At 39.3% G+C, this 72,089-nt stretch overlaps 1 protein-coding gene across 3 annotated transcripts; it reads right to left on the bottom strand.

Annotated features, from left to right (window-relative positions):
* Positions 1-41,677: 41,677 nt before the first annotated feature.
* Positions 41,678-61,089, bottom strand: Sell (selectin L). Of its 3 annotated transcripts, XM_005398184.2 has the most exons (10): positions 60,920-61,089; positions 60,036-60,117; positions 56,965-57,351; positions 55,920-56,027; positions 53,541-53,726; positions 52,195-52,380; positions 50,577-50,705; positions 46,301-46,319; positions 43,092-43,135; positions 41,678-42,100 (listed from the first exon to the last, which is right to left on the bottom strand). In XM_005398184.2, the coding sequence occupies exons 1-10, from the start codon at positions 60,920-60,922 to the stop codon at positions 41,946-41,948; spliced, it is 1,299 nt and encodes a 432-aa protein (XP_005398241.1). In that variant the 5' UTR covers positions 60,923-61,089; the 3' UTR covers positions 41,678-41,945. The 3 variants fall into 3 exon arrangements, with proteins under 3 accessions (XP_005398241.1, XP_005398242.1, XP_005398243.1); XM_005398185.2 differs by lacking the exon at positions 50,577-50,705; XM_005398186.2 differs by lacking the exon at positions 43,092-43,135 and having other exon boundaries at positions 41,991-42,100; positions 60,920-61,088.
* Between the last annotated feature and the right edge of the window lie 11,000 nt (positions 61,090-72,089).

The following is a 72,089-nucleotide window of genomic DNA, read 5'->3' as shown; positions in this document are numbered from 1 at the left end:
GATCAGTGTAGATAGCAAATTTAGAAATGCAGTATGATCCCAGCTACTGAGGAAACTGAGGCAGAAGGATCGTGAGTTCAAGACCAACACAGTGAGAACCCATCTCAAAAAGACAAAAGAAATACTTGCAAATTCCAACAGGCAATTCAACATAAAACTCCATGGCTATTGCTGTTCCTCCTTTTCTGAGCCTTTATCTGCCCGATCCAGCCCCAAACCACTTCAACTCATCCACTTCTCACAAAAAAGGAAAAATGAACTTACCATCTCCTCTGTACTCTGCTGGCTTTCTGCCTTCTCCCCAGCCCAGACTTCTTTCTTATAGTCTCGCTGCTCCCGTCGGTGTCAGGCTGCTTACAAAAACTACTTCCTATTTGCTTTCCAGAAATTCACTGCCTTTCCCAGCCTTTCCCATTAAGCTACAGTGTTGATAATTTAGGGCCAGTGTTGGCAACTTCGAAAAGGCAGTTGCCAAGGATGCAGGGGTCATCCCTTTTCACGGAAGATGGTCTGGAGACAGGGACAAGTGTGAATCAACTCTGGACATCCCAGGCTGAGCCAAGCAGGGCGGGACCCAAACCCGCAGGGGTCAGGTTTCCTTTGATTAAGATAAGAGTCCCAATTTAAACTCACACATTGGGGAGACTTGCTTTGTGTTAATCAAAAAGTCCAAGCGTAAATTCCAGTCATTGTGAAATGGCAGTGAATGTTTATAATTCCATCAGACTTCTGAGGGAATAGAGCAAAAAATAGAAACAAAAAATAATTGGGTAAAAAAGGGGAAAATCCGCTCAAGGATTTTTGGCATTTCCAGAAGATGGTTGAACACAGTTTTGAAGTGACATGTAAAGGAGATACAGGCCTTTTGAAAGGAACTCTGGAAATTTTCAAGGGGAAAAAAAATGTAAAAATGGAATGGTTAGTATTTCTTCTCATGGAGTATGTGGGACTAAAAGACTGTTGTCACAATGATTAAGACCTGGGTTGTGGGGCTGGGGATTTAGCTCAGTGGCACAGCACCTGCCCAGCAAGCGCAAGGTCGTGAGTTTGATTCCCAGTACCCGCCCCCCAAAAAACCAAAAAAAACCTGGGTTGTTATTAAACCTGGCAACACCATGGGGTATACATTAAGTAATTACTTAAGCCCTCTTTACCTCTCACCTGTGAATCGAAATGATAATCAGAGCTCACCTCACAAGGAGACTGTAGTATTAAATGTGTTCATACATGGAGAGAGTTTAAAATAATATCAGGCATACAGGTAGCACTTGGTTATCACTATTACTTTTGTCAGACAGCGAAATGCAGTACCAAGTATAGTATCAAGTCCGAAAACCGTAACTCCAGTTTATCCTCTAGGATCTGGGTGCTATTCTTCCTTCATTCCATGATTGTGATAGATTGTAAATAGGCACTTCATGGATAGATTTTTTTCTTTTTGAGACAGAGTCTCACTGTGTAGCCCAGGCTGGCTTTCAATATGGCAGCAATCCTGCCTCAGCCTCTGGAATGCTGGGATTACAGCACCATCACATCCAGCATGGGTAGATTTTTAAATGGGATAAAATGGAAAGATCTGGAAGAAATTCTAAGGGTAAAGATTAATTTAGAAGCATGGAGCAGCATTTGAACTTTAGGTTTTGGCCCGCAGAAAAAGGGGTTAAGTACATAGTAGAAGTAGAAAGGGTGGTGCAGGAGGTGGTCATGAGTAATGGATGTGGAGAAATAAGGGGAGCTGGAAAAGGGGAAGGGATGGGCAGTCTGTGAAGCAGCATGATGTGAGGTTCAGCGTCCAGAGCCGAAAGCCAGACTGCCTGGCTCCACCACCCCTCAACTCTTGAGTTGTCAAATTACTAATCATTCTGTGACTCAGTTTCCTTTGTTGCATGAGTACCTAGGGATGATAATCACCAAACACATACAAGTGTGAGGACAATTAAACTTAAAGTGTTTGGAACAGTTCCTGCCACATTGTAATTGCAATATTAGCTAGTATTTTTTTTTTATTTAAACTTGCCTCCATTTCCTTCTGTTCTAATTTTTACACTGTAATCTCTGGTTGGGCATTGTCTTATTATTTTTTTAAATTCTCAGCTAAGGGGGCTGGGGATTTAGCTCAGCGGCAAAGCGCCTGCCTGGCAGGTGCAAGGTCGTGAGTTCGGTTCGTGGTACCGGAGAAAAACCAAAAAAAAAAAAAAAAAAAAAATTCTCAGCTAAGGAAATAGAAGGGTGCTAGGTAGAATGATAGATTCTTAACAATAATGTGCTTTTAAATTAAAAAATATTAAATTTTAGTGAACATGAAGAAAACAGAGAATGACTCCTAGAGAGCAGATGTCAGCAAGATGGCAGGGTACAAGACACTAGCCTTCAATGCCCCCTGCCACAGAAACACAAAAAGATAGTTATCCCCAAACCACAGTAGCTGCAGGAGCACTGGCAGGCATACTTTAAGATACTCAGCACCATAGTGGAGGCCAAAACAGAGGATATCTGCACAAAAAGGGTCATTAGTGAGATCAACATGTAAGAGATGCCTTAGCCAAGAACAAATATCAGTCACTGTGTCCTCCACCCAAAAGGCATAGAGTGGTTGAATGGATAAAAGAAAAGACCCAACTGTATGTTACCCATAAGGGATTTACTTCACCTTTAATGATGTATAAGACTCAAAGCGAAGGGCTGCAAAAAGACATTTCATGCAAATAGAAACAAAAGTAGACCAGAGGTAGTGGTAGTGATAGCACATAAAGTAGACTTTAAATCAAAAACCATAAGAAAAGAGAGAAAGATGATCATTTTACAGTAAAACCTTGGGTTGCAAGAAACTTGTTCTTGTGTTCCACAAGATGAACATTTCTAATAAATTTTAACTTGATAAATGAGCAGTGTCTAGCAATATGAGTAGTATGTGATACCAAATATCACATAATCACAACTGAGTCAGTGGTGTCTGTCTTCTGTCTCTGTCTCTGTCTCTCTCTCTCTCTCTTACAGGGATTGTGGGTGATCATTTCCCAACAGCAAGTAGTTATAGAGATCTCCTCTGCGGAGGAAGAAGAAAAATGCCAAGGAATCCCTCACTTCAAATGAGATTTGGCAGATGTGTAAAATGTGGGAAACAGTGCAAAGTTTTGTAGACACCTGAATAAGGCTGTAGCAGTGCTAGCAATGAATCTGCTTAACGATAGTGCAGTGTGCCATTTCTGCGAAATCCTCAAAAGTAGGCAAAAGCGAGTGTCAGTGGATAGCTTTCTTATTAAAGATGCATGAAAAGAAAAAGATTCCATTGAACCAACAGATAGTGATTCCATTAATGATAGTGAAAGTTGCCCCCCACACCACCCTCCTCTCTCTTGTCTCCCTCACACCAGCCACACTTTTTACAGGTAAGTGCAGGTTAACTTGTTTAGTTTTCTTCATCATTTTACATTGCAGTACAGGTATTCCTTGTTTAACAGACTACTTGTTTAACAACTGTTTGGACTTACTACTGAGGTGCACTATTTAAAGTTGCTACCACTGCTCAGGCTTATGACCTGAATTTGGACTTAGGAGGATAAAGGAATATGAATGGCAGCGTGATTTTCTGGCAGCTTTTTCTATAGTATGGTACTGTAATTTTTGCTGGTTATACTGTACAGTGTAGTACTATAGTTTTATGCTCTGCTATACATTACAGCACTGCATGCAAGAGTTATGCAAATAAAAGAAAAGTCATCCCATTGGAGTTTTATTTGACCATTTCTTTGTTCTGAGTATTGTAATATACATACTATATACAATTCCTCATTTAGAGACAAATTCATTCCATGACCTAGATGTGGGCATGTAACTTGGAAGTTAAATGAGGAATGTCTGTGTTGTGATCATTTTTATATGAATGTTTTTGGGTTATGAAATGAATCACCTGAGTTTCCATTATTTCTTATGGGGAAATTCACTTTGATATGCAAGTGCTGTAGATTACAAGCATGTTTCTGGAATGTATTATGGTCCATTTTATTGTATAATGATACAATATTGTATAATGATAAAATCATCATTTCATCTATGCCCCAACATCAGTACAATTAAATACATAAAGCAAATATTAATAGACCTGAAGGGAGAGACAAATTACAATTGTGTAATAGTTGAGGACTCTCAAGATGAAGGTAGTTATTATGTACAGTAGACCCCCAGATTCACAGGGGTTATATTTGTAGAGTACCCATGAGTTGCAAAAAACTGCGAATTTCAAACATGGTCAGAAAAATGCATATAAGTGTCCATTTTTACAGTTTAAACCCTAAACATGCTATGTTTCCTGGGTTATATAATTTAATTTAAAATATTGTATTAATAAAATCTTAGAAGATGCAGAGCATTTTGGTAATGTCTTAGGGGTCTGAGAACTTTCAGAAGAACAAAACTGAGACCACTCAAGATAGCTACACATGGTACAGCAACCTGTTATGATGCAGGGATGCTGATGCATGTGTTGAAGATGTCCTACAGGGCAGCAGCCAATCAGCAGCAAGAAGAACTGTATAGCACTCTCAGACTGGCTACTTACAAACCTCCACCAAAAAAGCAATTGCAGAAAATATTTGTGGTTTCCGTGAAATTGCAAGGGTTTCCACGAACAATTAAGTTAGATTCTAAGGAAAATCCATGAATGAACTCTGACCTGAGACTTTGCGGGGGTATACTGTATTGCAAATATACACCAAAAAGATAACAGTAGGGGACTCTGGTGCCTCCTTTTTAAAAATGGACAATTCACCCAGATAGAAAATGAAGTGCCCTCCCACCCTCCTCTCTGAATTGTATTTATCTGATTATGCCAGTGCATTCACATACACAAGGAATACCAATCCCCTTGTAGGCTCCTATAATATGCTAGCCTTGGGGATTCAATAAAGAGCAACTCCTCACGAAGCTAACAGTCTTCTTGGTGCAGGGGAAGAGGATCCAATATTAAATAAAAATTCCACAAATGCAGAAAGAAAAGGATGTGGTGCAGGGATTCATTATGATTGGAAATCACCCTAAAGGAGACTCCCCGAGACAGTGACTGGGGCTGAGGGCTGGGTGGAGAGATCATGCCAGGTCAGTGGAGGCTTGGAGAAGGCCAGCAGCTTAGAGTGGGACCCTTTGGCTGGAGTCAGGAAGAAGGCTGCAGAGGTGGAGAGAGCCTGGGCTTTGCCATGTTATATGTGTTTCACAGGCACCTTTTGCTGCCCATTAAATCAGAGGCAGCTGACCCCTCAGAAGATTCTTGCATAGCAGTCCTTCTACTCAGGGAAAACTCGGCAGTTTTCTACTTGCAAGGTTGTACAATGACAAGTTACAATTTTTTTAGAAGGATGAAGTGTTTTCTTCTTATTTTTAATGTGTCCATTAAAACAACAAAACTTTAAGAAGAACAAAGAAGGAAAAAAGTCACCTAGTACTCTCACCAGTGAAACTGGAATCACATTGTATGTTATTTTAAAATCTTATTTTTCAGTCTGTGATGTGCCATAAACATTTCTGATGTTTTAAAAATATATTTCTGCTGTACTTATAACAACAAATTCAAATATGTAGGTAGATGTAAGTATGGATATAGACAAGGCAATATAACTATATAGATATGTTTAGATATAACATAAGATGAGGACTGAAAGTAAAGTCAGCCTCCCTATGGCTTAAATGTCCCTATCAGCACTTCCCCAGAGCTCCTCTGGCCTATCTGCCTGAAATGTCTGTCCCTTCCCCAGTGTTTCTTCCTTCTTGTCATGGACAAAGTTGTCAGCTTTCCTCACATAGCTTTAGGAACATACCCTACATGAGCATCATGACCTTTTATATCTTCCTGTTGGACTTCTATTTAAATTGGTTTGTGGCATTGGCTTAAGCGTTTCTTTTCTCTATCTTTACCCTCCACTCTTTGGAAGGGAAGGAAAGGCAAGGAAATCAGTCAGCTTGGCTAAGGTCCCAAGCAATGTACATGAACTTTCACGAGATTCTCCATCATGTAGGCTTTAATAGAAATAGGATTATCAGGACACACTCTACACTTCCGTATTTACACCCATGTAGCCTCAATGAGGAATTAATTTATTCATCTTACACATTTTCATAAGCATCTGCTCCACATATAGTCTAAATTATGCTCTGGAGCACAAAGACAAGTAAGATATAAACCCTGTTCTGAAAGAGCTCACTGACCAGAGGAACCTAGTTGTGGTGGCACACGCTTGTAATTTCAGCACTCTGGGAGGCTGAGGTAGGAAGACTGCAGGTTGAAGCACAGCCTGGGTAACTTAAAGACCCTGTCTAAAAAAAAAGAAAAGAGGGCTGAGGATATAGCTCAGTGACACAGCACCTGCTCTGCAAGTGTGAGGTCCTAAGTTCGATTCCTAGGACCAAAAAAACAAAAAACAAAGAGAAAGAAATAGAAAAAGAAAAGACTGGAGATACAAGAATATAAATAGCATGATGGAGGTGACATAGCCTTGTGTGAGACCCATACAAAGATGTTTGTGGTCTTGGTGGCAGAGATGGAGTGGTGGTCGGAAGGGTGCTAGAGGAGATGACGGTGGCTGCAGGAAAGAAGTCAGAATTTTTGTGCAGCTCAATGGTTACACACACACACACACACACACACACACACACACAGAAAATGCTCTGAACTCAGTAGATGAATTAGGAAGAGGTTTTTTCATTAGCAATATATTCATTTTTCCAAAAGCTTATTTTGCCTGGGCTCTTCAAGTACCAAAAGTATTACCAACTTTAGCATACTTGAAGCTGTTAAATAAGTGACTGTTTATAAGTGATTTCATAGGTACTTTATTTAAAAGCTATTGAGGAAGTGAAGCAAAAATTGCTACATTTACATTATTGAGCAGTTATTCTTGGGCCAGAGCCTGAGCTAAGCATTTTAAAAGCTGTATTTCATTTAATCATTACAGTTTCATGAAGCAGATCCTATCTGTACTACTAGTTCATCTACTCAGAAATCACCTATAACCCTAGCACTCTGTGAGGCTGAGGCAGGAAGATGCAAAGTTTGAGCCCAGCCTAGGCAACTTAGGAAGACCTTGTCTTGAAAAAATTTATAAAGGACTGGAGGTATAGCTCAGTGTGAAGGCCCTGGGGTCAATCCTCAGTACAAGGTGTGTTTGTGAGTGTGGGGGAGGAATTATTACTATGTACATTTTATTAAGTAAAGGGAGACTAGAAGGTTAAATGTTTTGCCCAAGATGACATGGCTAGTAAATGGAAAAGATTATTCAAATTTGAGTGTACTTGAAATGATACATTAAATATACTACAATGCAGGGCTTTTCATTAAAGTCATTAAAGAGGGCTTTCTGAAAAGAGAAGATTTTATGACTCCTCTTTGCTGTCTGGAGGGTATTCTATGCTAGCTATCTCTGATAATTGAAGACAAATTAAGAGTAAAACTAAATTAAACTGCTTCCATGACAGAACTCCTAAATCACATCTCAAGGCAAGGTCTTCTGCTACCAAGTTACCGTGTGTTAAAATCACCATGAATACAAAGGAAATTTGAGTCAGTTGTGCCAGAGAATGTGTTCTTTTATCAGGCAAACATGAGAAATGCCCTGATCCAGAGGAAAAAAGGCAAGGTTGGATTGGAAGTAGAACAGGCTAGTATCTGAGTCTCCATCCAACCATCAAATGGAAAATTATTTGATTCAGGATTTCCTGAAACCTTCCTAGCTAACTTGCCCTGCCATTTCCCCCAAAGCAAGTGTAATAGATTAAAGAGACGATAATATTTGTGTAACATAATTTGTTTTCTTTTAGTTTGTGAAAGAGAATGTTACCTCTAGTGACAATTATTGCCAGCTCTCTGCAGTTATTTCTTTAGGAATACATCTCTGAGATTATAAATAGATTTTATATTTGTAGAAACATGCCTAATATTTTCTCACTGAAAACATTTTAACAACATTTCATAAAAAATTATCCAGTTAAGTTCATTTAGTGTAATGTACTGTAATTGAGGCTAAAAATGACCTTTCCTATCCTCTATATTTCTTTCCCCTACTGTCTTGTAGAGACAAAATAACAAAATACAAGAATCAAAATACTAATTCAGGGGGCTGGGGATTTAGCTCAGCGGCAAAAGCGCCTGCCTGGCAAGCGCAAGGTCGTGAGTTCGGTTCCCGGTACCGGAGAAAAAGCCAAAAAAAAAAAAAAAAATACTAATTCAGGAAAGTTTCCTCCAGTTAAACATTTTTTCAGGTGTATTTTATTTTATTTTATTGTGGTGGGGATTATGACAGTAGTGTCTTTTTTGTTGTAATTGTTATAGTTGTCATAAAAGTTTTTGGATATTATCCCCAAATCTCAAGCCAGAAAAGAAAAAGAAAATAAATAGGACCTCAAACAAAAACACTTTTACGCATCAAAGAGGATAATTTGCAAAATGAAAAGGTAGCCTATAAGTTGAGAGAAAACACTTGAAAACCATATCTCTGATAATGGATTAATATCCAAGATATATAAAAAACTCAAAAAATGGGCAAAAGATGTTGGTATAGTTTGGATTTTAAATGTCTCTCAAAGGTTCATGTGTTAAACTCTTGTTCCTTGGTCCCTGGCACTCTTGAGAGGAGATGGAACATTTAGGAGATGGGACTTGGTAGAAGAAAGTTAGGGGCTTGCCTTTTGGGGTACAGTGCAACCCTGGCCTTTCCTTTTCCTCTGTTTGCCTCATGGCTGCCATAAAATGAGAAGTTTCCTCCATCACACACTCCCGCCATGAGTTTCTGTCTTGCCACAGGCCCTAAAGCAATGGAGCCAACTAGCCATGAAGTGAGACCTCTGAAACCATGAGTCAAAGTAACCCTTTCCTCTGTATAAGTTGATTATCTCAGATATTTTGTCAAAATGACAGCTGGCTGACATAGATATGAATACACATTTCTCCAAAAAGGTCATTGAAAAGGCCAATAGGTATGCAAAAATGTGCCCTCACATCATTCATCATCAGGAAAATGCAAATCGATATTATTATGAAATACCTAACACTTGTTAGGATGGCTAGTCTCAAAGACAAGAGATAAAAAAGTTTTGACAGGATGTGAAAAAAAGAAAGCCCCTGTACAAAATCTTGTTGTTTGAAGATCAAGAAATTTATGCAACTAGATTTCCAAGACAATACCCATTAATATAACAGAAACACCAACAACAAGTTTTTTATACTGTGTTGCTCTAAACCTTGGGATATCACAAAAATACAAGGATTAGTTTGTTGAGTCTGCATTGAAAGCTGCATCAAAGAAAGAAAAGGAGGCAGCATATGCCTGTACAGATAATGAGAATCGCGAGGGTCAGGGAGAGAGTGAGCTGACTGAGCATGAAGAATACAGGACACAAGATGCATCTTGTGTTTTTTGCCCCAATCCCACATGTGTAGGTGGGATTGGCCTCCCATACAGTCATGCATTTCCCCAGATAGCTGATTCTATTATTTTTCATTATTTATGTACATTATATTTATCAGGTTATAGAAACTGAACAACTTCAAATTAGACAAAAGGAATTTTGGACAGAAGTTCATTTGGACAGAAATTCAATGTACATTTCTTCTCACCACACCCACAACAACGTACCCACACGTATACTTTATGTAATGTACTGTTGTACTGTAATGACTTTCTTATGAAGTAAGTGAATATAGATTTTTTCCTTTAAAAAAATATCTTCCCTAATTGTAGGTTCTTAGAAATTATATTTTAGCACAGTCTGAAGAGCAGACAAGTACATGGTGAAAGTGTGTGTAGACAGCTGCAAGCTCTGTAGGGACAGCAAGGCCTTTCTGTAGGCAAGGAAGATCCTGTGTGCCCACAACCATTGCTTCTACCATACTGGACCTAATTGTCAGTCTCTGTCTGTGAGCTTCAAGATTCTTGGTGCAGTAACAACATTTTAATACTTGTATATTCTCTGATCCTCATTATCCTCACTAAAAGCTCGAGTTAGATTCACGACAGCTGAGGTATCCTTTCCTGCAGTGAGCATTCTACTCAGTGTAGTGCTACACTCTCTGCCTATGACAAGCACTATCCCACATCCTGTGTGGTACTGATGCCATGTTAGCCCCAGTTCATAAAGTACCCTTGCATTCCACAGGCATATCCCTGTGTCTTCTCTTCCCATCACATGCAAGACATGGATGGTACCCACCACACAACTTTTCATTTGAACAAAAATACCACATGACTCAAAAAATACTGTTTCTTTTCAGATAGACATGGAGGTATATTTTTGGAAATGCTTCCTGAGCAATATCTCTTCTTTGAAACTGAGATCACCAGGAATGTCTTGATGTAATCCGATCTCCTCACAGAGAATACAGGTTCCCCGCTCATGAACAGGATAGAACAAAGGTGACTTGCATTGCACTTCCCACTGGCCTCTGTGCCCCGGAGTGAGTTCTACAAGTGGATAAGGAATTTTGAACAATTTCAAATTTCACATATTTGCTTAAGAATTGTTTCCTTATCTTGTAAATATCAAAACAGGTAACTTATTGAAATACATATAAACTTTAACCAGGGCATTAAACGGTTGTAATAAAACAAAGAAACAAGAAAACATGCACTGTATAATTAACGGGAAGTAATCAAATCAAGTCCAAGTTTTGATCCTCAAGTAATTCTATGATCCTGACTCCTGATAAGATGGAATTGTCCTACCAACAGGAATAATAGCCTCTGAGGGATTTGCTTTCCTTTGCACAATAAAAAGGAGGAAAAGGCGTCACTGGAGATTTGGATATGAGCAACTTGTTTGTACTTAAAACTCTCCTTAATAAGTTATCACTTTCTAGAGCTACAGTTTGTCTAACTCTTTGTTATTAAAATAAAAATTTTAGGTTTTGTAGTTCATTTGTCAATCTAATAAAAATGAATTTCCACAGAAATACTAGTCTTAATTGCTGACATAAAAATAATATAGTCTTTAATGAAAATCTTACCACATAGACAGGCATAAAGAAAAAATAAAAAAGCATACACTATGTCACTCCCTAAAGACAGGCACTGTTAGCACATCAGTCTGCTTTTAATATTTTTGATTTTACAAAATCACAAATACATTTCAAGAAAAATAAATGTTTATTTATTTTTGTATTTTAGTTTTGTAAAACCAAACTATATTAAAGACATGTTTTATGGTAATAAATGTAGATCTGTATCATCCTTTATAATGGTTGCATAATATTGCATTATTTAATGTACTATAAGTTATTTAGAATGCTCCATATTGATACAATCTTGGTATGTGTGATTTCTGATTACCATAAACAGCACTGCAAAGTAGCAGGACATTTTGGCCCTCTGCTCACTTCCTATTGTGCAGCCTGGTGTCTAACAGAAATAAGGTTGGAGACCTCTGGTCTAAGGGGCTATCTTTGCCTATTTTTATCTCATAATTTCTCTAGAAAAATTAATAGAAGGGGATTTACTAATCAAAGTGTACATGCACTTAATTTTTTTTTTCTTTTGGTACTGGGAATTGAACTCAGGACCTTGCACTTGCCAGGCAGGTGCATGTGCCACCTCTGCGTGTCTGATTTATTTCACTTAACATTATTGTCTCAAGGTGCATTCATTTTCCTACAGATGCTTCACATTTATCCTTGTTAATAACAGATAGTGTTCAATTATGTATAAATACCACATTTTCCTTATCCATTCATCTATTGATGGATATATAGGCTGCTTCCAAGATTTAGCTATTATTAATTGTGCTGCTATAAAGATGGATATGCATGTATCAGTGTGATATGATGTCTTTAACTCTTTTAGGAAAATACATAGACGGGGAACAACTAGGTGAAATGGAATTTCTAAGTTTAGTTTTTTGAGGAATCTCCATATTGACTTCCATAGTGGTTGCACTAGTTTACATTGCCATCAACTATATAGAGGATTCCCTCCCCTGCCCCACAACCTCTCTAGAATTTGTTATTTAATTTCTTGATGATAACCACTTTTTCTGGAATAAGACTGAATTTAGTGTTGTTTTAATTTGCATTTCTCTAATGGCCAGTGATGTTGAACATTTTTTCATGTATTTATTGGCTATTAGTACTTATAATTCTGAGAAGTATCTATTCATTTCTGTTGTGCTTTTTAAAAATTTGGGTGATTTATTTTGAGGAGTCTATTTTTTTGAGTTCTCATATTAGTCCCGTGTCTAAGGTATAGCTGGGAAAAATTTTCCCATTCTGTAGATTTGCTCTTTACCCTGTTGGTTGTTTATTCTGCTGTGTAGCAGCTTTTTAATTTGATATAATCCCATTTGTTGATTCTTGATATTATTTCTTATGCAATTGGGGTTCTGTTTAGAAAGTTCTTGCCTACACATATCTCTTCAAAAATTTTACCTATTCTACTTCCATCAGATTGGGTGTTTCTGTTTTAATATTTATACCTTAGATCCAGTTTAGTATATGGTGAGAGATAGGAATCTAGATTCAATCTTCTCCATGTGGATAGCCAGTTTTCTCAGCATTATTTGCTAAAGAGGCTACTTTTCCTTCACTGTATATTTTTGGCCCCTTTGTCAAAGATCAAATGATTGAATATGCTTGTTGTTTCTGCATCCTCTATTCTGTTCCGCTGATCCTCAAGTCTTTGTGCCAGTACTGTGCTGTTTCTATCACTGTAACTTTGTGATATAACTTCAAGTTTGGATTTCAATGCCTCCTGCTTTGCTCCTTTTACCCAGGGTTGCTTTCAGTATTCTAGGTCTCTTCCAGTTCCATATGAATTTTAGGATTTTATCTCCAGTTCTGTGAAGAATACTATTGAAATTTTTATTGGTTTTGTTTTGTTTTGTATTTTGTCTTTTTGATACAGGGTCTTGCTATGCAGTTAAGGCTGGCCTTGAGCTCACTTTGTAGCTCAGGCTGGCCTCTAACTCACAACGATCCTCCTGCCTCAGTCTCCTGAGTGCTGGGATTATAGGCATGTGCCACCACACCCGGCTGAAATTTTTATTGGGATTGTGTTAAATCTCTATATAAATTTTGGAGGTACAGCCACTTTGACTATATTGGTTCTGCCTGTCCAGGAACAGGGGATATCTTCCCATTTTCTGATGTCCTCTTTGATCTTCTTTTTCAAAGTACTGTAGTTTTCATTGTAGAGGTTTTCTACCTACTTGGTTGGGTTAATGTGTAAGTATTTGACTTTTCTTGATGCTGTTATGAAAGGTGTTGTTTCCTTAATTTTTTTCTCTACCACAGAAGGACACAGCTGTAAATTGCCATTTGTAGGGCTGGGGATATAGCTCAGTGGCATAAGCGCCTGCCTGGCAATTGCAAGGTCATGAGTTCAATCCCTGGTACTGCAAAACAAAAAGCAAACAAACAAACAAAAATTGCCATTTGTAAAGCAGAAAGTGAGACATCATAGACTGCAAATCTTCTGGTCCTTGATTTTGAGCTTCTCTGCCTTGAGAATTGTGGGAAATAAATTAGTATTGTTTATGAGCTACCTAATATTAGATATTTTGTTGTAGCAACCCAAACAGATGAATATATACGGACAGGCAAAAGACACAGAATGGCAAAGACAACAGTGAAAGAGGGGAACTAGGTTGAAGAATGGGCTTTCTCTGCGTTCTAGACTCACTATAAATCAGTCAACGCAGTGTAGTGTTGGTGGGAGAGTAGTCAAATAAACCAGTGAAGCAGAACTCAGAGCCCAGAAATAGATCCCATAAACACAATCTACTGATCTTTGACAAATGAGCCAAAGCAATACAAGGAATCAAAGATAATCTTTTAAATAAATTATACTATGACAATTGGATGTTCACATGAAAAAAAAAAATCTAGACATAGACCTGACACCCTTCACGAAGTTTAACTCAAAATGGACAGCAGTCATACAAGTAAAATGCAAAACTATAAAACTCCAAGAAGATAAAAGGATAAGCCTCGTTGATCCTGAGCTTAGTGATGACATTTTGGGTAAAATACCTGAACCAAATTTTATAAAAATTTTAAAAACCTAAAAATTAAAACTTCTGCTCTATGAAAGACAATGTCAAGAGAAGGAAAAGACAAACTGCAGACTGGGAGAAGTTATTTTGCAAAAGATATATCTATTAAACAATTTTGACCAAAATACAGAAACAACTCCTAAAATACAACAATAAGAAAATAAACTGAATTATAAGTAGGTCAAATACCCTAACAGATACCTCATCTATGCACATATGTGATGATAAATGAGCACATGAGAACATGCCCCACATAATACATCATCAGGGTAGAGGACTTCCTAATTTAATACATGCTTGTTGAACAGCAGACATTGTACTAGACACAGTAGTCTATGACAATAAGACATGGATTCTGATCTCCATTGTGACTTTAATCATGACATTCAAATTGATTTGAATAAGAACCCCCTAACATTTAGAAAAGCTCTGGGCGTGTCTGTGGGTGACTGACTTGTAGGCTGTAAATAGAGGAGGGAAGACACACCCTCGATAAGGGTGGCACTAACCAATAGGCTTGTAGCCTGGCAAAATAACAAAGGAAAGAAGAAAGTTTTCCCTTTTCTTCTTTGAGGAGCTCTGGTCTTTGCCACTGCCTTTGTATTTTTCAGATAACTATAATAATAGTGACACAGCTTAGTAAGACTTCGCCATAGTCCAGTGTTCTCTTCTAATCCCCAGTTCCTTGAAGCATCTAGTGCATACTCTAAAGCCTCCTAACGCAGACCCTTCAGCTTTCCAACATGGAGTCACACTGGATTCTTCAGTGAGCTTGATGCCTTCAGCCTTCAATTGGATCCTCCAAGTCTCCAGTGCAGCCATTTTGCATTCCTTTACCCCTGATTCTGCAGGTGGCCTTTGTAAGCCTACTAGTAAATCAAGAGAGAAGGAGAGAGAGATGGATAGACAGACAGACATAGAGAGTCAGAGACAGAAACAGAGGGAGAGAGAATATTCCCTGTAACTCTATCTATATAGATCTGTAGATATATCTCTATATAGACATAGATATCACTATCTGTCTATATATATAGATAGATATCTATGTACTATTTTGGCACCTTTTGACCAAAAGTATGGTTTATTGTCTTTTGTGTGCCTCTATGAAGCCCTGGATGCTTCTGAAGTGTCCAGGAGGTATATATAAGGTATATATGACACAAAAACGTAGAAGGCAGGAGTTGTAGCTGTGTGAAGAACATGACAAGCATGTGAAGAACATGGGTTTAGGGCAAGTTGGCAACGACTGTGATATGATTTCAGGATATGAGTTCAGATTTCAAGAAATCTCTACAGAGATTTCTTCCCTAGACTGTTGCAGTTTCGGAAACATTTCATACATAAGTGGAGATTCAGACAGCAGGATTTCTGAGAAGCTTGTCACATAAGTAACAAAGGCCTCCTTGTCTCCAGTGGCATTCCTGTAAGTAATTTTCAGTTAACTGTAATAATAATGACACAGCTTAGTAAGACTTTGCCATAGTCCACTGTTCTCTTCTAATGTAACTGACCTCAGTAGGCATGGCATTTCAGAAGGAAATGCACAACCACACTTCAGAAATAGGCACTAAGACCTGTAGCCCCAATCCTAGCCAGTGAACCCCTCATCACCCAGCTGGAGGAGCTCATGGCAGTCACTCCATTTTGACTCCAATTTTGGCCTTGTTCTTGGAAACCCCAAATATATCTTTTAAGAGAGGTATTTAAACTATCTTTTAGATTTGTGAACAACAATAATGATCAGCCACTAGAAACCATAGAAATGAAATAATAAAGTGAATGCTTCATACTAGAGAAGGACAAAGCCATGAACTGAGAAAAGCCTTTCTCCCAGGATTTACATGAATCAGAAAAATAGTTTTATACAACTGCCTATTTGCTATGCTGGGTGAGTTAAAAGAAAATATGGTGTCAGAAACAAGTATGAGAAACAGCAGTTTCAGTGAAACATGGGTAAAGAATATAATGGTTATAAACAGAATGCAGTATCAATGCAGTAAAGTGAATATACAATACAAAACAGTCTCTATAGTGTAATGATTGGGAACTTGACAGATTTGGCTGCAATTAAACTTCAATTCTGCCACTTATCCACTGTATGATCTTATAGAGCACTATAATTCATTCATAAAATGAGAGTAACAGAAAGTTAAACAAGATAATTCAATGTAATATGATTCCTGTAACACAGCAAGTGTTTTGTTAAATCATGCATATTATTATCATTATAAGCAATAAACTTGGTGTTTATTCTTTGGATTGAGGCACATAGGGTCCTCTGTTATAAAGCCAACATCCTTAGAAGAGATAGATATGAAATATTATTATTGTTGAGCATCTCTCTATATAAGGTGAGCTTATTGAACAATTACTTAGTATAAATTAGGCACTAAGAAGTAAAAGGAAAGATGACCCTCTGCAATGGGACCATGAATATACTAGGTGAGGGGAGGGGTCATGAAGGAAGCCCTTGATTTTGGCTCTTTCCACTCTTACCACATTCCAAAAGTAGTGTAACGGCACTGGCAGACCCCAGGCTTTGGTATGGAATTGCAAATTACTTTCTGTGCCTATAAAAGATTAATCTTCTCACTAGAGTTCCTTATATCTTACTGGATTGGTCAATTTATATTCTTTGAAAATATTTAATCTCCACAATTTGCTAAAATATAGACACATTTATATGCAAAGGCCATGCATGGTCTTGGAAAATTGCTTACTTGTGCCATCTCTAAGATTCTAAAGTGCAGAATAAGGGATGGAGAAGAAACCACAAACCACTGAGCTGCATCATTTTTCAGATGTTAGAGGTGAAGAAAAAGACCATAATCACAGGTTTCTGGAAGAGTAAGAGGATATAAGAGCCGGGGAGCCCTGGAGTCCAGTTTAAAGGACTGCACAATCAGTGTGGGCCCAGCCTTGCAGGAGCAGGAGCAAGGCTCCCGAACAGGAGCAGCCAGGCAGCAACTTCCCTTCCTGTCTTTAAGCACTTAGGGAATTGCACAGGAAGTCGGTTTCAGTGACTGAGCCAACTTGGATGAGAAGCTGTAAGGGCCTTTCCCCAGACAGCATTGCTTCCCCTGTTAACACCTCATTGTGGAAAATTCGAAACAAACCAGGATTAACGGGAATCCAACACCATCCCTTCTAAGGCAAAGACTTTCCTTGCATAACTCTTTTTTAGGAATCTCCATTTTGGGGGATTTAGAAATTCTTAGCATCAATCAGTGCTTATCTTTTTTGTGTGTACCATTTCTTTACTATATGTGTGTGATACATAATAATTACATTTATCTTGGGGAGCATATCTGTTTTAGACTGTGTGTGTTCAAAATGAGTATCTGGTTAAAAATTTTTACACCTATAGTAAGTTACTCCACAGCAATGGTGGTAAATAATTTACATACAAGGAATGCATAAATCTCATAAATAAAATAACGAGTAAAACAAATCAGCCCACAAAGTCAAGACATACTGAGCTGTTCCATGTTTATAGGGTTCAGAAACAAGTGGGACTGTCCATGGTACTACTGGGAACCAAGAGGAGATAGACTAAACAGGAAGCAGGGAAACCTCCGGGATAATCTGGGGAACCTGTAACAGAAATGTGGTGCCTATTTCCTACCCACCACAGTAGAAACTATTCATAATTTGCTTGGAGAAGGTAATATGAAAATAAAGAATTTGAGAACGACTGCTAAAGTGTTAGTCAAAACTTGAGTATAGCATGAGATCTTCTGAAACCAAAGGACTTACCAATATTTAACTGTGAAATTTCAAGGATGTAGTTTTCAACGTTATATGCCTTCACTGCAAAGGTGTCTTATGAAAAGAGTTATAGTGATTTTTTAAATCATGTCTAAAAGATGTATCTGAATTTTTTTTTGTTTTTCCTCTCAGCTCCACTAAAACATAATTTTTAAAAATAAAAGACTATTATATAGCACATAGGGCATTTTTTTCCAGATTGAAACCATCTTTAACAGCTGAATGCAGCAGTGCTCACATATAACCCCAGCACTCGAGAGGCTGAGCCAAGAGGTTCGCCACGAGTTCGAGGCCGGCCTGGGCTACAAAGTGAGTTCAGGGCCAGCCTGAACTACACAGTGAGATTCTGTCTCAAAAAAAAAAAAAAAAAAAACCCTAAGATTTTTATGATAAAATTAGTAAATCATTTTTGCTATCAAAATATTTACATTAAAAATAAAGAAACAATTTCAAAATTGCTTGAAATGCTACTATCCAGAGATGTAAAAATTTGATATGTAAACAAGTATACATACATGTATACTCACATGTCATCATAGGCTTCTTTCTATGTAAATGTGTATATGTCAATGTTAATGAACAGGAGAAGCAAATGCCTTTTGAATAAAAATAAATACAACTTTAATTTAATATGATGACTTCATGGCATTTAGCACAACAGTCATGGAATAATGATTTACAAGATTCATCACACAAACTCTGAAGCTAGATCCCAGGATTTTAAGCCCGGATCTTTCATTGACCAGCTGTACTATGTTGGGCAAATTACTTTTATCCCTCATTATTTCATTTGTAAAATGGAGACAAAATAATATATACCTTTCAGAGTTGGTTTGAAAACTAAAAGAATATAAAACAATTAGGACAATGCTGTCACATTCTGAACCCAAATATAGCTGGTATTGTCTTACGTGTCTAAGATTTTTCTCTCCCCTAAGCTCCATGCAAACAGGGAAAAGGTTGATCTTTTCACACACGGCATTCCTAACCTTGTGTACACTGGGGGTAAAATATTTATTGACAAGTATTAGTGGGATTTAATAAATATCTGTTGAATGAATGGAGAAACACTCACTGACTACTGTTATTTAATATTAACAGCATAGGGGGACAACTTAAATTCTAAGGTCAGCTTTCAACACTCTGTTCCCTCATTCTCACTTTTTGATATCTTTGGGTGGTGGGTTGGGAGGAGCAACTTACTCAACATTTATAAGTCTCTAGTTTCTCATCTATAAAATACAGATAATTATTTATTTGTGCAACACATGGATTTGAGAAAATTATGCAAATTTTTCCCATGAGGGGATGTTGAATTTTATGGAGTGGTCTTTGTGTATCTATTGAGATATTCATATTTTTGTCTTTTATGAATATGATGTCATATTTGTTGATGTGTATATTTTGAACCATTTTTGCATCCCTATATAAGTACCCTTGATTATATTATGTAACCATTTTTATATGCTTTTAGGCTTGGTTTGCTAGAATTTTGTTGAAGAATCTTTTATCTATATTCATCAGGAATATTGACCTATATTTTTATTTATTTATTTTTTGTTATATTCTTTTTTGGTATTTGTATTAGGCCAATGCTGGTCCTATAGAAGGAATTTCAAAGAATTCTTTCCTTTTCATTTCTAAAAATAGTTTGAAAAGTCTTGGCATTGTTTTTTCTCTAAGTTTGGGAAGAATTCTAAGCCCTTCATTCCTGAGTTTTTCTTTGTAGATTTTTTTATTACTTATTTCAATTACATTACTTATTATTGATCTGTTCATGTTTTCTAATCCTTCATTGCATAATCCTGATAGATATCTATGTCCCACAACTTATCCACTCCTTCAAGGTATTCCAGCTTGCTGACTTGAAATTAATTCATTACAGCCCCCAATCATTCTTGGTATTTCTGTAATATCAATTTTAATGTCTTTTTTAAGGTCTGATTTTATTTACTTGGGTCTTCTCTTTTTTTTCTTACTCTTGCTAAAGATTTGTCAATTTTGTTTATCTTTCAAAGAAATATCTTTTTGTTTTATTAATCTTTTCTGTTTGTTTCTGTTTTGTTTTGTTTTGCCCTTAATTTCATTTCTGTTCAGATATTTATTATTTCTTTTATTATACTAAATTATTGTTTTATTCATTCTGGCTTTTCTATTTATTTGAATTGTATTCTTAGGTTTTTTATTTTAAATCTGTCTAGTTTTTTGATGTGGGTATATATTGCTATAACTTCTTTCCTAGTACTGCTTCTGCTATATCCCATGGATTTTGTCATATGTGTCTTCATTTGTTTCAAGAAAATGTTTAATTTCTCTTTTAATTTCTGTATTGGTTGCTCAAGAGCATATTGTTTATTTTCTATGTATGTTTCATTTTCTATAACCCTTCTTGTGACTGGTGTCTACTTTTATTCCATTATGGTCAGAGAAGATACATGCTATGTTTTTTTTTTTTTTTTTTTTTTTTAATTTGTTGAAACTTGTGGCTTACCATATGATCTGTTCTGGAGACTTTTCTGTATGCTAATTAGAAGAATGTATATTCTTCAATGGTTGAATGATTTGTTCTGCAAATATCTATTAGACCTATTGGATCTATAATATAGTTTAATTCTAATGTTTCTTTGTTGATTTTCTGCTTGGATGATCTGTCCATTGATAAAAATGGGTGTTGAAGTCCCCAATTACTTTGTTAGAATGCATCTGTCCCTTTAGATATAGTAACATACAATTATACATTTGGGTCATGTTGTGCTGGGTACATATATATTTATGATTGTTATATTCTCTTGCTAAACTGATAATTTTATTGTTATATAATGATTTGGTCTCTTTTTACAGTATTTGGCTTAAAGTCCATTTTATCTGATATGGGTATGATCACTCCTGCATGTTTTTGGTCTCTTTGTGTAGACAATATTTTTCTGTCCCTTCACTTTCTGTCTATATTTGTTTATACTTGTCAGGTGACCTTCTTAGAGATAGCATATAGTTGAGGCCTTTTTAAAAAATCAATCAACCTATCTATATCTTGTATTTATTTTTATTTTTACATTTTTTTTTTGTTTTTTGAGACATGGTTTCACTATGTGGTTCAGGCTGGCCTTGAACTCGCTATATAGCCCAGGCTGGTCTCAAACTCATGGCAGTCCTCCTGCTCCCAAGTGCTGGGATAACAGGCATGTGGCACCGTGCCCATGTCAGTGTATATCTTTTAGATGAGGATTCAATCTATTTGCACCCAAGGTTATTTTTGATGGATAAAAACATCTGCCTGTCAGGTTGTTAATTATTCTTGTTATTTTATATACCTTTTATTCCTCTCTTCCTCTTTCGTCTTTAATTATTGTGGTTTGGAGGTTTTTTGCAGTGAAAAGTTTTGATTTTTTGCTTTTTCTTATTTGTATATTGGCATTATCAGTGAGTTTGTAGTTTTGCATGTTTTCATGATGGTAGGTGTTATGTTTTTGCTTCTAGATGTAGGACTTCCATAAGCATGTCTTGTGAATCTGGTTTAGTATTGAAAGACTCTTACTTTTTTCCTGTTTAAGAAAGGTTTTATTTCTTTTCTCTCTAAAGGACAACTTTGCTCCCACACATTCTCACTAGGCTGCAGATTTTCTGCTCAGAAATCTGCTATTATTAGTCTGAGATTCTTTTCTGTGTGACTTGACATCTTTCTCTTGCTCTTTTTAGACTTTTTTTTGCCTTTGCCTTTTGTCTGCTTTATATTAATTGCACTGGAAAGGCCCTTTTTGGGTTGAGTCTAACTGCAGGGGTCTTTGAGATTCATTAATCTGGATGCCCATATTTCTTCTGAGACAAGGAAAGCTCTCAGCTGTTATTTCACTGAATATTCTTTCTGTGCCCTGCTTCTTCTCATCTCTCTCTGAAAGGTTCTTATTGCAAATAGATGTCCACTTAGTAGGGTTTTATGAGTCCCATAGGCCTTTTCCACTCCTTTCCTTCTCACTCCTCCCCCACTCTACTATGACTGTGTCAATTTATTTTTTTGTTTTTGTTTTTGTTTTTTTGTTTTTTCTCCGGTACCAGGAACCGAACTCACGACCTTGCGCTTGCCAGGCAGGCACTTTGCCGCTGAGCTAAATCCCCAGCCCCTGAGCTAAATCCCCAGCCCCGACTGTGTCAATTTAAAAGACCTGTCATCAAGTTCAGAAAGTCTTTCTTCTGTTTCATCTAGTCTTTTTTTGTGGCTCTCATTTATATATTTTTTATTTTATTCATCAGCTTCTTCAACTGCAAGATCCCTGTTTGGTTCTTTTTTATGTTATTTATCTCTTTGTTGAATTTCTTATTCAGATCATGAATTATTTTCCTGATTTCATTGAGTTGTTTCTCTGTATTATCTTGTTATATTATTATTATTATATTATTTCAATGAGTTTCCATAAAGTCACTACTCTTAATCCCTTTTCTCATGCTTTTCATGTTTCCTTTTTTAAGGGGGATTTGTTGCTGGGGAATTATTGAGTTTCCCTTGGTATATCATATTTTTCTTATTTTTTCATGTTGCTCGTATCCCTAAATTGACATCTGAGCATCTAATGAAACAGTTGCCTTTTCCAATTTTATGGAGGCTATTCTTTGTAAGGAGAGTATATTTCATATAGGTGGGTCTTAGGACATTTATTGGCTATGGTGTGTTGGTTGTGATTCTGGGTAGACTCAGAATTGCTGTCACTGTGCAGTTTTTTTTTTTGTTTGTTTGGTTTTTTTTTTTCAGTTTTAATCCCTATATAGTGTCTGCAGTGTGTCAGTGGCCTGGTTTATGAATATCTGTGACATGGTGGCATGATGTGGATTTGCTGGGGGCAGGATCACTCCCTGGCTGGTTGTCAGGCTGAACCCAGCACCAGTAAGTGGTGTGGGCCATGGATGTACGGTGAGCCCTCTGGTGGGTAGAGCCACTACCCAGTTGGCTGTCAGGCTGGGGACAGTCTATATAGGCTCTGAGGCCATCCAATTGCACAGTGTACTCATAAGAGTGGCAGGAGGGCTGTCATCCTGACTTTGATGGGTTGGATTCAGAAATATGTAGGCCTTGCAGGCCAGCCAGCTGTATCATGGACTCTCTAGAGTATTAGAGCCACTACCTAGTTGGGTATTGGACCATCACAGATACACAATGGGATTTTGGGCCAGCCAACTCTGTGATAGCTCACTGGGGGGTAGGGCTGTGCTATGGTTGATACATTGTGTCAACTTGGGGAGTCTAGAGGTTTGGCTAAGTGTCTCAGCAGGAAGCCAGGGTGCTTACTTTATATACATCCTGAGCCTGTGGAAGAGGAGGGCATGGAAATTATGTGAGAGCTACATGCCCCTTAGGTGGGGGTAGCCTGTTTACAATGTAAGGCAGGGAAAGAGGCTGCTTGGAGCCATTCTGCCCATTTGCTGTGGCTGCACTACTGTTTGGCTGCCATTCCCCCCTTTGCTCTCATTGCTTTGCTATCTTCTGCCTGGGAGCCAGCCAAGTATGGACTGAAACCTCCACAAACTGTAAGCTAAATAAACCTTTCCTTCCTTAATTTTGGGCATTGTGTATTTTGTCTCAGCAACGAAAGAAAAGTAACCAAGACAGAATTTGGTATCAGAGGAATGGAGTTGTTGCTGTGACTATACTTGACCATGTGGTCCAAGAGCCTTTGGAAATGGCTTGTGGGAAGTGTTCGGAAAGGTTCAGAGATGTCGCCTGAAAGAGAAGTGCTATAACACCTTCGGCTGTTCTGTCTGGGAGATTCTGGTCAGAGCTCCGAAGACCAGAAGGCTGATAGAAATCCTGCAGGTAAAGACCAAGTTTGGGAGGTTTCTACTGGGAAGAAGGACTTCATTGGTTGTTGGACTCCAGACGATGCGTGTTATGGCTTGGCAGAAAGTTTGTCTGCATTTTGCTCGTGTCCAGAGACTTTGCCTAAGACTGAGATTAAGGGTGGCAGTGGACTGGTTAATCTGGCAAAAGAAATTTCAAGGCAGTCAGACTTTGGGGAAGTGGCATGGCTATTGTTCGGGGCTTTTAGCCAGATTTATATTGAGAATCAAGAACAAAGAGCCCAGCAGGATGATTTAAAATGTTGTGCCTTTGGCCAGAGAGGAAGCTACAGTAAAGCTGTGGACTACAAAGATAAGGCTGAGGAGATCTCTATTGCTGAGAAGGAACAGGAGAATAGAAAAGATGGCCTGAGGGCATCACAAGAAGCAGCAAGTCTCCACCCTTTGCAGCCTCAAAACTGCAAAGGTGAAAGACCTTGCCTTGAGAAGGAAGCTGCTGAGCTCCATGTTCCAGAATGGCAGCGGTGTTGGCAACAGCTGCACCAGGTTCCAGAATGGCAGCAGCATAGAAAATCTGCTCCTCAAAATTGGATTCAGATTGCCCAGGGATCCAGGCACTCAACCCCTATTGCCAAGAGAGAGGAAAGCTTGGCTACTGCTCCAGGTGACAGCAGACCTTGGCATCATCCACATGGCCCTGGCTTTAGGTGCATGGAGAATGCAAGAGTTCTGAGGTTTAAGAGGCTTCCACCCAGATTTCAGAAGGCCTGGGAAGCCAGGCAGTGTGCCCCTGAGGGAGTAGTGTGTGAAGCTGTGAGTGTGAAGCAAAAGGTGACCTGGAGACCTCAGAAGTTTAGAAAAGCCAGGACTGTGGATCATCTGAGGAAAGCTGCAAGGAGGGAGCAAAACAGGCCTAAGAGAGAAGCCATGGAAGCTGTAACCACTGGAAGTGCCATAGGGGTGGACTCATGCAAGCCCCTTGGATCTCACAATGTGCCAGAAGTTGCTCCAGATGCTGCATGTACAATTACAGGACATAATGTTAGCCCTGCTGGATTTTGGACTTGCTTTGGTCCCGATGTTCTGTGTCCCCCTGTTTGTACCTTTTGGAATGGTACTGCTTATTTTGTGCCATTGAATGTTGGAAGTGTTTAACTTTGCATTTGTACAGTGGGTCACAGCTAAGAGTTTGCCTTACATCTCAGAGGAGACTTGAGATTTGGACTCTTCAGCAATGCTGCAACTGTTAGGACTTTGGCAACTCTAGCAGATGGACTAAATGCCTTTTGAATAAGGGGATGTGCATGAGTCTTTATGTTATGGTTCTAATGGAATATAATGTCTTTGTACCTGGAAACTGGTTTAAAGAAATGTATCTGGTTGCCAAGTTAACAAGGGGTGGAGTGTTATAGTTGATATATTGTGTCAACTGGGGAGTCTGGAGGTTTGGCTAAGTGATTCAGCAGGAAGCCAGGGTGCTTACTTTGTATACATCCTGAGCTTGTGGAAGAGGGCATGGAAATTATGTGAGAGCTACATGCCCCTTAGGTGGGGGTAGCCTGTTTACAACGTAAGCAGGGAAAAAAGCTGCTTGGAGCCATTCCTCCCATTTGCTTTGGCTGCTTTGCTGTTCAGCTGCCATTCCCCCCTTTGCTCTCATTGCTTTGCTATCTTCTGCCTGGGAGCCAGCCAAGTATGGACTGAAACCTCCACAAACTGTAAGCTAAATAAACCTTTCTTTCCTTAATCTTGGGCATTGTGTATTTTGTCTCAGCAACGACAGGCTGCCACCTGGATGGCTATCAGGTGGGCTTTGGATACACAGGAGTTATTGACTGACTTTCAGCAGGAGCCAGGGGGTGACACTTGGATGGCTGTTGGGTAGTGGCAGGAGCACAGTGTTGTACAGGCTGCTTGGGTGTGCAGAGCTCTGAGCAGGGAGCAGAGCTGTTATCCAATTGGCTGTTTAGCTGGGTACAAGTCCACATGAGCCACTGGCTCCACATCAGCTTCTGTCAGGTCAAGTCCACCTGTTTGTTGGGGAATGGGGCACTTTGTAAGTTCAGGAGTTGGATCTGGGCCTTTCTGCAAGGCCCGTGCTCTAAGCAGCTGAGGTCAGGCTGCTGAAGCCACTTGCGTGAGCATAGTGAAATGGCAGCCTGGCCTCAGGATGGAAAAACAGCTAGCCCCAGGGTGAGATGCACTGTAGCAGTGAGTCTACTTCTCAGACACTTCTGAGACAGTGCTCCAATCAAGCCCGGGCTTGTAGACCAGGGATGAGTCATCTGTGCTGCATTGATTTATTTCAGTGCAGGAGGAACTCTGATTGTGAACACAAGTCAGATAGCTACAACCAAGAGTGAAGAGGAAGATGACACTGCTGTGACCACTTTCACTAACCTACACCTAGACCATGTGACACACTGTCAACTGCAGTTGCCTGAACTTGCTCATAGTTCCCCAGATGTATGTGTCCTATTTTGGATCTATGCTGTCCTCTGCTGGAATAGCCTTCTGTCTTGGTTACCTTTTCTTCTTCTTTTCTTATTTTCTTAAAAAAAATAATAGCTTCATGGAGATGTAATTCACTTATCATTAACCTCACTCCTTTGAACAGTCCAATCCAGTGGAGTTTAGCATCTTTGCAGACTTGTGCAGCTATCAGCATTCAGCATTCCACGCTGGTCTTCCTGGCACAAGGGATGCCTCTTCCAAGGCTCAGTGACGTGGGCTGCTTTGTGGCCTGCACTGCCACACTCCTGCTTCATTCTTGGAACTCAGCTCAGATGTGAACTCCTACAGGACATCTTCTGTCTCTCGTACTCCTTCCCACCTGCAAAGCAGCTCCGTGGGCTGTTCCCTCTTCATCTCCCTTGCCCCCAGGACATTCTCTGTCCATCTGATGTATACCAGGTCAGTGCTTCATTTGTGCCCCTCACTTTCCTCTTCAACTTTGAGCTCTTTGAAGGTGAGAACCCTGAGTCTATTCTAAATCCCTCATAAATTTAAGTGAATTTATTTTTTAAAAAGATGATGCTAGACTTACCTTCTCAGGTCACAAGTGTGGGGTGACCTACTTGGGTTCTTACTGTGGGGCAGTATAGTCATGTGAACTCTGCTTCCCCTACTTTGGGGGACGCGGAGAGCTGTGGCAGTCTCCTGTACAGTTAACGGCCACGGCAATGGGGACCACTGGGAGTTTCCAGCTTACATTACCCCACAAGGAGAAGTGGACTCTGAACTGACCTGTTTGGAGATAGGCAAGGTGCCTCTCATCAGAGGCGAGGTGCCTCCCTCCTGACCCTGGCACTCTCTTGAGTATTTGAGCTCTGCCTGGATCTCACTACTTTCTGCTACTATCTATCGCACCTCTGCATTCCCTCCTGTTGAAATATTGGTATTTATTCTTTGTCAAAGACCATGTTGTAGGGGAAATTAGCTCTCTTGCTGATGTTACCATTATTCTCCTTTTAAATAGAAAATAAGACATTACTATAAATTCAGGACCTGAGTTTAGGCTCAAGCCCTTTAAACTCCAAGTTCATTATTCTCCAAAACCCAATAAATACAGTAAGAAATAGAGAAAGAAGATCAAACTCCTATGTAAATAAGTTTTTACTGTCAAGTTTGTGTGATGTGTTTATTTACCGTTCATTCCACATCTACCTGGTGCTCAAAGCTAAGGAACAGTGGACTTTATCTTGTGCTTCATATCACTGCTACCTCCAAAGATCGATTCAGTCCGCTGCTACTTTCTGAGCAGTGGTCTCCACATTCAGGATGGAATTATGGAAAACAAGTCGAGCCTCTTCTATTTGACAAACAATAGATGAATCAATGTCTAATCAGATGAGCAGGATATTTGGCATTAGTTGCTGCTCATTGCTGCTAAGGAAAAGTGAGTTTCTTGGCAAGTTCATTATCAGCATTACAAAGATAAAAGCTAAGGTCACTCTTACATGGGAGAGGCCCTCCCTGCTGCTAAACATCTTTTCTATTTGCATCTGCTATTATTGCCCTGAGAGTTTCCCAGAGACTTTCTTACTGGCAACATCCTGAAGTGCTTGGTGAACAATGGTAAATTGATTTAGTACACAAGAGTCAATCTGGGGAATCTCTAGGTGTTGGCCGGGGAAGCACACACAGCCTGAGCAACGCATTTCAACAGGGCAGGAAGGGGAAGTGGTGGCCTATAACCTCAGGGAGTTTTGCCAAATGGTCCACTTCTCTCTCTTCCTCTGAGGAAGTACACAACCTAGAACAGCACCACACAAGGAAGAAGCACAAACCATACCTGCAAAAGCTTTTAGTCCTTGTCCAGGAGCAATTTCAACACTAACATCAGCTTCTGTTAAAAATTTTAAAGCACTCAAGTATTTATTGGCAGGAATAAATGATCTGGGGTTGACAGTTACTGATAAACTGGCTTTGCGTTTATCAAAGAGTCAGCCAGTCACACCCATTGGTGCCAGTTCCCCCAAGAAAAAGAAAACACCCTGATGTTGCTGCAAAAGGGCTTGAAGCTAGACATACAAGAACTTCCATACCAGAATGATTACATGTTGAAAGCATTGTTTCAAGAAAGAATTGTATGGAGTCCTTCCTGAAGAAAGTAGAAAACTAAAATGATCGTGCAGTCTGTTGGTTTTGGGACCACAGTAATACTGTATTCATTCAATTATTTCTCTAATGAAGGATAGTGAAATATATGAAAATGTTTTGTTAGTATGTTTTTATTCTTATTCACAAGGCATATATACGTGAATTTGATTTTGATCTTGATCTAATTCCAACATTTTCTAAACACAACCTGTAAACAGTTTTCAGGAGTCAATTATCTGAACATCAATTTTCCTAGAATTAGAATCTGGAGAATCATACACATAAGTAAACTCTATGTGACAAAGTGTGATCAGTACTATAATCCCACCAAAAGCTATAGGATTTTAAGTAGGCAGATAGATTAACCCAATTTGAAGATTTAGGAGAATTTTGTGAGGAAAAAGAATCTTAAACTGGGTGTTGTAGGATGGGCTAAACTTAAAGACATACAGCCTGGGGATGGCAGGGCAACAACAGATCAAATATAGATTTAGAAACAGAAAGGTACACAGAACAGAAAAATGAAAGCAAAGGCAACGACGGTGGTATGTCTAGGGTGAAGGATCAGGGGCCAGAGACTGCTGGGTAACGGACTGACCAGGACTCTACCGCTTAATGCAGTGTTGAATGGAAGCAGTGACAGTTCATGTGTTCGTTCAGTTTTTCCAAGAAGTAACTAAGATGGGCAGACATCAAGAGATGTGTTGAGAGAAATGCCTGGAAGGATAAACAGGATAAACAACAGGAGCAACTTCAGAATGGGATGGAAGCAGAACACCTGTCAAAGGAGCAGGGGAAGGAAGGACATATGGGTAGGAAGCATTTGAGGCTCTTGCAGTGTCCTGGACAGTTTTAGCGAAGCAGCTGGGGAATCCTTGGAATCCTTGAAGTTGTTTATTGGAGGAGTTCCGCATCCATAAGAAAGACCTGGTCTAGTGTCACAGCTGTGCCCCATCTATGCTGAGGAGCTGCCTGCAGTGAGCTTCAGCCTCAGAATGACCCTGGTGGTAGACCAGGAGGAGCAGCAACTGGAGCTGTTGAGGCAGTCAGCTCCCTGGTCTGCCCAGATCCTCATTGTCAACCATTGAGTTACTCTGGATTGTATAGGAGCATCGTCTATCAGCTTCCCACTGCAGATGCCGTTCCTTGCAGTGTTTGGTAGATACTCCTTTTCCTGAAAGACACTCCCTCTTCTGGCTTGCTGAAAGATTTTCTTTTCTCTCCCTTTTAAAAATCATGAGTTCTTTTTCTTTGCAGTGTTGAGATTAAATGGTTTTCTTCCTCTCATCTATTAAGATGGTTATTTGTGATTAGAAATTCTCCAATGTAAATGCCACTCACATATCCCAGAAATAAATTTAAACTGAGCTTCAGAATGCATTTTTTTGAATTAACTGCTGTATTTGGCTTTCTAATATGTTTAAGATTTTCACAGGTAGTCATAACTGAGATTGGACTATAATTTTTTGCTTTATCTTTTTTATTTTAAAGAAAAGAAAAATTAAAAAAACATTTAAAATGATACAGAATTTGTTGTCAAGTATTTATCTGGTTTTTGAATCAAGGATATTCTAGACTCAGAATATTTAGAGAATATTCTTTCATTTTCTCTCTGGAAAAGTTAAATATATTTGGAAGAATATGTTTTGGTTTTGAATATTGGTAGAATTCATCTGTAAAATTACTTGAGCCTGATGTTTTCTTTGTAGGAAGAGCTGAAACTTCAGGTTCAAAATCTTTTTCTTTCTTTCTTTCTTTCTGTATGTGGTACTGACAGTTGAACCTATATCCATCCCATTGACCTACATCTCCAGCCTACTCATTCATTCATTCATTCATTCATTCAGAGACAGGGTCTTGCTAATTTGCTAAGTTGCACAAGTTGAGTTTGAATTTGCAATCCTCCTACCTTAGCTTCCCAGAGTTCTGGGATTATAGGCATGTGTCACAATGCATTGCTCACATTTTTTTTTTTTTTTTTTTTTGAGACAGGGTATTTAGGAAGACCTTGAATTCTCTGTATAGCTCAGGCTGTCCTCAAACTCATGGCAGTCTTCCTGCCTCAGCCTCCCAAGCGCTGGAATTACAAGAATGTGCCACCATGCCTGGTTTCTAATTCTTAATGATTGTAGGAGAACTTTAGTAATATTTTTAAGTAAAATTGTTTTGGCAAATGTGTTTACTTTAAGAATTATCAAATATGTTTTTAAATTATTAATCTTTCCTTAATTTGAAAATTTTTTGCTATATCTTTAGATATATTCTTTGTATTATAAATTTTGTATATTTATACCATTTATTATTCGTTTCTCATATAGTTTTAAGAGGTTTTTCTACATCTTCTACTCATTGATCTCATTTTCCTTGTTTCTATTTAACTTCTTTTTTTTGTAAATTACACTGTGATATTTTCCTTTATTAAAAACAACATGTGAGAGTACTGAATAGTTTTTCACAGAGAACACCACTTAAATTATGTGTACATGTTAGGTTAACATGAACATTAAGTTGCATTCCCTGAGCACACATCAGCCAGGTATAAGGCCAGGAACCAAATGTGAGTCAGGGCAGAACTGTGGGTCTGACGTGATAAGCAATTAGCACTCCTAATAACTTCAGCAGTTTTCTGATGCACTTTATAATGAGATCAAGAACTCCTTCTGAGGAATGAAGGTCACCAACCTAAGTAAATGACAAGCCAAATCATCCTGAAACTGGGTCCCTTTCCCCCTCCCTCTGAATGTCCCTACCAAAAGAAATATTTAAATTGATTTGTTCAAGAACCTCTGTGTTTACAGCAAGTCTGATACACAATTTGACAAATATTTGCTATAAACTCATCTTAGAACTTGCTTTGACACATATACCTATACAGGGCAGCTGAGATATGAGGGTGCTATAAACTGTCTTATCAGCAAACCACTGCATCCCTGCTCCTGAGCCACTAATAGAGAAGGAAGCGTGCCTCGTGGCTGGCATGGGCCCCACAAAAGCGTGCTTTATATTTCCATTAGGGGCAGGTCATTAAAACTTTAGAATGGGAATTCAGTGTTCACAGTCTCTATGTTTCAGCGTGGTGTTTGCTGAATGTCTCAGGATGGTTTTGTGACAGGATGGAGAAGTGCGAAGTCCGTGAAACTGCAGGTGCTGGATTCAGCACCAGGCCAGCCATCACCTCCGTCCCAGGAATACCTGCCCTTGATAGGATCAGTGTCAGCAGGAGCGTGAGGGGCACAGATGAGATTTTTTTAACACTGACTTCAGCAGAGGCTTAAATGAGGTGTTTATCAAATGTGTGAATGATGTAAATGTAACTGATATGCGGGATGTCAGTAAAGATCTCCTAAATAGCCCAATGGGCTGGAATGATGACATTTAAGAGCATAAATGTGCAGTTTCGCTCTCAGGTTAAATCAGTCGCCTCTTAAGTACAGGAGTGCAATGGCAGTGAGTGTGTCTGTGTGAAAAGGGTACAGGAGTTTTAGGTGACAGCAAGTGCATGGTGAATCCACAGTGAGATGTCACTGTTGCAGTTTCTGGGAGACAAGCTCTAGATAGGAGAGGGAGTCTCCCGCAGTCTGCCTTCGTCAGACGGTACTGGGAGAGCTGCACACAGAGAGCCTTGGAAGTCTGGGCAGAAGGGCTGAAAACTGCATCTCCTACAGAGCTGCGAAGGGAGGGCGTGACTGCCTGGGAGAGATGCTGCGGGGCCGTGCAGCACCCTCAAGTGTATGGAGGATGGGATGCCGGGTTGCAGGATCAGGCGGGGCCATGTTCTCTTTAGCTCAAGGATAGAGCTATGGGTGGCAGTTACAGGGAGACTAACTGCTGCTCATCGAAAAGAACGCTTTTCCAGAAGTTCCCACTGCTGGACGAGTGGACCTATGAAACAGTGAGTTCTGGACCACTCAGGGTGTTCAAGAAGCCAGATGTCAGGCTTCTAGGCCGCAGCCATCACTTGCTGTTCGTAGATGTCCAGGTTCCGGTTCATTAGTTCCAAGGCCTGCTTGTGGCTGGTGAGAACAAGAGGGTTCGGACTCAAAACTGCCGCGTGCTCATACACAGTAGCCACCTAATAGCTTTGTGAGGGTCAGCTGCGCGGTGCCCCTGGGCGCAGACTCCCAGGGCGAGCGAATAACAGCCGAAGAAGAAAAGAGCGAGCTTACAGGTAGCTCCAGACATAATGTGGACCATAAATCTGGAATCTGTTTGTGCTGCCAAGGTTCAACAGGTTCAGCCTGGAATTTTTTAGATAAATTCTGAAACTTCAAAGATAATCTCCCTCTTAGATGATTACTATATCCAATGACATGACCATTTTAGTCTCTTTATAGTGGGAAGAGGGGTTGAAATACAGAAAGGAAGACCTTTCGGAAGTGCCTAGAACTAGGGTCTGAAAATCCCTGGGTTTTAAAATCCTTTCACTTCCGAGCTTGTTACTCATTTCCCCATCCATGATCTGCTCCCCACTCTTTTAATCCCTTTGGTCTTTTTGTCCCTTTGGTCTTTTTGCTTAACAAAACTCCAAATCCTCAGAAACTTAAAGTTCCTTTGATATGACTGAAGTTTTGTTTTGTTTTGTTTTGTTTTTCAACTTTTGGTGGTGGCATGGAGTTTTTAGGCAGATTGCTTATTAATGTTTACATTTATTGTTATCGAGGAGGTGGTCTAACGATGGAAGCATAGCATCAGCAATCAAACCCTCCAACCTTTCTCACCAAAACTGTTTTAAAACGCTTCAGGTGCAGCAGGTGGTTGCAGGTGAGGACTGAATAAAATAATTGGAAAAAAAGCTACATTTCCTTGCTTTGGAAAAATAGTGCTGTAGAGTAATGTGGGTTAACAGCAGGGTTCAGCTCAACTGTGACCTAAGGGCCCAAAGATAGGTAGGGTACAGTATTAGAGTCTGAAGCAAGGTCTGTGTCCAAGGACTCTGGGCGAATAATCTCTGGCTTGGAAGGTGGGGGTCATCTATAAAATGAGGAAAAAGAGTATGCCTCTGAAATGCACTGAAGTAATGTGCTTTGCTATGATTTATGGCGTACAAGCCCACCAAGTCATGAAATCAGAGTCATACAGCCTGACAATATGGACCACCTAGCTCTACTTTAAGAACCCTCCAGCCCACCCAACAGCAGCCTTTACCTCTATTTAACTTCTTAAATTTACCTTTTTTTTTTTTACTCTTTTATAGTTTATTCTTTTGCTTTCTCTAGCTTTTTAAGTTGAATTTTTAATATTTGGCCTTTTTTTCCTTTTCTAATATAAACATTAAAAGTGTAAATTTCCCTGCTGCACTCCAAATTTTGGATATCTAGTATTTTTATTATCACTCAAATATAGTAATTTAAAATTTTCTTTGTGATTTTAAAATAATGAATGTTTAAACTATTAAAAATTATATATATTTCTCACATACAACGTATTGTTTTGAAATATGGTACACATTGTAAAATGGCTAAACTGAGCAAATATATATATTACTTTATATACTTACCATTTTAGTGCTGAGATCCTTGTGATTCTTTTTTTTTTTTTTTGAGTACCAGGAATCAAACTCAGGACCTTGTGTTTGCCAGGCAGGTACTTGTGCCTCTGAGCTATATCCCTGACCCCATATTTGTGATTCTTTAATGTGTGAGTTATTTAAATCTTTTAAAATTACTAATGCCAGGTATGGTGGTACACACCTATAATTCCAGCACTTGGGAGGCTGAAGCAGGAGGATCACCACGAGCTTGAGGCCAACCTGGGCTACATAGTGAGTTCAAGCCAGTCTGAACTACATAGTGAGACCCTGTTTCAAAAAAAAATTACTAATCATTCTGGGATTTTAAATATTTATTTTGTTATTCTCAACTTAGAAATGGCTTTGGTCTGTACAATTTGGGGTTTTTTAAAGTTTACTGACATTTGCTTTATAGTGCATTATATAACCTATGTTAGTTCATGTTCCATGTGTAGTGTTATTGGCTGATAGTTAAGTGAAATAGTCTATGGATGTCTATAAAAGCAAGTCTAATCCAAAGAAAAGGACAGAAATTTATTAAGTATATTGTCCTAGATACTGGTATATATGTTATTATGCTTAGTTTTCACCAGGGTTGTTTGAGGTACCTGTGATTAATCCCATTTTACAGATGAGAAATCTGAGAGTTTAAAATAAGCCTGGCTCTCTTATTTGCAAAAAGTGAAGCAAAATTACAAAGCCCCACATATTCTGTACCTAAGCATTTAAACATTTTAACTCAAATATTAAAAGTGTTAAATGTAACATATCCCATCTTCCACATTGACAGAGGTACCTTCCTCATGACCTGGACTACCAGGTTTAAATATAGAAATCTCCATGCTCAGAGCCCCACAGTGAAATGTGAAGGCTGAATCAGGACCTTCCTGATGCTGGGATGGAATACAAGACACCTGTAACTTACAGGAGAAGTTTATTGGGCTCATGGTTTCAGAGGGTTCAGTCTGTGGTCATCTGGCTCCAAGGCAGGCACATCATAGTGGAGTGGCTTGGGGGTACAAGGAGACTTAGTTCAGAGTACAGTGGAAGAGTGCCAGAAAGGGGCTAGGGGCCAGACAAGACCACAAGGTAACACCTTCATGACCCTCCCATAATACCCAGAAGTGTATTTTACTAATCCCTAGTCCATTCCTGAGTCGATCAAGTTGCCAAGGTTAACCATCACAACTCAGATTCTTCAGAGTAGATAAACCACTCACACAGCCTGTGCTCTATCACCTTCTTTTCCCCAAAGGGCCTTTCATATACGTGTGTAAACAACCCTGTGTAAAAGTCCAAGCTGTAATCAGACTCTCAAATGGGACACCTAGGCCAGGGAGGCACATATGGCATGGCCCATCCTCAGGAAGCCCTGGAGCAGAGGCCCTGCAAGCTGTGGAAGGAAGCTAGAGACAGTTTAGGTATCATGTCCACATGCGAGGACCCAAGGTCCCAACATATTTTCTTATACCAGTATCACCTCTTAGATGTGTACCATTTTCCAGTTACTGTTCTAAATTCCTTATATAATTAGCCCATTTAATCCACACAACTACCTCATGAGGATATTCAATCATTGCCACTATTTTAGAGATGAGGAAACTGTCATAAAGCACTTCAGTGAACTATCCAAGCTACATAGCCTAATGAAGCCACAGTGTTGCTCAATTCACTCTTAAAGTTCAAAGTGATGAGGACACTTACAGTCACAGCATTGTTAAGAATTAGAGCTAGAAAGAATCTCACATATAATTTAGCTCTCACCTTCCCATTAAAGCACAAGAGATAGAGGCCTCAAATTGCTCACCAGTACTTTTGTATGTGAATCTCAGGCAAATATACAATCTGTTGAGGATAAAAAGGCTGATATCTATAAAGTTGAGCTCTTAAAAGTATTGCAAAATGTAGGAGCTAGTAGTGGTTTGTAATTGCTGGACCTTAAGTTATTTCAGGACAAAGAACCTATTTTTTTAAACATAATTTGAAGTTTGTTCTTATCTACTGCTGAGTTGTCACTTTTACATACACCACCTACCATGAGACCTGTTATGCAAGAAGAAGAAGAAAAAACTTGGAAGTCATAAAACCTGGCTTGAACTTGCCTAGTTCCTGTATTTTCTCAATTATTGCATAGTAAAATACAGCCACTGTCCTGCAATTTTTAAAACTTTAATGAATGTTCCTCATAGTACAAAAATTTGGAAACCATTGCAGTTGGTATGCACTTTATAAGGAGATACTAATCTCTCTTGAACCTTCATGAATGCCCCAGAAGGAATCAGCATACTTTGCAAATCAAATCCCTCATCAAACCTGCATTCTGCCTGTTTACTCCACATGAAGTGAACCATATGGTCAGAGGTGAGCCTGAGGACAGGTATCTCAGAGGCACTGATACAGGGCTGGCCAGACTGCAGCAAGGTCTCCATCAGAACTGCATTTATGAGGCTAACTCAGATTGCTTTCCTTGAAGGAAACCACATTTTTATCAGCATTTTAGATCTGGGCCCTTTTCCCATTCCTGGTCTCCTTTCTTGTCTCTGTGGATTTATAGTTCATTTGACCATATCCTTGATTTGATTCTATATTAAGAATAAATGAGATAAGTTCATGCAGAGGAAAAATAACAAAGGAGGGACTTTCCTACAAGATCTTTGAAAAAGGAACATTTGCATAAACCATATATAACCAGAAGCTTTGTTTTATGTTTTTCCTTTCCAAATGCTTTGTTACACACCCTCTTGTTCCCTTACCCCAGCCCCAACTAGTCAGAAAACAAAGGTTGCACAGTGTCCACAGTGGAACCTTCCTGGCCCAGGCTCATTGTCATGCCTGAATGATGACATTTATTATCTAGTTTCTCCTGTTTCCATTTCTCTCCATTCCTAAGCCCTCAGCCATGTTAAGCTTCCCAGAATTCTCCTGTGATTCTGTCCCTGTCTTACTTAAGTATTCCCAGAAACTATAGCATAAAGTTTACAAGCTGTAGTCTGGAGTTTAAAGCTGTTTTGTCATTTTCCTTCTTGGTTCTCTACTAAACCAGTGTAATCTGTCTGGTATTTCTGACTTCAAAGACTTTATCACAGATAGTTGACTTTCCCCAGGGTTTTAACTTAAACCTAATCTAGGATCTAATTTTGTCTCTGAATTCCACTATCCTTTGATGAGTAGTCATGGCGATAGTGCACACTACCTTGGCTTGGACGTGCAGATATTTGCTTTCTTCTTAGGGTAACAACTGTACCCTTGCATGTCCACAGTTCTAATAACACTTCTTGAGATTGTAAATTTTTAGTGAATCTTTAATTGGTTAGTTGAAGGCCACTATGCCATGCCTTTTGCCTCTCTTCTAAATAAACAAACACACACACACACACATACACACACAAATGTGTTTATGTCATTTATTTTTTAACTACTGTTTTAATAACCTGTTTTCCTCCTGATTAAGGGGCCAGTTCTGGCGATGCTGAGATCAAGAGCCATGCCTGTTCTCTCCAGGGTGATGGAGGTGAGCAGAACCTTCTTTCAAAGGTGATGTTATTGTGAGCAGAAATGGTGACATACTTTTTACTGTCCACTTTGGCAAGAATGCTTGAAGTCAAATCTAATCTGAGTCAATCTTCATTTCCTTTTCTCTTTACCATTAGACACAGCTGTTTTTATACTTCACCCCTGAATTGGTCAGGTTTCTATTGCTGGGCAAGATGCCTTATTGTTGCAACTTAAAGGAGAAGTTTATTTGGATCCACAGTTTCAGAGGGTTCAGTCCATGCATAGTCAGCTGGTTCCAAAGCAGAAACATCACAGTAGAGCAGTATGGCGGAAGAAAGCTTCTCACCTTGTGGTAGCCAGAAAACAAAGGGCAGAGGAAGATCAAGAGAGGAGGAGAAGGCCAGGAGCCAGATATAATCCACTGGGTCACACCAGTGACCCACTCAGAAACACCCAGTGTGCTTTACTAATCTGCTTGGCATCTCTCAAGCCAATCAAATTGACAACCAAGATTAACCGTCACATTCCCCCTACCTATTAAACACTGTAGGGGTTGCCCATTGGGAACCAAAGGTTACAGCTACAAAAGAACTAAAGGTGAAGACCTCCTGCTCATAGCTCTCATACTATGTATACCTCCCAGTGAGTCCCAACCCATCTTCTCTAAAACATATGTATAGATTTTCTTATCACCTTCTTATCTAAAGCTAAAGGCCTCAAGGCTGGTGTGGTGGTGCATGCCTATAATCCCAACACTCAGGAAGCTGAGACAGGAGGACTGTGGTGAGTTCGAGTTCAAAAAAACCCTGGGCTACAAAGTGAGCTCAAGGCCAGTCTGAATTGCATAGCGAGATCCTGTCTCAAAAAGACAATAAATAAATAAATAAATAAATAAACAAATAAATAAATAAATAAATAAAAATAAACAAAATAAAACAAAATAAAAATTAAAAAAATAAAATAAAATAAATAAAATAAAAAAATAAAGCTAAAGGCTTTCTCTAAGCCAGGGTGAAATGTCTTGTCAAAACGGTAACTATAAACATAATTTTAAACACAATATAAAAAGATCTATCTACAAGATGGTAAAAGATCCAGAAAAAGACATTCTTTAGATAATCACACATGCTGTCCAGATCCTTTTTCTGTACCTTCAAATCCTTATAGAAATCGCAGTTTGTCATCCTGATTGTGTGATTTTTGTCTTGGAAATTCACCCACTGTCCCTCTTGACGGTATACCCTGATCTAAAGAAACTCTTGTCTTTCTACATTCTTTGTCTATTAGTAAATTCTTTTTACCACCTATGTCACTCGTCTTGCACAACTCACTCATGGTACAGATACTGTCTGGCTATATGAACTTAGAGCAATTATTTAGTATCTTAGAATCTCAGGTTCCTAAAATTTTAAATAGGAATTTAATATCACCCAAGATTTAAATGCTGTGAGAAATGCAACACAGACCTAACCCAAACCCTTAAAATTGAGATAAAATGGATAAAAATACTGATAATTGCAGAAGCCCTGAGAGTTCTCAAAATTCCCAGAAAGCTTAATTTTTGTGTTTGCCTTGTACTGCTTTTCTTCTAAATAATTTTTCTGCCAAAATATTTTGTCTCAACTTGCCTATGGGACAAAACTTGGCTATGTCTTCACAACTATTTTTCCAATATAAGGTAACAACCCCTTGTCCTCCAAAGCCCCTGAGTGCTGGCCTGTGCATGTGTAGACGTTTTCAGAAGGCTCAGGCAATGCCCAGGAGTCACATTACCAATATCCACGTTAGCCTTTCACGTCTTGCCTCCACCACATTCTTCAGCTTCTCACATATAGTTCTCCTCTCTCTACTTCTTTTTAATTTTTTTTATTTTATGAAAAAATAAAATAAATTTTCATAACCAAATAATCGGATAACAAGTTATTACATTATGAATTATTATTTAAAGTAGTTACTCACTACAAGCCCCTCTGCTCCTATTACTTCTCTTGCTTCTCCTCATGCCCTCACAGAAGCAGTTTAACATCACCACACTTTCTTACACACAACACCTTAATTACATTTCATGGCTGCTTGAGTCTCGACTAGCTGTAGGGTCTTACCTTCTATCCTGAGGCTTAGCAGGAAAAGGCGGTTTTATCCCCAAGAGTGATTTGGATGCCAACTAAGGTAAGTTCAAGGTAACATTCTGTTTTAGAAAATTACCCCACTATTTTCATTATCATAGCTTCTACTACTGTTAAAACTTAGTACTGGATGTACTGCTGCCAGATCTGTTATGTGGACCAAGTTTTATAACAAGTTGCAGAGTAAAACTCAATTCCAGCCTTTCAGAGTGACATAGAGAAGTCTACAGGCATCTCAGAAAATTTTGAGAGCTCACTAGTTCACACAGAACCACTCAGTCAAAGGGTAAGTAAAGGACTCATTCCTTTTTTGAATAGTTTCCCTGTCCCATCTCATGGATTGTAGGTTGTTTGGTGAGGATAGATTTTCACCCTGTCTCTTCAGGGGGACATTAAAACGGAAGGAAGAACGAAGTTGCCAAGTCAAGAAAAAAATTTAGAACTTTGGAGAAAAGGGGAAGTGAAGAGACAGTTCAGCTTGCAGAGAACAGGAAAGCTGGGGGAAGAATCAGCGATCTATAGAATAATTTTGTTAATTTTTCACAGGATGATTAGCTATGAAGCCTCTTTCTTACCCCACCTGTTTCTCCCTAGGTCATTATAGATCTGGGTCTGCTTTAGGCCTGTTGAAAAATAGAGCCAAGTATCAGGGAAGCTAATGGTTATACAGGAAGTATGTGGCAATTGGGTAGCAGATTTTTCATGTCGGAGTTGAAGCAATACGATTAGATTTTAATGTAGGGAAATATTTCTGCAGGAAACAACCATAGTGTACCCCAGTCAAATTGACCTATGGTGAACTTTTCCAGAGGAATGGATAACTCTGTGCTCCTTTGTTGTGTCAGAGGTGTGCACCATACCATTGCTCCACTGTCTGAGCAGTAGATATTGTAAACTCAGCACCGGTAATGAATTAAAGGAACCAGGTTTAGGAAGGAAGACACTTTATTTGAAAAGAGAGAAAAGTAGAAGATAGAAAGCTGTCCTGTACCAGAGCAGGGGGCATCAGAAAGGCAAATACTCATGGGCCTTTGTCCTCAGCTTCCTTTTATTATGTCTTGGGGAACTCTTCCCCCGTTAGGTTGATACCTGGAACTTGTCACAACCTGATTGGCTCTCTGGCCTGTCACAGATGGACCCCAGGCCCTAAGACCCTAACCTGGGCACCACTGCCTGTGTGCACATTCCTTTGGTGTACTTTGTTTGTTCTCAACATGCCCACTTGTCCTTGTTGGGCCTTGTGTCTGGGATTTATAGATTGATAAGCCTTACAGACAAGGCAACTTAAAGTCAGTGATTAAAAGTCAGCAATTTAAAGGTTAGTGATTTAAAGTCAGGGATGTGTGTTATCTAGTACAGCAATGGAATACACATATACATATGTGTGTGTGGGTAATTTTATATACTAAATAAGAGTTTTCTTTTAAGTGGCCACCCCTTGTCTCTTTTGCATTTTATTGAAAGTGGGCAAGGGGCTACTAAATTAGTTAAGGCACCTGGCTTCCTCCATGCTCTGCTTATCACCTCTCTCTCTCTCCCTCTCTTCTTCTCCCTCTCTCTTTCCAGTCAGGATTTTCCAGAAATCCTAATGAGGCCATATTCTATTCTTTTCCTGTCTACAGACAGATCTCCTACACTTTGAACCCCGTTGCTTTCATAAAAATTAGTATTCTGGGTAACAGGTGAATGACTTCATTTAATATGGAGAACAGTTGTTTGAGGAAGATAATGGTATCCCCATTTCATCAGCAGCTCTGCAGTTCACAGAGGTAATGACTCACCTAGGTCACACCAGGAAGACAGAAACAGGATCCTCATGGTGTCTGACTCCCCACCCCGTGCCTTTCCCCCTCACCCCGATGCAGGTAGGTAAGGGAGCTGGGAGAAGGAAAGGGATTAATTTTAGCATGTTGATGGATCTTTCTACCTGTTTTAGCTTTTCTTTATAACATCAAAGCAATGTTACCTGCAGCCAACTGTACATTGATGTCTCTAAATTTACAATATAATGCTCATAAGAAAAAGGATTGACTTCAGGAAATCTGGGTGAGTCTAATAAGAAGAGACAGCAGGACCCCAAATTAAAACATAATACAGGGTACTATCCTGTTCTCTCTTTTTATTTGGTGCTAATGGGTACTGCACACGGAAGTTGAGGTTTGGGATGGCTGGAGAGGGTGGGACGGCTAATGTAGTTACAAAGAATGACCTTTATTTACAGAAGGAGAGTGCAGTGCAGATAGGACTTTTCTAACCTGAGTAAGACCCCATGAACTCCCTGAATTGGAAGGACAGGACAACATCAACTTTATGAAATTTCTGTAAGAGGGTACCCCACAGTATACAAAAGACTGAGGAGGTAAAGTCTGATCTGCAAGAAAATTTATCTGCAGTTACATGTGTATCAAATTTTCAAAATATTTAGAAGTATTATCATGACCATATTGAATTGAAATGGAAAACAAGAGACAGGAAAAAGCAAAACCAGATATATTTATATTTCACGGTAATCTCCCCCTCCCCGGTCTTGTTTCTCTACAGAAAGATAACAAAAGATTGAGCTATATAAACAACAACTGTGGGCCAGGGATGGGAGTGATAAGGAGCAAACTGGGAATAGAAGGGGCTATTGATCACTTAGATGTCCTTCCAGACACACTGAAGGACGCACACTTCATCTGTGATGTAGGAGACATCACTATGCAAAACTCTTCATGGAAGGATTCTAAGTCATTTTCCAATGATTCTTTAGTATCTCCAGGGTGTGGATTAGTATGGGTCATCCATGCTGAAAGAAAAGCAAGCAATTATCAGATAAACAAAGGAGGTTTAACAACTGCCAACATTAAAGTGTTAATAATCAAGGAAAATATTCCCTAAAGGTGAGAAGAAGCACAAGGAAATGCTCTCAGCTAGAAACACTGGACCCAAGTATAGGACATTTTAAGGCACATGGGAAGAGGACTGGACCATCAGAGGTGGCATTAAAATGCCAGTGGATTCAGTGAGTCTGTGGGGCCCAGGGTTCTGCATCTCTAAGCAGCTGCCAGTGATGTTCATGCTGCTGGTCACAGATGCCACTTGGACAGATGTCTATTTGGCAGCTGATATCTCCAGGTCTGAGTAGTCTGAAGAATGCTGGGTGTGAACACGGGAGACTCAGGAATGTGAAAGATGACATATTCAAATAGAGAAAGTCAAATCAGAGAAAATCAAAGCTCATGAAAGGAATAGTATTAGGTCTAAATGTCTCACTCTGGTAGGATATGATTTGAGCTGTTGACAAATTTAGTTTTATGAAATAAATGGCACTTTTGTATGTGTTAAACTGTATCATTCTTGGAAAGGAGGGGTAGAATCAAATTTGGTGTGTCTTAGCACCTTTCAAAGTCTCAGATTCTGAGACTCTGGTCTCACAATGAGCTGTCAGGGCAAACCACAGCTGTGCAGCTGCAAACATGCTTGCCAAAATAGAGATGAAAATGTTTCTGAAAACAGAATCTAACAACAGATACCCTCCTCTGAGGTTGGCATCGTATCTTCCTGTGTATCTTGGGTGTAGCTTTTACCCAAGTAGAATTTAGAACTGGAAACCAAACATGATAAACAGAACCAGTTTGCAGAAGAGTCAGAAAAACCACCAAGAAACAAAACCACATTTGCCCAGGGAGTCATTCATTCACCAGCCTAGAGCTGATAGGAATTAGTAAAAGGATGGAGAGCATCAGCTCCACGGCTTAAAAATAAATCAGCACCTAGTGCTTTAGTGTTCATTTTACCTGTGGCTTTCTCTAGAAACATACTCTGTTTCTTGCACTCCAGCCTTCCTCAGTGCCATGACACAGTGGTTCATTGGGGAAAAAAAATCACATTAGTAGAAGAAGAGGGCAAGTGGGACTTGTAACTGTAATGTAAGAGTCAGGTTTTCTGAGTTCTAGAATTAAGATAACTGGATCACATGATACTTGGATCCAGATGCTTGAAAATCTGTTATGCCACTTATTCACCGATGTCACTCTAGTTGTTGTGACTCTCTGTGCCTAGTGTAATGGGGATATTAATAGTACCTGCTCTCACAGGCTTGTGGGCAACATTTACTGACTTCATTGAAATTAATATTTGATAAGAATTTACTACTAACTGTCACTAGTTCAAGGCATACAGGAAAGTTATTTAATTAGTTCTACTACCAAGAGAATTTGAGAATGATGTCTACCAAGATTCTCTCCAGACCTAAAATTCTATGAGTCTATGAACTAAGGTCACTGTGGTCAATAAATGAGAGTTGTCCCAGGGTGGCTGAGCAATTGCTCGGTTCTTCCAGACCATCTGATAAAGCAACTGGGGCTCATGTGGGTGGAGCCAATCTTCCTTTCATCTTCAATTCCACAGAAACTCAATAAGCCATGGGCTCCAGGCCCTTTTCATGGGCTCCTTACCATGGGTTTGCAGCCACTCCAATGTACCATGATTTACTTCATTCTCTCCGGATTGCCCTCCTTCTCTGATTCTCTCCATCAACCTCAACCCCAAAGCAATCCAATTTCCACCACCTTTATAAGATTGTTCTGTGATCACCAAGCCCACTGATCTTTCTTTTCACCAATACAAGATTCACTAGCCATTACCCCACTCTGCCTTGTACTTTTCTAATTTTATTTTCTTTTTCCTGTATTTCTGTCTTAACTTCCCAACAAGATAGTAATCTCTCTGAGGCTAGGGACAAGAGCTCACTCCTCTTGCTGGCTCAATCAAGCTTGGCGTTGTTCTAACACAAAACAGTTCAATAAACAATGATTAATTCATTCATTGTAAGAATCAGTGAATTATTAAACTTAAGGTGGCAATTTGCTTAATTTGGTAATTAACTTCATGCTAATATCCTTCCAGCCAACTTTTCTTCCAGTTCCCTCAAGACATGTGAAAACCTGGATCGATCTGTTTCTATGTAGTAACAGTTAAAATAGGTGGTTCCTGTGGCCAGAAAATAGACCTGGGTAGACTGTGCCAGAAAAGACTTTCACTCAGTGAGTAGGAGCATGAAAGAAATCTTTGCATCTTGTGGGTTTCCTGCCACAAAAATAGAGAGGCCAACTCCAAAAAGGGACCCCTTTCCTACTAGGACCCCATCTGCACAATTAAAGAAAGATAAGGTAATAGAATAAAAAGCACCTCCACTGGCCCTGTGCTGCCATCCAGTACCCCCATCTCTCCTCCCCTTTGTAGCCAAGCTTTTTCAAGAGATGACTGCATGTTCTGCCCTGCTTTCTCATCTAGAATAATTTCTTAACCCTTTGGCATCTGACTTCTGTCTGCACTGAAAGTGGCCTCCCTACTAACACCCTAGTTATACCCACTGGAAACATGGGTTCTCCTGCCCCTATTTGAGACTATTTCCATTTCCTTCTTCTTTGGTAATTGTGTTTCCTGGCTCTTCCCCATTTTGCTTCTACCTCTCTGGCCACCTGTTTTCACTCTCCTTTTCCTTGGCTGACTTGAATGTTGATGTCACTCTGGTTCCCATCCTCTGCTATGTCCTTTTCCCTCCTCAAATACATATTCACTCCTGGGATGGCTGCGACCTCCTGAAATGGGAGAACCCCAAGTCCTTGTCTCCTGCCCCAAGATAGGACCTGTGTGGTGGATAGATCCCACAGACTACAGACAGACCACAGACACCTGAAGCTCAACATGTACAAACGTGAACTCAAGATCTTTACCTTCAAAATGTCGCATTCTTTTATGTAAGGCTGTAAATACTACTACCCACCAGTTTCCAAGTCAGAAACATAGTAATCTCTCTCTCTCTCTTTCTGTCTCTCTCTCTTCCTCTCAATCTCTCTCTCCTTCCCTCCCTTCCCTTCTCCATTAAGATCCACTTTCAGTTAATTCTACCCCCTCTTATCTCATGAACCCAATTTCACTGCAGTTTCTCCAGACAGCTTTAGCCTAATGACTTCACATGCCCCTCAAATAGTCTCTTTGGCCCCAGACTCACCCACCTCCCGTGGTTCTCCCTCTGCTGTGTAGTGACTCTGATAATAGGCAGATATGACCCACACTGATATCTTCAGTAATACCCCCAAGAACTCAAGGTAAGGTCAGTATTCCTTAGTATGGCTGATTGATGACATTAAGATCTGACTTTCGTATCTCTTCTCCACCCTGAACTCCAGCTCACTAAACTAAACTTTACTAAGCGATCACTTGTGATTGGCAGGATAGTTGTCTGAACAAGTGCTCAACCTCTTCAGGAAACCCCTTGCTTCATTTTCAGCATTTAAAAAAACTCAGTTGTCCAGCTGGGTGCTCAATATATCACCAAAATGCATCATCACAGTTCTTTTTACTTATACGCCCCTTGCTAAAATTTTAAAGCAAGTCACTAAACTCATAAAAGTGAAATATTTTGCCATTTTCATTTCTGCCAGACACTTTATTTCTTCAGGTTAAGAATATGAGTTTTGAGACCAAACTAAAAAAAGAAGTCTCTTTGGGAAGCTATGGATAGAATTCATGAGCCCGGCCTTTCCATGTTTCTGAAGGTCAGCGCTAGTGTTAGGGTTAAGATAGTCATTAAGGTTAGGGTAGTCATTACCCTTCTGTGTTGGGTCTGTGGTCTAGGATGGGTCTACGGTATATTAGTGTCTCAATAAATGCTTCTCAATTATAACATGTAGGTCCTTTATGTCTGTTTAGCCTGTAATCCTCAACAAAATAGAAACAATCAAGAATAGCTCCCTTTACATAAACTGTCCCTTCCTAATACCTCTACATTTATTCATTCATTCAGCTGTACTAACACCAAACACAGAGCTTTGCAGGAAGACTACTGATTTATCACTTTATCTGGAAACTTCATTTAGATGAGATTCCCAGGTTAACAACTGCTAAGGGGTTAATGTGCCTAACTATAACAGGACATATCCTAAGGAAAATAAAGAAAGGATCAAAAGATATGGAAACTTCACCCGTAAAACTTACTTACCTTTTCTGAGATCTCTTGCCTAAAAATAGGAAAGAAAATAGACAAATAGAATCAGCCAAAAATACACAATATCAAGTTTTTAAGTAAGGGATCCCCTCATCCTCAAAACTGTCCTTTGGAGTACACTGCAGATTTGTTAGGTAGACCTTCATCTGTCTCTAAGGGGTTTGGAGCACTGGCTTAATTATCTAACTCAAACAGTGTCCAACAGAACTCCAACAGAACAGATGAGTTAATGCCTGCACCTCTGAGGTTCCATGCCATTCTTGAGCTGATCATGAAAACAGAAGTCTTGGCTCTGTCGCCTGGTGCTCAGCCCCAAGATGCCCATTCATGTGTTTATCCCACATCTCGTCCTACCTGAAGACTCTTCCCTAAGGGATTCAGCTGCTAATACTGTAAGAAAATGTATCACAGCATTTCTCAGCATCTTCTCTGTCTGAATCCATAAGAATATTCCATTCTGGTCTCATTATTAGGAATTGCACAACAATATCTGAGAAACTACTGTATTTGCATCTTACAAACACAATGACTAACATGGCTGGTTATGCTTTCCCTTTGGACTGGCTGCAAGGAAACACAGAGCCGGGCCTGGTACCCTCTCCTATCATGCACAGAGGACTTCTTGTCACAGGCATTTCTGTGACCTACTTAAGTTTTGGTTCCAACTTATTTTTTGTGCCCCAAGTTTTTGCTTCTTGCAATTTGCTGTGTTGAATTCATTCTGTAAACTGTCTTACATTCTTTTTGAAAGAAGCAAAATATAAATAAATACATTAAAGAATGACTGCAGGATTTGAGGCATAGAAGAAATCAAAACAAAAGAGAAGAAGAGAGGGAAAAAGAGAGATAGAGAGAGAGAGAGTAACTCTTTGATGAGAAAGACTTATTTGGGGGGCTGTATATTTCAATGGCTGCAACTCTGCCCTCTGAATCATCCCACTGAGGTGAAGACAGCTTTTTCCCACCTGCAGGGTGTGTATCTTTGAACAACTACGTTTTCTCTAAGAGCCATGATTCTTCATCTGTAAAAGGGTCAAATAAACCAGGCGCAGTGATGCTGTAACACCAGCTACTCAGGAGGTTGAGGCAGGAGGATCACAAGTTTAAGGCCAGCATAGGCAACCTGGCAAGACTATGTCTCTAAACTTTTATAAAAGGGTTGGGGATGTAGCTCAGTGGTAAAGGGCTTGGTTTGCATGAACAAGCCTCTATGCTTAGTCCCCAGTATACCCCTCTCAAAAAAGAAAAAAAAAAAAATGGAGAGACAAAATAACTGTATCTTCCTTGTTGGTTGATAAAAGAAAATGTACTCAAAGTATTTAGGCCAGGGCCTAGAACTTAGAGCTCAATTTCTGCTTTAATCCTTAAAAGTGTTTGAATTATTATTGTAAATTATTTCTTCCCAAACTCAGTCTACTGATGACCAAACAACACTTAGTCAGGGAGAACTAAATATGAATTAACTTCAGTTTCCATTTGTTTATCTACATAGAAATATGGGTTTTTTCTTTGAGAACAACACAACAAATAACAATAGGTCAGTAGAACTCTTCCTACTGAGAAAGTTTCTTTTTGAAGAAAAGGGAACTAAGGGGGCCTGCATTTAGTTTCGTGCTCTGTTCATGCCCTGGCTGTTGGTTCAGGTGGAAAGTTTTTCCAACCAAGTTTAAAAAAAGACAAAAACAGTCTTACGAATCTGAAGACTCATGTTTTAGGAGACAAACCTGGATGGGAGTGTGATCTCTGAGTCTGGCCCCTGCTGATAAGGGATTATGGATTAAGTCTGAAACATCAACGCCTGTTTCCTTTTTTTACAAATCGGGCCAATGGTGATGACTAAATCAGAATCATGATGCTAAGACCAAAAAAATATGTACCTAGGTGGGCCAAGGAAGGGTCAAGTTTCTGGCACCTATTTCTTGCCTAGAAAGGAGCTAAAGTCTGCATACCAAGACTACCAGGGAAGGGCCCAAATGCTAGGTTCCAAGGATTCATTCTCTATTTAGAGGGCAGGATAGGGCCAAGGTTCAGGTCACTTCATTGGCCACGATGTTGTAAAGTTCCGCCTGTCCCTTTTCTTCAGCTTTCTAAACCCAACAAGCTTATAAAATTCTCTGAATAGAGGAATACTATATATACACAGATTTATTATATATAAATATATTTATATTATACATAATTTATAAATTTTATTATTTTTACTTTTAATCTTGTCAGTGAATTGGCTAAGCTCTGTAAATTCATGATGGGAACCTAGCCATCATTTCTAACATTGTCTGTATAGGAAAAATACTTTTCAAGATTTGAAGAACCAACTTACAACTAAGAGTTTTGGAAGGCAAAGTCATTTACCTGAAAGTTGGAGCCATGGTAGAAGTTTCACACATGAAGACTAGCCAGTCATTACCTGAGAGGCACCCTGTGTTCCTACACAGTCAGTGATCTTTGGGGCACCTGTTCTTGGTGGCACACAACAGTAACTATACTTGGTGCCCGTTATCTGCTTCCTGTTTGCCCCACACTGATTCTCACAGCAGGGGCATGGCAGTTCTCAAGTTATCAGTTTGAGATCTTGTACAGAAATGACTCCTAGGTAAAAAGTTTAAAAACAACCCTATGCTGTGCCTACCTGCTTATACATGAAACAGCCTTAGACCACTAACTCCTCACTAGATACTCATGACTGACTCAATTCTTTTGATTCCACAAACTTGTTATTAAAAGATAGGAAGTTTTGAAATAAATCTCCTCCCTATTAAGATGATTTACAGCCTTACAGTCCTTAAAGTTATTGAATGATAGTTGCCTTGTCCCACTCAGTTATGCCATTGTCACTCAAGGAAAGGGCAGTTAAGGTTAAGTTCTCAAATCTCAATGGAAAAACTAATTCATAGTGAAAAAGCAGGGTCATTCTTTTTTTGCCTTAATGTAGCATGTAATTATTTAGTATTATATTATATGATAGTGAGATCCCATCTCCACAGAATTTCTTGTGGTTTTTGTTTTTTTTTTTTTGTCTTTTTTTTTTGGTTTTTCTCCGGTACCAGGAACCGAACTCATGACCTTGCGCTTGCCAGGCAGGCGCTTTGCCTCTGAGCTAAATCCCCAGCCCCTCCACAGAATTTCTTAACAGTAGGAGTAGAGACATGTCAACTCTTCCATGTTCTCAGGTTACAACTAGTGAATTTCTTGCACATAGATAGCGTTCCCTTCTTTATCTTCCCAGGTTAGTTAGAAAATTCTTCTAGCACCTTGTGTTGCTAAAGTTGGATGAAAGATCAGACCACACTGGAAAGCCATTAGGGATTGGTAGATAATAATTTTGCAAGTGCCAGTGCATATGGGCTGGGAAACTGTTCACTCCCATATCCAGTGAACATAATCCATCCTAACTCAGTGATGGAAGGGAAATTAAAGTGGCAATCAATGAGTGCCACAGAAAGGTTAGCAATTGTTTGGAGGTTACCCATGGCCCCTGGACTGGAAACAGGGTATCTTAAAAACTTCCCAGTGTCTATGAATTTTACAATGAGTTTGACTAAATATGACGGTACACCCCCAAAGCCTACTGCAGACTGTGGGCCTGTAGCTGAAAGATTGGTCTCACGTCAAGGCACGGATGGAGCACGCAGGGAGGAAAGGGCAGTAATGCCATGTTCTTCCCTGATGTTACTCTACCTACTGTCCAGGCAGCAGATAGTACCTGCTCAAGGCTGTCCTCTTTCTTCCTTTTCCTTCTCCAGTCCAGAGTGGAGGAAAAGCACTCTGGCTTTGGTGACATCACAGAGAACACCAGGGGGTTCTCCCAAGAATAATGTCACTCACACATGTTAGGAGGCAGGCAAGTATGTGACTCTAAAGAGGCCAGGTATTGGAAAAAAGAATCTTGAAAACCTAAGTAGATTATTAGGCTCACTTCCAAGTCAAAGGCATGTAGGGTCTTAGGGGACAGAGATTATGCATCCTTTTTTCCAAATTAAGAACAGAAAATCATTAGAATGTCTAATGTAGCTATTACTCCCCTGGCAAGGTGCCTTGAAAACAATAGATATTTTCTTAAAGCTTTGCCTAATGAAAACCAAAAGTTAGTGGGCTTGTTTTAGTGTAGGTGTGTACTGACTAATTTACATGTCTCTGGGGACTGAGGTCTATAGATCGTAAAGCTTGGCACCTGCTTTGGTTGAATCTATTGCACCTAATTTCCTGTGGGTTTCTTGCTTTTTTTCACTTTAAAGTTGGTTTATTTTCATATGAAATTAAATTCACATACTTTTTTTTAGTCGCCTTGCCAGCCAGATGATAAAGCCCAGCCCAGAGAATGCAGTAACCATGACCGCCACTGGGATGAAGAGGGGATTATAGTCACCTTCCTTGATGCCTGAGAAACTTTGGTCTAATTCTGAAAGAGAAATCAACAAAGCACACAATGTGAGACTACAACATATTTTTTTAGTCCAGCTCATGATTTTAACTTTTTCCTTCTTATGCCTCTCGACACTAGACACTTTAATGCCACTTGACAGATGACAAAACTCACTTGGAGTCTATGGCAGAGGCCAGCCTCTAGCCTAATGCCTACAGAATCTCAGTCCCAGATTTGTCATCCAGGGAACTTCTGGGACCATGTCTAAAAATCTTGGTAATAAGTGGTCATCAATGTGTTTGGCTCCATGGTCTGGCTCAATGGCTCAAACTAGAAAGCATAGAGAAGATCTGGAAAGTCTAATACAACTTCAGTAAAAAGAAAAGCCAGTGATCTGAACTGAGTAACTTGTCAGTCAAAAGAAACTAGTATTGTTTTTCCTGTATGTTTAAAAAGAAGTAGTGCAAAAATAAGTACATGTTTATCTGCAGAGAACCGCACTGATCTATCAAATGATATGGTCCTATGGTGTCTCTTCATGTTTTTCACAAATTAGCAGAAGGACACATCTGCATACCCTTTTGTAAGTGTAAACTGAGTTCATTTATAGGCTTTTAGTGGAAAAAAAAAGAAAAAATCTGCTTTGTGATGCCTTCAGTTGAAGGAATCTACTTCCACATACTGGCACAGGGTCTAACTGGTCCCTTTTCTCCGTGCTGCTTTGATGAACACTTTCAAGGTGTTTCCATCCCCACACTCAAATACACAGTGGAGGCTCAAGTTCCAGAGACTTCAAATAGAGGCACCTGTTGGCTTGATGAAGATGAGGACATGGACACCAGCCAGGCCATAAAGATAAATGTACGTACCTGATAAAGCTGACCACAGTCCTCCCTAAAAATCTCCCCCTGTCTCTCTGCTCCCCACTTTACTCCACACACACAGAGGTCAGCTTCTCTGACAACTTCTACAGGTGCCACCACTTAAAGACTTTGGTTATCTATGCAAATGGCTCAGGGGAGACACTGGCAGCTATTCTTTCTTATGCCACTTCAAGGTGCATGTATTGTAGCACCTATCACCAAGTAGTCTGTCAGGTGGGGGGTATGCAAAGATGAGGAGACACGATCCTAACACAGAGACAGCTTTGGGAGACATTGGCTTGATGATCATTGAGAGGTATCATTTTTGGGGGAACTAGGTGGCCATTGGTAACCTTATAGAGGCATTTCAGGGAACTAACAGAAAAGTCACATTGTAGTGGCATAGAAGAAGGGATGAGAAACCCATTCTAAAGTCAGTAGAAACAGTTGGTTAAAACTTGAAGAGTTAAGATGGAAAGAGTTAAGAATGAAAAAAAGCAAATGGCTGTCATTAAAGGAGGAGAGAAAAACAAATGCTTTAATATAAGGTAATGTATACAAATATTTATATGCATTGGGCCATACATGTTTAACAAAATGAACTTTAAAAGTATTTCCGAGCATCTGATAAGTTTTCAGAATATTGGAGCAAGCTTACTCACTTTGACATATCGGACTACGACTGGACCACGTTCCAAATGATCCACAAGTAGTTTTCTTCTCTCCAATTAGCTCAGTGCCTTCTGAGCAACTGAAGGTACACACAGAGGAAAAGCTGAAATTGGCCAGAGGGTGACTACAGTCCAGGGTCCCAAAATCAGGTGCTGTGAGAGGCTCACACTGAATCACTTCAATGAAAAAGAACAAAACACAACAACACAAAATAGTATCTCTGAGCAGAGACCCTCTCTTGACCAAAAGATTTTTAGTTACAACTCTCCAACGTAACTGTGGAACATCTACATGAATCTAGAATTTCCTAATTGCCAGCCTTTCCTTCTGATAATGCTCCCAGATATTATTTTCTTGAGAATGATGGTGTATATGATAGGTCATGGATGATGCCAAGAGGGCACAGGAAGCCCACAGTGGAGTGGAGGTGGCTGTCCCAGGTTACTGCCCCCACCTGGTGGCTGTCCAGCCCTGCCACAAGTGCTGGGTCCTGCAGCCTCTGGTGCAAGAGCACTTGGAATATCCCCAGGGAATGTGGAGTTTCCACTTTTCCACCTGTTGTAAAGTCTAGCCAGGAACTTTTAAAATCATCTTAATTCTCTGAAGTAATCTCAACTTCTGTAAAATTAGGCAGGTGAGTTGCTTCTGATACTTCTTCTGAGAGTTAAACTATTTAAGCTGACGAATCAGGAGCATCAGTGTAGAAAATGTCTGCAAGACTTCACAAGTGCAGACGCTACCCATTTTCTCCTCTGTAGGGACAATTTTGGTAGCTAAAGGTGAGGGATCTTACTATATTTCAAAAATTTTTTAAAAAGACAAACAAATTGGTTTTGTTTTCACAGTGGTTGTTATTCTCTTAAGAGTTCATGTGGGGGGAAAGTATGAGATGATTTTAAGAATACACCAAATAAAAAAAGATAGATCTCTACCCTCTGAGAAGGAAACCAGTTGGTGTTAAGTAGGACACCACATAAAATAGGTGTTATGGAAAGGAGGGTAACCAAAATTTAACTGAGATTCAGCAAGACTGATTATTTGTACAACAGCAATTAGAAAAAAATAAAGAAAACACAATAAGCATATTGCATTGCTACAAATCATATTATAGACTGTCAGTTGGCATAAGAGGTACTTGGTTGTAGTTTCATTTGGAGGTTTTCTTTTTAATTTTAGTAAAAAAAAAAACCCTTTGAAAGGCGTCACACTGTAATCTAAATTAGGTTAAATTCTGCTGCAAGAGTGGTTACAGCCTTCTTAGCAAAACTCTACTGAACTTTTTCAGACCGTAGACCCAGGATCATCATGACAAAGCCTGTAATCTGAAGTCACTCACCTTGACAGGTTGGTTCTAGAGACGACCAGTTTCCAAATGGTCCACAAGTTGTTTCTTCCATTCCAGTTAGGTTTGTTCCATTAGAGCAGTTGAAGGCACAATGTGACCGAAAGTTGAATTCTCCCAAAGGATGAATACAATCCATGGTACCCAGCTCTGGGGCCTCCAAAGGTGCACACTGGACCACTTCAGTAAAGGAAAGAACAGTATTGGGAAAGTTAAGGGGATCTGATGCCTGAATTTGAATCTTAGTTCTGCCACTTGATAGACACATGCCTGTCGTGGGGTTCAATGAAATATCCCTGAAAGAAATGGTTCCAGTGCTAACTTTTACAGATGAACAGGTACGGTAGCCATGTGCACAATGAAAGAGAAGGCTGGGGAAAACTCAATTAGATATGAAGCGCATATGGTTGGTGGAGAACTATGACTATTACTAAAAGGAAAGAGGATGCAGGGAAGAATATGAGTTGTGATCAATGAGAAAGATAGGAGCTAAGACCAAATCCTGTTATCTTTGTCAGTGATTGATGAGTACCTAGTATATATTAAGTATTACTCTAGGCCTTAAGGAGCTTAGATTTCACTTGTAGGACAATGAGAGGTGTAAATTAAAGAGTAGATGGTCATTTTTTGTGTGTATGTGTGTGTGTTTGTGTTTTGTTTTAAACTAATTAGCCTGCCTATAGTATGTGTAACATATGGGAGCTGATTTAAAACTGTGGAGCTCATCTAGGAGACCACTGCAATAATTTAGGAGAAAGATAATGAAGGCAATGGTAATAGAGCTGAAAAGTAGGAGACATACTAGAAAAATGTTATAAAAATTGGTGCTATGTTGCCTTGCACAAATGTCAGAGGAGGTGGGAGTCTCACGTCATAACCACATATAAAGGGTGACTCCACATACCGAGATAAAAATTACAAAAGGGAAAGGTGGCTGGGGACAGTTAGCTTTGTCTATCATCTTTTAGACCTCCCAAAGGATATTCTTAGCATATTTGGCATGCGACAGATTTGTCAGTCCAATGATCACACATATTTATAAACCCACAAGTGTCAGTAAGTTTGACCACAAAGAGTCAGAAGAATAACAGAAAAGACAGAATCTGAGAATTAATACTAGCTTGTGGGTTTGACTAAGTGTCTGTGAAAGAAATCAGGAGAAATCAGCACAGGTAAAAATACAATCAGAAAAGAATGATATGATGGAAACACAAAAGAAGCGGGAAGAGGAGGAAGAAGCCGGAAGAGGGGAGGATGAAGACGATGTTTAGAAAGGAGTGAAATTGACATACCTATGATATAAGGATTTTTTTTAAGTCGTGGATGGGAGCAACACACTGAGTCAGAGTCATGGCTCAAAGGTTAAATGAAATGAATTAGATCTATTCCTGTTGATTGACATTGAAATTTACCTTGGCTTTAAATCTTTATTCTTTGTGAACTTTTTTCTTCCTATAATTTTTATGCACTAGATACATTATAGTTTTGAAAGCCAAACAACATCAATCAAAGGATCTGTTTTCTTCAGTAGTGGTTGATTGGGTCAAAGACTCTGATTTTGAATCTTTGTATTTTCTCCATTTCCACCACCATAGCTGTGAATGATTTTATAGGATTTCCAATGACCTTCTCCATCTTCTCTTTTTGCTCTCCAATCTATCCTATCTGCTGCTCTTAGAATAATTGCCCTGTGTGCCAATATTAAATACAGAGTTGCCTGTCATTGCCAAATAAAGGCCAGCTCCCTCCACTCAGCAGTCTCCAGCCCCCACAGGTATAACCCAGTTGTCTGCTTTCCACAACTCAAACATGAACACACAGAATTTCCATTCATTAATTCTAACTCCTTTAAAGGCTCAGTCTAGAATACATTTACCTTTTTATACTCCTTAAATACCCAGCCCAAGTAAATGCATAGAATTTGTTATGTATCTCTCATATGAAATGACTTTGTATAAAAAAATAAGATTACCCTCTGGATCAGTTCACCCTCCTAATGATAAATGGCATAGTTTCTTTCAGATTTTAGAATTCTGATTAATGCAGGATGTTCATTAGATTGGGAGCTTCTTGAGAATGGGAGTCTATCATACCTGATTTCTTACTGTGACCACCTTGTTCTTTGTGGTACTCAAAACAAAACAAAATGAACCCCTCCCAAAAAAACTTGGTTAGAAGTGACTTTCATAATTCATCAGAACCTCATGCTGACTTGTGAAATATTTACAGAACGATAACCATTGTGAAAGCATAACTCTGATCAGAACTTCTCATTTCTCAGAATGGCTAGTATCATTTCTTCCCAACGAACTTCTGACATAAATTATGATGATTCTTGTGCCTTTGAGAAACAAAGAAAGGAAAGGGACTTACCAAACTGGCACTGTGGCCCATAGTATCCCACATCACAGCTGCAAGTGTAATTATTGATGACTTCCACACATTCTCCATGGCCACTGCATGAGCTGGGCATGCAAGAAGCTTTAACGAGGTCAGAAAAAGATATCTTAATGTGATTACATTTTAGCACTCAGAGTCATTTCCTTAGACGTAGCTAACTTTTTGTTGGAGACTTTTTAATAAACAGGAAGGATTTTTTTCATACATTCACATAGCCCTTTTGCATAAAAATCAGGTGCTAAAATTTTTGTTTGTGAACCATACTAGACATTTGGCCATAGGCATTTATATGCTTTTAAAATACATTTATAGATAATAATAGTATAACATTTTGGGGACACACAGGGGCATATATAGAAACCCTTGAAATTATTTGTTTTTCATATGATAAACTTATTAATGATGACCTGACCTTAATCATTTCTGCACTCTGCTTAACAATACCTTTCTTTATAGAAAGTGCTAAGATTAAAATATCCAAAGTTCTAAAATAGTAAGATCCAATTTATGAAAGACCAAATTCGCTGTATTTCACTGTTAAAATATGACTTGGAAAAATACTGTGTCTGAATTTTGTAATAGTTTGCACAGAAATAAATTGTCATATGCTGATAGTGCAATACCTTGCTGTACAGAATTAATAAGATTAGGCCAAGAAGAAAACATCTAGCACAAGCCCCCTACTCCACAGGGAGGAAGCAGGTGATTTGAATCCAAGCTATAAACCAGCCCCAAGTCGCAGGGCCCACTGAGGGCTCTGGCTATCCAGCTCCTCCTGATCTCCCACACAGCGGGCCAATCGCCTTGATGGAACTGAATTCAGAGGTATAGGGGACTGGCTTTACACACTAAAAATGCTCAGCTGTGACAAGATCCAGCTGATTTAGAGGACTGGAGGTGTTTTAGATGAAGCAGTAAGTGCTGTCCTCCCCTGGCCCTCCCGTGGCATGGTCAGATTGTTCTAACTCGAGTGGCCCCGAGCAGGAGGTAACAGTGGACACGGTGTGGTCACTCCCACCTGTGTAGCACAGGGCTGTCTTGCGTTTGTGGCAGGCGTCATCATTCCACTTCCCCGAGTCTTTGGACCTCTTGATGTAGATCTCTACGCAGTCCTCCTTGGACTTCTTGTTGTTGGGTTCCCCAGCCCCCCAGTTCTCCGCTTCCTTGGTGAGGGACTTGTTGGTTCCCACCCACGTCCAAGTATTTCCTGTCTTCCGGATCCCTATCCAGTAGTAAGTGCGGCTGAAGGGCAGAGTCTTCTCCAGGTACTCAATCTCTCCTTTGTTTTGGATGGCAACTAAATCCGTGTAATTTGCTTGACAGAACATCCTAGCCTTTTCCCACTGCATGGGATTTTCAGAATAATGATAAGTCCAACAGTCAGTCCCATGATGTGCCAGGAAATCTGAAAGACATCAGCATAACATGTGTGATACCTCAGCACTAACCCAGCTGAGCCCACCACTGGGAGATGAGGAACAGAGAAGGAAAAGTCCAGGTGACTGGCTTAGGACCCCAGTGTCAGCTGTTTGCAGATCTGAAATGGAGCTCTGACTTTCTGATTGGAGTATAGAAGCCTTTATTCATGCTGTCGCTTTACTTGAATGCACCGGCTTTCTAGATTTATTTTCATGAAATAGTGTTTTCTGAAAATGTTTTCAAGCGAAACTTAACCAACATATTTTAGAAATTCATTTTTCTTTTTTATTTTGTGGTACTAGGAATTGAACCCTGGGGATTTCTAAGGAAGCACTCTACCATTGAGCTATAACCCCAGGTAGAAATTCAGAGGCTGAGGCCAGAGGATTGCAAATTTGAGCCTAGCCTGGGCAATTTTGCAATTTAGTGAGACCCTGTCTCAAAAAACAAACAAACAGAAGGGGAGTAACAGAAAAAGAAAAAAAAAGAAATTCATATTTTATTTTCTTCATGGCTATTAATCATTTGAAAATAATTGAAATATAATATTGTATAACTGTAAAATTAACAGTTTACTTTTTTTATATCCTGGGATAATTTCCTAAAGGCCAATATGTATTATTGTTTTCTTGATATATATGTGTATATATATATATATATATATATATATAAATTTTCTAAGGCCTGCTCCTCAAGGAGAAGCAAAATAAGAACAGGAAAGACAGTGACATACTTTTACATACTCTCTTCCATATCAAAAAGATAATACTTAATATAGGAAAAGCTGTTGTGGGAATGCCTCAATTCATAGTCCAAGCCTTATGTAGCTAACTGTATAGAAAAAAAATTTACAAAACCAAATGATGTAGGGTTATGAAATTGATTACATCATGTTATGTAAGTGAAGATAGCCAGCTAAGAGTGCTTAACAAACGTATGAGTGCTTCAACTGTAAGGGCTTTGAAGAAGCACAATTAAACAATAATTATGTAATTATACTAAGACCCTTTAATGATAGATGCCATTCTAAGCATGGTATGATCTATGTGAAATACTATTTTACAGGAAGGTAGAAGTTTTTACAGTCATCTATCTTTGTTGTGTTTTCACTGTGTAAAGCAAGCACCATGGAGAAATGCCAAGTCATGGTTAGATCCAGTTCTTATGGTTTCTTTAGGTTTCTGGACAAGGAATAACACATGCAAAGAGAAAATAATTAACCTCAATCAGATCAAATACTCTAGAAATGAGCAGAGAACTAGAAAACACACGATTAATGAGTAAAGAATATCCTACAATAACATCATAAACATGGTTTTGAAATTTCATTTCCACTAGAATTTAAGTTCTAACATGGAATAAACTGTCGTGGCCACTGCTGTATCCTTAATATCCAAAACTGAAAATAGTAGAGACTCAGGAAATACTTGCTGAATGAAAATGATGCTAGGTTCTCATAAGACATAGGGCTGACATGGGTAGGGAATATGTAAGAGGTGATTGAAAATTATGGAAAATGTTTAAATTTTAAAAATGTATAACAGTAAAAGACACATGGCCATTAATCCCCCTCCAAATCTTCCCCTTGCCTCACACACACACACACACACACACACACACACACACATCCCATTGTTCTTGCCACTTTTTGTAGCAGTTCTGGAAGTCCTCTTTCCTGAGTGTCATTAAAAGGTGTGATGAATATATGTTGAATTCTGCCAAATGCCATCCACCAAATGGCAAGCTTATACAGATATCCTAGTTTGTCCTCATCCACTGGATTGGGCACCGTGCAACTTCTGGCTCTTCCCCAAAGTCAAAAATGACCATGAAATGTAAGTAGTTTGCATAGATTCAGGACACTGAGTCAGCCACAGAAATGTAACTAAAGACACTCATGAACTAAAGACACTCCAGAACTGCTTAGGAAAGTGGCAATCATAATGAGATAAGTGTGTTAGAAATGTTGTGGGGGTGGTATTTTGAAGGGGATTAATAATAATGTGTATTTTACTGTGATAATTTTTTCTAGTTTAGGCATTCACTGTAGGTTTTTTTTTTAAATCACACAGAGAATGAAAAGCATAGTAGGTGTGTTTGCACAATCAGAGCTGAAAATCCAAGGAGGTATGAAGACATTAGCTTACCCAAGAAATAGGAAAGAAACCTCAGAGCTATTGCTGGAGAGTCTTTAAGACTCAGACACAAAACTTGTAACGTCAGTGGAAGAAGGATCAAAATAATTTTTAAAAACCCTGCCTTAAAGAGTTAGAATATAGCTGTAGAAATTCCACTGATAGACAATAAACTAATAGAAAATGAAGTGCTAAATAACTGGGTACAGATTATGAAGGCCTTATGACAGATCTCTTAATTAACTGTATCCCTTCAAAATTGAAAGTTTTGTGAGATTATCAAGGTTTGGACCTGGAAGCAAAGGGTATGGCAGGTAAAGATAGGATCAGGAGGTTCCAGGCAAATGCTAGAGGTAAGAGGAAGAAAAGAGATACTCATAGAAAGTATAGAATTGCATCTAATTCTACCTGATAATTTTCTCTAATTATTAGTCTACCTAATAATTTTCTCTGCAACTGTTTACTCTCAATGGCTATTCAAGAAAAGTGATCCTTAGTTAAAAAGTCTTCGCAATATACAAATATCACAACATACCACAACAAAGCACTGCCCAGATCCACAATGTGAAGATCTTGCATAAACTGCTTGGAGAACTCTGACATTTCCATTGAAATATCTGCAGTGAAATACAGAAGGATATTTAGAGTGTAAACCACAAATGTATAGTACCTTGAGGTGGTGCCTACAAGTTCCTTAAATTTCAAAACATAACACACATACTAATCTTACCCAAGGTAATATTGTTCTCAGATATAAATGAAAAACTTGCATTAAATTTATCCCAAAACTGATGCATAGTTTCGAATCCATTTTTTAGTCTTAAATTGCTGATCATTATTGCTCTGATGTTTTTCTGTATTTCAGTAATTTTTGTACCTGATTTTCTGTCCAACTTTCAGATCAAACTATTTAACATATGGTGTGCTTATTTTAGAAAGTGTCTGTGGTGCTTAATAAACTTTGGTGATATTTAGATTTATCCGCTTACTTGATCATGATGGGTCAGTGCCTTAAGTACCTAAAAGAATTAAATAGCCAGACAAGAGCCAGGAAAGGAAAATAGTTCATTTTGATCCAAATAAGAAGTACATTTTTAAGCAACTCAAATGAGGAAAACCACAGATTTTATGCAGACCTTAGAACCCTACTTTCTGAAGCATATCATTTTCCAGGTAGCTGTTATGTTTTATTGCGAAACTAGAATCTCACCAGAGACAATGTAGGGGAGATGGACATCAACATCTGAGAGGAGAGATGCTGGGATCACTTTTGTGAGACCCTAAGGGTATTTTTTATTTCTACCATTTTTAAAACCATTGGCAAGATTAGTTGCCTCTTGTCCCCATGCAACCTGGCTCTACAACACCAAGAAGAGTTTCACTCTGAGTATTTGGAAATTATGTAGGCTGGAAGCTCACCATGGCTTTGTTTGTTTCTTCTCCAGTTCCTCTGCAGCCTTGTAGCCTTCTCAGCTCAGCCTCTGGGGTGTCAGGTCCCTGTAAAGGGGAGCTGCTGTGCTTCAGGAAGGTTGTCCCAAGTGCCACCCACAAGAGCTGCTTGCTTTCATTTCTCTAGACTAGTCTCACATCCTCCTCCTCCCCTCCCACCTCTTCTTCTCTCTCCACTTTTCCCCACCCCTTCTCTATACTGACCTCTATCACCTCCCCTAAGAAAAAAGCTGCAGACTAGAAGGTACTTTGGCTAGATTTTTCCTACTTTTCTCTCTCCATCTTTACCTACTTCTTTCTACTTTATGCATATTTGCCTTCCTTCTCCTCTTCTGTCCCATATCATATTTATTGCAATTCTTCTTCTTCCTCCTTGTTTCTATTTTTATTCCTTCTCCTCATTTTTTCTCTCCTCCTACTTGTTGTCCTCCATTTCTCCTTCTTCTCCCCCACCCCTCCATTTCACTTTAAAACACTAGGCTAACCCCTGTCCTGGTAATAGCACAGATCACAGCTGTATTTTGGACAAATTTATGACTTCTGTCAAACCAGGAGACTTGACTAATTTCAATTACTTCTCCTCCACCTTTCCTTGCTCACCCCCTAGTGGAAGTCTTTGTTCATGGCACTTCCTAAATTTAAACCCTGAGATTTAGGAACCCACAAGTATCTTTATATTTGTTGTTTTTTAAAAAATTTTTCTTTTTTGTCTTTTTCTTGAGACAGGGTCTCGCTATGCAGTTCAGGCTGGCCTTGAGCTCACTTTGTAACCCAAGCTGGCCTCGAACTCACAGTGATCCTCCTGCCTCAGCCTCCCAAGTGCTGGGATTACAGGCCTGTGTCACCACGCCCAGCTTATATTTCTGGAGTATAAAACGTGAGGGAAATAAAACAGCCTGTTAAATTAGGGTTCATCTGATGAAACACAACAGAAAAGAAGTGTCATGGCATAATCAGATTTGCATTTTAAGAAATGTAAAATTAACCAGAGCTGTAGGGCTTAGTACCTCATGTAATTACCTTACTTAATCTTTTTTTTATTTTAAAAGACTAAAAAAATAAAATAAAATAATAACAGCAAAGACAAAAATAAAACAACACAAAACAATAAAGATGTGCAGGGTTTCAAAACAAAATGATAGGAATTAACAGTGGTTGTTATATATTGTTATCTTCAACAAAGTTGCTCAGATTACCAGATGTAAGAATGCAAGATAGATCAAACAATTAAAGAGAATAAAAAGTAATAAAAAACCAGAAATGGTACAGAGCTTTGCTAAACAAGATGGTAGGAATTCACCAATGGTTGTCATACTGCATATCAAATCAGTTGCTCAGATTACCAGATATAAGCATGTAAAACTGCTCAAGAAAAAAATGTAAGCATTAACTGTTCCTTTCAATAAACTATTAGACATCATCAGTACAATTATCCCAGTTTATATATACATACATATTTTTTCCCTTCCTTCTTTCTTTTCTCCTTCACTCATCCCAGTTGTTCCTTCCCTTTGAGCAATTTCTTTCCCTTTCACAGGATCTATTGTACCTTTTGGGTTTTATTTACTCTTTCAGGTCCTTAAAACTAGGGAGACAATATGATGTTTACACACATGAGTCTGATGTATTTTATTTATGAGTATGGTCTCTAGTTGCATCCACTTACCTATAAAAGCTTCAAGTTTATCTTTTTTTATAGCTGGGTAATACTACATTATACAAAAATAAAAATACCATGTCTTTTTACTCCATTCCTCCATAGATGGGCATTTGGGTTGTTTCCAAGATTTAGCTATGACAAATTGTGCTGCTATAAACATGGGTGCACATATATCACTGTGGTATGGTGTCTTTAATTCTTCTGGGACAATACCCAGAGGGGGAATAGCTAGGTTAAGTGGGACTTCTAATCCTAGTTTTGTGAGGAATCTCCAAACTGATTTCCACAGTGATTTCACCAATCTACACTCCCACCAGCAGTGAAGAAGTGTTCCTTTCTCCTCAAAGCCCCTCCAGCATTTGCTATTAGTTGATTTCTTGATGGTAGCCATTCTTTCTGGAGAAAGATGGAATCTCAATGTTGTTTTCATTTGCATTTCTCAAATCACTAATGATGTTGAACATGTGGTTGGATCTTTCTCTGGTTTTGGTATCAGTATAATACTTGCCTCCAGAAATGAGTTAGGAAGAATTGCTTCCTTTTCAATTTCATTGAAGAGCTTGAGAAGAATTCGAATTAAATCTTCTCTAAATTTCTTGTAGAATTCAGCTGTGAATCCATCAGGCCCTGGGATTTTCTTTGTTGGTGGGTCTTTAATCACATTTTCAATTTCAATAATTGATACTGGGTTATTCGGGATCTGTGTTTCTTCTTGATTCAACTTTGGTCATTCATACTTATCTAGGAATCTGTCCATTTCTTCTGTGTTCTCCATACTATGGTAGAAAAGATCATCAAAGTACGTATTGATGATCTGAATTTCTGTAGGATCATGGTGATTTCATCCTTTCCATTCCTTATTGCAGGAATTTGAGTTTTTTCTTTCCTTTTTTGATAAGGTTGGCTAGGGGCTTATTAATTTTATTTATTCTTTCAAAGAACCAACTCTTTGATTCATTCATTCTTTATAGTGTTTTCTTTGCCTCAATTGCATTAATTTCTGCCCTGATCTTTATAATTTCCTCTCTTCTTTGGGCTTTGGGCTTGACTTATTCTTTTCTAAGTTTGAGTTGCAGTATTAGGCTATTTATTTGTTCTCATTCTGTTTTTGTCACGTGTGAGTTCACCGCTATGAACTTCCCTCTGAGAACTGCTTTCAGTGCATCCACATATTCAGGTAAGTTGTATTTAAATTTTTGTTTGTTTGTAGATACTATTTAATTTCTTCTTTAATTTCATCTGTGACCCATTGGTTGTTCAGGAGGCTGTTATTTAATTTCCATGTGTTTGTAGAGTTTTTGTGGTTCTTTTTCTCATTAATTTGCATTTTATTGTACTATGGTCAGATAGTATGCATGGGATAATTTCAATTCCTTTGCATTTACTTAAGCATGTTCTATGACCTAGTATGTGGTCTATTCTTGAGATCATTCCCTGTGTATCTGAGAAGAATGTGTGTTCTGAGGTTGTTAGGTAGAACACTCTGTAGACATCTACTCAGTCCATTTCTTCACAAGTTTCATTTAGTTCTGTTATTTTTTTGCTGATTTCAATGGGGTGTTAAGGTCACAGTGTTATTAGTTATTTGGTTTTTCCTGTCTATTAAAGTTTGTCTTATGTAGTTGGGTGATTCCATATTGGGTGCATACATGTTTATGATTGTTATGTCTTCCTCTTAAAATTGTCCCCTAACAAGTATGTAGTGACCTTCTTCATCTGTTTTGATCATTCTTGGTTTGAAGTTCGCATTGTCTGCAATCAGAATAGCTACCCCTGCTTTTTTCTGGGTTCCTGTCACATGGAGAATTATTTTCCAACCTTTCACTTTCAGTCTATGAATTTCCTTTAGAGTTAAATGTGTTTCTTGTATACAGCATATTGTTGGATTATGTTTCTTGATCCACTCTGCCAGTCTGCTTCTTTTGATTGGTGAATTGAGGCTGTTTACAGTAGTGGTTATAACTGTTATGGGCTGGCTTGTCTTTGTCATGTTATTTACTTGCTGTTGTTTTCCTACTTTTACTCTCTGTTTAATTTCTTCCTCTACTAGATGGTTCCTTTCCATTGTTGTTCTTGAAATTGTGGTTATTTTTATCTCTTTCTAGAATATCTTTTAGTACTCTTTGTACCATTGGTTTGATGATCATGAAGTTCTTCAGTTGTTCTTTGTCATGGAAGTATTTTATTTCTCCATTAAATTTGAAGGATAGTTTTGCAGGATACGTCAGTCTGGGTTGGAGCTTAGAGCTTCACTCCAAGCTCTTCTTGATATGATGGTTTGTGTTGAGAAATATGTCAGCTTTTAATATTTATCCTTTTGCTAGGTTTCTGGGATCTTGATTATTATATGTCTGGGTGTAGTTTTATTTTGGTTATGGCTTGTTGGTGTTCTATATGCCTCACTCACCTGTATTTCAGATTCTTTTTCCATACTTGGGAAATTTTCTGCTATTACTTCTGCAAATAGCCTTTTATGTCATTTTTGTTGACTCCTGCTTTTTCATTGACACCTACTAGTCTTACATTGTTCCTCTTTGCATCATCTTGCAACTGTTGAATTGTTATTTCCTAGTTGCTTGTAATTTTTAAGAGATCTTTCCTTTCATAATCGTCAGCTGCAATGCTGTTTTCAAGATCTGAAGGTCTCTCTTCAGCTTCATTCAAGTGGTTTTGCCAGGTTTTGATGGAAGTTTTGATTTCCTGGATATCTGTGTAAATCTGTTTCATGCATTCTAGTTCTTTTCTATATTGTTCATTTAACATTTCCATTGTTTTTCTATGCTCATCTATTTTTTTATATATGTCCTCTTTAGATGTGCTGAGCAATTCTTTCATTATTGTTTTCATTTCATTTTTTTTATCTGTGAGATTATGTCTGATCTGCTTTCTTCTATGGCCTTATGGAGTTATTTCTTTACTTCTGTTGCAATCCAAAGATTTCAGGTGTGTGACTTCTGAGTTCTCCTACATCGATATCTCCTGGACTTGTTCTGGTTGGGGTGGAATTCTGAGATTGCATTTTGGTCCTTCATCTTGTCATTTTGGATGTCGGAGGCAAAGTACTGGGTCTCACCCTTCCTAGGCAGCTCACCAGAAGGTCTCTCAGGCCCCTAGATTTCCTCATTGTCAGGCTTGCCCCATGATGGCAGCAGGAGGTGTGCCACTGGGCCTGGGATCCCCAGGCAGTTGATGGAATGCATAGCTCAGATGAGAGCCCCAGTGGCGATGGAGTGCTCACCTTCAGGACCAGGGTCCCCAGGCGGCTGACTAAGGACACCTGGGCTTCAGGCTGATCCACAATGTCAGCGGAACATGGGGTGCTGGATTGGGGTCCTCAGGCAGCTGATGGGGCATACCTGTCTCTTCAGGGCTTAAGGTGCAACCCACAATGTCAGTAGGACTTGGAGCACCTGTCTGAGTTCCCCAGGCAGATGACTGAGGGTGCCCAGGGGCCTCAGGCATAACCCATAATGTTCATGGGGCATGAGGCACAGGTCCCAGTTCCCCAGAGAGCTGACTGATGGTGCCAGGACTCATGTATGAACCACAATGACCACAGAGTGCAGGGTGCCAGTCTGAGTTCCACTGGCGGCTGGCTGATGGTGCCCAGAACTCAGGCGTGATTCACGATGTCTCCAGAGCATGGGATATCAGTCTGAGTTCCCAAGGCAGCTGGCTGATGGCACCCAGGACTAATTCATGACCCACAGTAACCATGGGCATGGGGTGCCAGTCCAAGCTTCCCAAGTGGCTGGCTTATGGTGTCTGGATTAGCATGTGACCCATGATAACCATGGGATACAGGCAGCCAGTTCGAGTTCAAAGCTAAAATCTTGTATTGATAAAAAAAGAGAGCATACTAAAACTCACAGCAAGTCCAAGCAAGTATATATATCCTTTGCAGCGCACTGGCAGGTCATACAAAAGCTTGGATAAGTCATGGCTAATGAGTGACATCATAGCCTGGTCCACTGATCTTTCCCAACCACATGCATGGCCCCTGTGTGTGCTGTTATCCAATGCTCAGTTACTGGGTGATGCTGGGGTGAATTAGCTCACATGCTGACAGAGAGGGTTCTGTGTGCCCACTGTGACATGTATGCCACCAGCTCACTACCACTGCATTAGAGGATTATTTAGTCAACGTTGTCAAATACACATGCAAACTGTTCACTTTTCTACACACTTTAAATAGTGTCATTGTACCAAGTTAGATTTTTAGAATACTTTGTTACAATATTCATAGTTGCTTCCTGAATTTCTCTCGAGTCAATAAATGCTTTAATTTTTTTACTTTATCAGAGAATTTTTCACATTTTTAACTTAGACTAAAGCCCTTTCATCTGTGTTTCTAAATCATATGGACTGATCTTGTATTTATCAAAAACGTTTTTTCTTGAGAATCCAGTAAGAAATTTGGCTTAAATTTAGTGCATATACAAATTTTTTAAATGTCAGAGTAGAGACTGGCATTAAAATATACCTTCTGCTGAACCTGGAATCAAGACACCTGGGGAACAACAACTTTGTGAAACAAAAAATTAGATCTCTGGGAGTTGGAAGGGAACTGACAGAAGAGCTACCAACTGCAGAGATGCTGGAGAAATGGAGCACAATGCAGAGAAAAGAACAAAGCAATTTGGAAGGCTAACCCTGGCTCCTAGGGAGTGAGCCTGTTACTTACACACACACACGCACACACACACACACACACACACACACACACAATCTCCTTCTTTTTTTGGTATGGGACTTGAACTCAGGACCTTGAGCTTGCTAGGTAGGCGCTTGTGCCACTGAACTATATCCCTGGCCCAAAATCTCCTTCTTATATTATAGATAATTCTAATAGTTCATGGCATAAACTTTGAAGAGATATGTAAAGCAGATGCATTTGATGCTCCAGATTCACCACTTGTGAGAGGCAAGGAATTTAATGTCTCTATATGTGATGCTTTTGACCACTTTTGGAAAACTAAGGAATATAGTCGTGTTTTGTGGTTGCTCTTATCATCACTAGACAAAGTAATAAAGGGAAAGAATAAATTCAAGCACTCAATTTCACAGCTCCAAGTGCATATAAATAACTAAAAGATATCTAAGTATACCCTGAAGGAGATTCTTCTATTCTATAGCTTTAGCACTAAAGTTGCTAAGAACCAAACCAAGATTCCATCATGTAATTAGCTTAACTATAATGCAAATTTAAGTCTCAGTTTGGAAGGGTATCCATGCACTTAAAGTGAAGGCACTCATTAGCAAAGAATGATCTCCTGTAAACTGTGATTGAGACATATCAGGAGTATATCAGTTACTTTCCCATCACTGAGACAAGATACCTGACACTCACAATTTGAAGGAGGAGAAGCTTATTTTGGCTTAAACCTCTCATCCTTTAAGTGAAGGGGGTACTTTGTCACACTGAACAAAAAGTGAGAGATATAGAATATTGGTACCAGTGGTGAGATTGTTGGTGTAACTATTCATCATCACACATGATCACATGGTTCGGAAGTCTTAGGAACTGGTTTGTGGGAGGAGTTTGGAAAAGTTTGGAGATACTATATAGAGAAGCCCTAGAATGTTGTAGGCAGTAGTTGTTGTGCAATACTAGCCAGAGCTCAGCATGCCAGAATGATAATAGGAATGTGGATAATAAAGGCCAGGATCATGAGGTTTTCATTGGGAATGATTGGAAACTGGACCAGAGGTAATGTGTATCACACTCCTTTGAAAAAATTACTTTTTCCCATGTCTTGAGACTATGTGGGAGACTGAGATTAAGAGGTGTGACATTGGTCTAGTGGAGGAAATCTGTTTATTGCATTCTGGCTCAGGAACAGAGATACAAAGGAGAAGCTGGGAACAAGAATATACCCTTCTAGGTCACAGTCCAAGTGACCCACCTCTTCCAAACTCAATCCACATCTAAACAACACATTCAACTATTAACTCAATAAACGAATCCACTGATGAATATAGTGCCCTTGTGATTCAGTCACCATTCAAAAGCCCCACTTCTGAATATGAGACTTTTGTAAGACATTTTATATCTAAACCATAAGGGAGTTTTAAATTCTGAGATGTGTTTTTTTTTTTTTTTTGCCAGAGGAAATAGCCTCATCACCTTCAGTGCCAGAGGCATCCTTACCCCTATGACCTATAATGGCTTATCAACCTCTGTCTGAGAGAGCTAATCCTGTATCACTTTTTTTTTTTTTTTTTGGTTTTTTCTCCGGTACCGGGAACCGAACTCACGACCTTGCGCTTGCCAGGCAGGCGCTTTTGCCGCTGAGCTAAATCCCCAGCCCCAATCCTGTATCACTTAAGAAAACAGTAATGACTTTGCCCGATACAGTTTCCAAGCAAGACAATGCTAATGCTCTTCAAGACCCACCCTCCTCCCCACTTACTTTTACCTCCAGACCTATAACCATGCTCATGTCTCAGCAGACCTCTGGAGGTATGGTACACTGTATGACCTAGAATGGCATATGCTGCATTTCAAGAAAACTTTTTGAGTTTTCTAATTCATTCAAGCCAGGATTGGAGGAATATGTATGGGGATATATTATAAGGGCGGAGGATAATTATCAAAGAAACATAATGTTAAATCAGGCTGGATTTATTAATATGGGAGCATTAGGTAGAGATTCTATGTTTAACATTATAGCTTGTGAAATAAAGAAAGGTACTACTAATAGTTTATTTGGTTGGCTGGCTGAAACATAAATCAGAGCATGGTTCACTGTGAATGGGTTGGAGACACCTAATATAACTGTTAATGAAGGTTTTCAAAGGCTTAAGAAGATTGGAATACTGAGTAGATGTGGCAAGTAAAACCTACTGTACACAGGGAGGGTCAAGAAGATTTTTTAACCAGTATTTTAAGATACAGATTTGTGAAGGGACTGTCAGCATCTTGAAGAGCTCTGCCATTGCTCTTTTGTGTATAATAGGTCTTACAGTGGGAACCAGGGTCGCTCAGTTGGGAAATTTGAGTGTACAGGGTGTAATGGGATTCAGGAGTGGTAGAAGCCAAATGGCAGCACTCAGCTGCTAAAGGCAAAGGGGAGTATTCACCATAATGGAACACAAAGCCAAAGTAATGATCAGAACTGTCTAGTTCAGGTAGACCTATGGCATTCACTAATTAATCATGGTTCCCAGAAGTGAAAGAGGTAGGAAATATGTTAAATTTTTGCTTGATCGGTGTCAGAGAACACTTCCAGGGCAAACAAATGAAAGTCTTCCTTGAATCATAAAGACAGAATCACAGCCTCTCAATCAATTTCCAGACTTTAGCTAGTATAGATCCACAACACTTTGAACAAAAGGGAGCTAAGGACCTCTTGGTAAAGGATCCTGGTACACTTCTAAAAATTTGTACTGTTAATATTTCTTCATATTCTTCCCCAAAGGTACATTTGACCTTTTACCAAGGTACCTGTGCATTGGGGGAAAGGAACTAATCGAAACTTTCAGAAGCTACTAGACACTGGCTATGAACTGATGCTGTTTCCAGGAGACCCAAAATGTCACTGTGGCCCTTCTGTCAGAGCAGGGGCCTATGGAGATCAGGAGATACATGGAGTTTTATTCCAGGTCCAACTCACAGTGAGCCCAGTGGGACCTTGAACCCATTTTGTGGTCATTTCCCCCGTTTCAGAATACACATAATTGGGATATATTTACACCTAGCACTTGGCAGAATCTCCACATTAGTTCCTTAACCTGCAGAATGAGGGCTGTGATGGTGAGAATGGCCAAATAGAAACAAGTAGAATTGCTTTTGCCTGGGAAAATAGTAAACCATAAGCAATATCACATTCCTTGAGGTATTGTGGAGATTAGTGCCATGATCAAGGACTTGAAAAATGAAGGGGTGACATTTCCACATCCCTATTTAACTCTATTTTACCTGTGAAGAAGTGGGAGAATGACAGTAGATTACGATACTTTTAACTTGGTGACTCGAGTTGCAGCTGCTGTACCAGATATGGTTTCATTGCTTGAGCATTTTAACACGTCTGGATCAGGTATGCAGCTATTGATTTGGCAAATGACTTTTTCTCCATACTTATTCCTGAGGCTCACCAAAAGCAATTTGCTTTCAGCTGGCAAAGTTGGCAATACACTTTCAAGGAGATGTGACATCTCAGTGATATATCAATTCTCCAGCCCTGTGGTATAACATAGTTTCGGGGATTTTGATCACCTTTCTCTTTTAAAAGTGTCACACTAATCTTTTACATTGATGATCTTAAGCTGGTTGAACCAAGTGAACAAGAGGAAGCAACCACCTGAGACTTGTTGGTAAAGTATTTGTGTGTCAAAAGATGGGATATAAATCTAGCTAAAATCCCAGAACCCTTTAACTCAGTGAAACTTCTAGGGGTCCAGAGGTACAGGGCATGCTGAGATCTTCTCTCTAACATGAAGGGTAATTTGCATCTGGCCCTGTGGGGAGCTTGTCAGTCTCTTGGTGTACCCTGGGGAGGAATGGTGGTGGGTATGAGGAAAATAAATACAAAAGAGACAAGAGCTGGGTCAGATGGAGGTGACTATTGTTCTATTTGGCAAGAGGACCCCCACAACAACAGTAGGGGCATTTATGTATACTCTTGCAAAGTTAGTATCATGAGAGGCAAGATTGCCTAGCAATTAATGACTGAATTGTCCAGGCAGGATGCTTATCTCAAGACTGAGGTAGCTTGACTGCTTGAGGCACTTTGGCTCTGTCCTGCCCTCACACATATGACCAGATTTCCAGCACCCAACGTGGCCCTTCCTATATCTAAGAAGTACAATGCTCATTATTCCTATTTCAATTTTAGAAGCAACGAATTCCTCACTTAGGTACATTGCTCCAGCCCTTTTACCAAGTGACTGAAAGCACTCACAGTCTTGCGTGGGGCCCTGAGCAGATAGATCTCTGCAACAGGTCCAAACTGCTAGGCAGGGTGCTTTGCTCTCTTGGGCTATATGATACAGCAGATCCAATGTACATAAAGTTTCAGTGGCAGATGGAAAGGCTGTTTGGCAGGCCCCCACGGGTGAATCACAGTGGAGCTCCTTGGGATTATGGGTCAAGGCTCTGCTGTCATCTGCAGACAATGACTTTCACTTTGAGAGGTAGCTGTTGGTCTGATACTGGGCGTAGGTGGAAATTGAACGCTTGACCCTGAGCCACCAAGTTTATCATGTAGCCTGAGCCTCCCTTCATAAATTGGTGCTACCTCAACCACCAAGCCATAAAAATGGAGAAGGATCACAGCAATCCATCATTGGATAGAAGTACTACTACCACCCATGGACTTATATAATGCCTTATCCACCATCATGGTGTTCCTCACAGCATTGCCTCTAACTAGGGAACTCCTTTTGTTATCAGAGGTCATGGTCCATAGTGCTTATGGATATCTCCCCAAAATAGGAGACAGTTCATTTTGGTGGGGGAAGAAAGGTTTATTTAAAGCT

The sequence above is a fragment of the Chinchilla lanigera genome, unplaced genomic scaffold (genome assembly GCF_000276665.1).
Source record: "Chinchilla lanigera isolate Chin_1 unplaced genomic scaffold, ChiLan1.0 scaffold00061, whole genome shotgun sequence".
Classification (NCBI taxonomy): Eukaryota; Metazoa; Chordata; class Mammalia; order Rodentia; family Chinchillidae; genus Chinchilla; species Chinchilla lanigera.
The sequence above is the reverse complement of the archived record's forward strand: the minus strand, read 5'-3'. Positions and strand labels throughout refer to the sequence as shown.

What these genes read in the sequence shown, in the direction of transcription:
- Sell (XM_005398184.2), bottom strand. An exon ending in TGGGCCACAGTGCCAGTTTG is followed by an intron (nt 53,727 to 55,919) that starts GTAAGTCCCTTT and finishes CCTTTACTGAAG; the next exon opens with TGGTCCAGTGTGCACCTTTG. An exon ending in TCTAGAACCAACCTGTCAAG is followed by an intron (nt 52,381 to 53,540) that starts GTGAGTGACTTC and finishes TTTTCATTGAAG; the next exon opens with TGATTCAGTGTGAGCCTCTC.